This window comes from Cololabis saira, chromosome 2, assembly GCF_033807715.1.
Source record: "Cololabis saira isolate AMF1-May2022 chromosome 2, fColSai1.1, whole genome shotgun sequence".
Classification (NCBI taxonomy): Eukaryota; Metazoa; Chordata; class Actinopteri; order Beloniformes; family Belonidae; genus Cololabis; species Cololabis saira.
Genome location: NC_084588.1, coordinates 36,775,175 through 36,836,122, shown reverse-complemented (window position 1 = coordinate 36,836,122; position 60,948 = coordinate 36,775,175). Strand labels below are relative to the sequence as shown.

The window sequence follows — 60,948 nt, the reverse complement described above, 5'->3', positions numbered from 1 at the left end:
CCTGACTCAGCACTCTCCATTTATCCCAGCTGGGGACCAGCACCACTCATAGCTGGGGCAAGTGTGTTGCTCAAGGACAGTCTGGTATATGACAGAGCTGGTATCAATCCCCCGACCTTCCGGTTGAATGGCAACATACTCTACAAACGAGACCACGGACACTCCACGTCTAGGCAACCGCTGGCTTTTATTGTAAACCACAGATGTGAGTAGTTTACAATAAACTACCTTATGCTTACATTACATCAGGCTTGAAATGGATGCAAACACTGCATCAGATCAGAACAGGTTAAAGAACTAACATGAAAAAGCTAAATAGGAGATAAAAACATAGAGAAATCGAAAGAGAAAATCAAACCATGATGGGATGCTGAAAACAAACATATATTGATTTAATATGTCTTAATTTTAAAGTTGAACCATAGATTACAAGGGAGGTGACCTGAGAGTGATGAGAGAGATAAACCTAACCTAAACCTGTCTTGACCTGATGGAAAGTTATCCAGAAAAGTCATGAAAGTGTTATGAAAGGTCAAACATAGTCACATTATAAATCCTAAACATTTATATTCTGCAGTTGTTGTTGTTTTAATATATCTATTTTTTAAACCATGCACCTTAAAGAAGATCGCATCCAATTTCGTTGTACCTGTACAAATGACAATAAAGACATTCTATTCATCACCTGATAAAATGGTCATTTTAGGAATATAGTTTTGAAAAACATGTATTTTTGTTCTCTGCTACCGCTGAAATGTATATATGACTTCATCAACTAAAGGCTACAGGCAATACCGAAACCTAAAGCTGCATATTCAACATAGTTTCATGTTTTATCTGCTTAAATTGTTTGTAAAGATAGAAAAAAAACTCATGATGGTTGCTGAGTTACAAAATATTTTGCAACTATTTGTACTGTAAGATTAAATCTCGACTCTTCGTGCAGGCGGCCTAGAGCAGGAAGTATCAAGCATGTTTTGCTTGCCTGAATAAGAAAATAGATACGAAGATCCATTTAAAAAAAAAAAAACTATTTTTCTTAAGGGAAAGCAACTGAAGAATTCATTGAGAGAGCAGGAACGGAGGTTCATCTGTAGCTGAGAAAGCGTAGAGGAATGAGAGCGTGAGGAAATGTCAGGTGACGTAAGAGCAGCAGTATGTCCGCTGATCAGACAGCTGCTTGTTTTCCAGTTTCCCTTATCACTGACCCACAAGCATGTGGGTGTTTGCCCACTTTACACGCTAATGTCCAGCTGCTGTATCAGTTTCAGTGTGTTCATGTTTGTAGTCAGACTCTAATAGGAATACATTTGACTTCAAGTTCACATAAAACACTGAAATATCCTAAATTCATCTAAATTACTGTTAGATATTTTCTAATCTGTGTATTTGCATCATCTTCAAATTTCTTGATGATGTGAGAACTTGTAAACTACTATATGTATATCCCGTTTCAGCATTTTGTTCTGAGACACAGAATGTGTTTACTTAAATTGCAAGAAATTGCAAGAAAATATTTTGAAAAGGGGATTTTATGAAAAGTTGCTGATGACTTTTCAGTGAAGATACACAAAGCTTAAATAGTTTGGTTCCTGCCATCACCTCAAATAGAATGGGTGACCATGGGTACAGGAAGAGAGTTAATAAATCACGAGACGTTATCAGAAAAAGGAGATAATGGACAGATCAGTGGACAAAGAGGAAGGAAGAAGGGAGGAGGTCGAGTGAAGAGGAGACAGGATCTCATGGAGGGTGGATAAAACGTGAAAAAAGGGCAACAAGAAAAGGTGAATGGGACGAGAGGAAAGGAAAAAGGAGCATTTGGGGAGATTTTCTACATTCAGTTTTTGCAGCAGGCATATCCTGACAAGACACACATACGCTCACACACTCACAGGATGTGTCTGTCGCTGACATGCTGATCCTTCCTGTCAGCAGCAGAACAGCTGACTTTAACCTAACGGTGACATCTCTCCATTTCCACTGCGTACGGCCGTATGTGCATGTGTGTCAGCAATAAGATGCCTGCTGATATCAGAGGGGCTTTGGGTTGAGTGTGAATCTAAATTATATAACCCACAACCCTGTGTAAAATGTAAATGAACCAGGAATACAATAATACTTTAATCTTTTAAACCCACATTTGATTCCCTAATAAAACATAGAAAACACGTAATATGTTGAAAGTGACACATTTGACCATTTCATGGATTACAAGTACGTCAAAAAAGGAAAATCTGAAATTTACTGTATTTTCTGGACTATAAGCCGCTACTTTTTTCATAGGTTTTGAACCATGCGGCTTATACAAAGGTTCTGTGGATTTTTCTTCCACCGCTCGGGGCGCTCTAACCGGAATTAGAATCAAAACTAAGACAAAATAAATGCAAAGAAGAATACGCTACTTCTTCTTCAGCAGATAGAAGTACTGTAGGTAGAATCAGATTTCAAACAGATAAATAGATAAATAAATACCGGTTATTTTCTCTTGGTTCTGTCCCGTTTTAATCAGTAAAGTTGCTGCCGTGTTAAAAGACACTGTTAGGAAAGGATCTATTTAGGTAGAAACATGTACATCATTTACAGTTCAAAATCCTTCTGTACATGTAGTAAATATCTAATCTAACAACATAAATATCTGCGGCTTGCATATCTTTTTTTTTTTTTTAAATAGAGCGGATGTGGCTTATATGCAGGTGCGGCTTATAGTCCAGAAAATACGGTAATTAGATTAATTGACAACTGAGGACATGAGTGGATATAAAAGAGCATCTTAGAGAGGCAGAGTCCCTTACAAGTAAAGATAGGCAGACGTTTACCAATCTGCTAAAAAAAAGGCTGCTGAACAATCTCTGATCTCTGATGTAATATAACCTCAGGTCGGCAAGGTGAGGCCGTTAGATACATATAAGAGTACGCAATCACATGCATCACTTTATCAGTCATTTGGAATACATTTTGCGTCCTGCTCATCGATGTAAATATTCACTGTATTTTTGATCTCTTCCTATTTGATGTTTCTGGCTTTGCATCATTTAATTGATAAATGTTACTAAAAATGGAAATGCTTAATGGTCAACTTAACATCCACTGAGCGTCTGTGAGTGTGAAAAATGAAGATGACCATTCAGTAATGGTCGTCTTCAGTGAAGGCAACCATGAAGTTTCAACATTAGCTCTGACTGGCGTATGTAAATCCAAGACTGTGGTGGTTTATTGTGCAGTAGCACAAGAATTATTACGCTTTGTTATATATATATATATATATACACGTGGAGTGGACAGGCATGTAAAAGACGTGCTGTGTAGGCTACAGGAGAAATCCTTCTGGAGCAAAGTCAGTAGTCTGCCTGAGTATGAATTAGTGCACACGAGGCAGATAACGTGCACGTCTATAAAGGCATCACTAACTGGTCAACAAATTCAGAGCGTGCAGGTTTTGGAGCAGCGTATGCTGACATGCAGAGTTGTTTTAATGGAATGTCTTGCTTATTTCAGCAAGTCATTGCCAAACAACATTCTGTATCACAACAGCATTTTATAGTAAACAAGTCCAGACCGGTGAGTCACTCATTTCCTTTAAAAAAACTGTTGTGGGAGGTTTTCTTTTTTTAAATATGTATTTTGAACACAAATGTCTAGTAACACATTACACAGTGTCCCAGCTTTTATGGAGACAGTTTTGTATATTGTGGCAATCCTTCCACAAAGTACTTCAGGTTATAACGGTGACAGGAAGGCAGATTAGAGATGTGCGTGTCTCTAAAAAGAAGCTTGTATTTTTGGTCAAAGCCTGTGTTTTGACTGCATTTTCTGTGACCACCGGAATGTGTGTCTTTGTGTGTTTGTGTCATCGTTGGGACATCACTAGAGCCTGTGCAGGAGGGCAATGGGGTGGATGTGGTTTTAGCAGCAAGAACAGGAGGCTGAAAAAGACTAGAAGTCTTACTGAAAGCCTTTATTGTCTAAACTACAACCTGCTATTGCGGTGCAGCCTTCTATAAGGGACCTGTGGCTGGGCGACCAGCAGCACTCGCACACCAACAATCGGAGGTCTAGTTGGACTCCTGTGGTTCTCCTCAATTGTCATCAATCAGGTTTAAGAGTCTGGAGATGAAAACAAAAAAAACAACCTCCCACAACAGGCACAGATGGACACGGCCACTACTAAGCTTAAAAGTGGTATGTAACATTTAAACTCCCCGTTCCATTTTAAAAATCAGCTTCCATTGGCTCTGTATGGTTAATAGGGTTTGAGAATTAGGCCGACATGAAAGTATGAACTGAAAATCCTTGATTGTTGTAGCCATCTCACTCTCTGAATGTTAGAGGTTTTGTACACTGGATGACTTATAAGACTCTTCTTGGCTTGGTTCCGGTTTATGTTTATTTCTCCAGAGAACTAAAAGCAGTTATGCTTTAAGGTTGAATGACACTTTGCACCTGGCTGTTCGTGCTCGGACTAACTCGGGGAAAAAAAGCTTTTAGTTTCTCTGCACCCTCTGCGTGGAATACCCTCCAACATGAACTGAAAATGCCTGAACTTGTTTCTTTTGAAGCCTTTCGCTCACTTCTTAAAAACCGACGAGAATCCTTTCGGCAGTGCCTCTGTTTTTAAACTACATGTGCCCGTGTTCTTAAATTTTAAATTATTTCTGAAGTTGTTCTTTTTTTTTTTTTTTTTTACATATTATTGAAGTCACCACTACTGCACTTTATTAACAATTTGCACTCTCATTTTAATGTTTATTACGTGATTGCTGTTATTTGTGTGTGGACGTGTGCTGCTGCCTTCCTTGGCCAGGTCACCCTTGGAAAAGAGGTCTTGACCTCAATGGGTCTTTTTATCTGGTTAAATAAAGGTGAAATAAAAAATAAAAATAAAAAAATATAGAAAATGTAGAGCCTATTTTATGTAGAAGGCATTGCAACAGTAATTCAGGTCGTCCTTTAGTGTAAGGACACAAACGAATAGTTATATTTAGTACACAAAGGCTGCTCCCACAGTGCAGTGATAGAGACTCAAACTAAAGGGTGCTAGATTATATATTTTTGTCTGAATTTCCCTTCAAGTACACTGATAAAGTTTGCACGCTACCTGCATCTACCCACAGCAAATCTGCACTATGGGAACAAAATACATTCTGTTAAAACCTCTAAGAAAATGTGTCCTCCACTGTGTGTGAGAGCTGAGACATTTTTAGATTCCAAGGACAGTGTATGTTTCCTGCCTTGCTTTCAATTGTTCCTGCAGCAACAATGATAGTGGGGGGCAGACATTGCAAAACAGCTGCCGATGGCAAGGTGGGACAGAGATATGCTGAAGCTGAAGGGAAACAAAGTCAGCTCTCATTTTGCCCTAAAGGAAATTACATTATGACAAATACATTCAGGAAAGGGAGATTAAAGCAATGGGCTTTCAGTTGTTTTGTGATCTGTTCTGTCACTAGACTTACAGACCTTCTCCTCAGCATGACAAATCACTGAGCATTCACTTCAAATAAAACATGATCGCACGGATTCATTTGTCCGTCATGATTTAAAACGTGTTAGTCGATCAGTTGTGTTTTTTTCTGGGACTGGTGGGATGAAACTCGACTTGCCGCCCTACATGCCTCATGTTAACCCTTCAGCTTCAGGTGAACCTAAAATGAGGTTATGGCATTGTTGGCATTACCGCCACCTGGAGGGCAACCGGAGTACAGCAGGTACAACTATGTACGTTTTACAAATTACATTTTTCTTCAAACACATTAACAAACCAACACCACCAAAAAAAGTTAAACAAATAGTTGCAATAGTGGTTGCAAGCCAGTTGAAATATTTTGGTAAATTTTCACCAGCAGATGCCTTTGGAGAACATCAGGTTAAATTAAATAAGCACATGAGCACATTTCGGATTATTTAAAAAAATGTATTTGTATGTACTTACATACTGGTGTCAAAAGAGTATGCACCAAAATGTCACATTGACTTACAATTACAAAGAAAATGCTTTTTTTTTTCCTCCTTTCGATTACAAGTATTGCAAAAACTATGTACAGAAAAAAGGGCATGTTGACAAGAAAGCACACTAGAAACTTACAGTCACAATGAATTATACGAGGCTTCTGCAAATTAAAATAAAAAAGTCTAAACAGTCACACTGTCCTGGTGTGCTCGACGTCAAACAGTTTTTCCACTCAGAAAAATAATCTTGTGCATTCTTTACACAGTCCAGCATCAAGGCGTTTTACAAATGTGTTCACGAAAAAAAAAGGGAAAAAAAGCAATATTTCTTCAAAAACTGCAAGGACTGATTAATCAAAACCGAAAAAAAAAGAAGAAAAGAAAATCCTTTACTTAAAACGCATATCCTAAAGATCATGTTAAAAATGTGTTACAGAGGGAACAGACACAGTGACTGAGCTGGATGAAGGTCCTGAAGACAAACTCATCTCCGATTGGACATGCTGCCATCATCTTACAGATGGAAAACACATTTGCTTCATCCATCCATGACATCCTGATAGGGAAATTTACAGATTTTGATCAAGACAAACATCAGGAATGACAAAAGGCAGGATAATGTTGATGTACTTTTGAAACCAACAAGACTGAGAAAAAAACCCAAAAGTCATTACCAGTGAATGGCTGTAATGGGACAATGAGAAAAGTTAAATATATAACTTGCAAGGGCAACTGAACTGGTACCCCAAATCCATCAGTTCCTTCCTCAGCAATGTGTATAAAACAAAAAAGGGACTAAGCTAAAACGAACTAATTTTGACAAACATTGTAGTTGAGCTTGAAATATGGTACCAACATATTTAGAGCAACACTGGGCAATCCATTCTTACTGCATTGTGAAGCATCAATGAGAAGAGACCCATTCCAACCTTTAAGCAATGCCTTTGCTGGCATTACACTAAGAGCATGGTGCGATTTCATGGCTGCAACACGTTTTCAGACTGCAAAGCCACAACGGCAATGCACGCCTCCCACCATCATATGGAGACTAATCACACGTGACTGAACAGTCTGAAGCTGGTATATGGGAGATGATGTGCCAGCTGTGTGCAGCACATGGCTCAGTGGACAAGGGTCCTCTTAAAATGATTACAAAGAAATAGGAGGACCGGGTGCTTCTTCAGCCTTTTAGTGGCAAATAAATGGAAACTGCAGTGCTTTTAGTGTGGCAGTGAATTTGCCTCTTTTTAAAAGCAACTGAAAGTGTGTCAAGCATCTTTCCATCTGGACCAATCATACAAAACATCTACAGGGTGTGGTAGCATGACGATCAAGAAAAATCCAAAACCGTGATGATCTTAAGTTGAGTTGATTTTTGAACATACAAACTTTTCTAATATCTGCTTTAGTGTGAAATTATGTTTGTGAGGTACGGGTCTAACTCTGAACAGGATGCCTCTCTGGTGTATCTGGGGTAGCATGGAACCAGCTGCTCTTTCTGGGATAGGTTCTCTACTCGTTTAGTCACTTTTGGCCTTTTTGCCGTCATTTCCGTTCTCCTCTGGCTCAGTCCCGTCCGCCTCTTCCTGGTGCTTCCTCTTCTTTGTTTCGTCTGACTGAGTGGGATGTGGCCGGAGCGTGACGATGATGCAGGTCATGTTGTCACATCCTGTCCCATCTCCAGATGTATCGGGGGCGAGGCAGTGTTCCAACAGCTGAAAGACATGTGAGGTTTAAAATAAAAGACCGAAACTAGTTATGACGTTACTATAAAGCAACAAGGGAGATGGAGCAGTTTAAAATGACTCTTAGTCTTACCTCTTCCACTACAGAAGACAGGGGTCTAACTTTGCCATTCTGGTCTGGTTTGAGCCTCTCACTGATGAAGTCCACCACTTCCTGACTGCTTAACACATTCCTGTAAACACATGTATAGACAAAGGCACTTTAAAAAACAAAAAAAAAAAAAAAACACGCTGATTTATTTTAACTTTATTTCTGGTGCTTTGTCAGTTGTAAACTACAGTAACTTCAAATCATGACACCTGAAAAGAAAAAGTTTAGGATTGAGGCTCACCAGATCCCATCACAGGCAATGACCATGAAGTCGTGGTCACCGTTCAGTGTCAGAACTTTGACATCAGGCATAGCGGAAATCATCTGCTCCTCGGCTGGCAGGGCCTTGTTCCTCTTATAGAAGTGGTCACCTGAGAGTCAGCATTCACGTTAGGCAAGGCAAGTTTATTTATATAGCACATTTCAGAACAATGCAATTCAAGGTGCTTTACATAATAAACATATAAAGAGTGAAGAGAAAAAAAAAAGTAACAGTGCAGTGGCAGAGTAAAGAAAAGTTAGTATTAAACTAGTTACAATTGAGTACTAAAATTAACATTGTTTAGTAAAATTACATTTTGTTTAAATAATTCAGTCAAAGGCAGCTATAAACAAATGAGTTTTTTTTAACCTTAATCTGCAGTGGTTGCAGAAAAGAAGCATGTATCTACCAGTGGTGTCAAGTAACGAAGTACAAGTACTTTGTTACGTTACTTAAGTAGAAATTTTGGTTATCTATACTTCACTGGAGTAATTATTTTTCAGACGACTTTTTTATCTGTATTTTTTTACTTCTTACATTTTAAAAATAGCCTCGTTACTATATTTCATTTCGGCCTTTAAAAAAAACTTTCCAGTTAAATTGTTCCATCCGGATAGAGTGAATTTGGTTGTGGTTGTGGCACAGACGTTCTTGTCCAGTTTTGTTCTTACATCCGTTGCCTTTCAGATTCCTGCAACTAAACTTGGATGTACATTCCAATAAAAGGTATATTTTTATTTATAGGCAACTAGTCATCATATCTCCGGCTCTCTGAAACACATGTTAATGCTCAATAGTACACATATATGGTTCTTTAATATATAATATTAATATTATACTAAGATGCATTCATTTTCAATGGCTTTTGTCCTTAATGGCTTTTCCCCCCTTACATTACTTTTACACTTTAAGTAGTTTTGAAACCAGTACTTTTATACTTTTACTTGAGTAAAAAACTTGAGTTGATACTTCAACAGGAGTATTTTTAAACTCTAGTATCTATACTTCTACCTGAGTAATGAATGTGAATACTTTTGACATCTCTGGTATCTACATTGGTCAATTGCTGCATTTTAGTTAATATGAATCAACTAAACTGAGTGTTAGATGAGTCGAGTTGCTCTAAAGTTACCAACCGATGGCTCTGGAAAGGTTTAGTCCACCATTAACACGTCCGTCCATTGTCACTTTCCCTCCAGCATTTTTGATGCGAGCCAGTTCCACCTCGTCCTCTGGCTTGTGGTCGTAAGACATGTCAACAGCTTTACCTACAACAAAGAAACAAAGCTCACATTTGTGACAACCATCCAGGAGACGGTCCTCCTGCTGTGATGACAACAAGCATCACATTCAACAAAAGTAACGGCTGAGTTCCTCCCAGATGTTTTCACAGCCAGAAAACCCATATTCATCACATAAGCTCCACAATAGATTTTAAAATCTTTACAGTATATGTAAATATATTAACAATGCACATATATGCCATAGGTTCTTACCAGCATGGTATTAACCATTAATATGTGTGCAGACAAAAAAAAAAAATCTTTACTGTACCAAAAGAAAAAAAAACTGGTGAGAAACTTTGTTTTTCATGACATAAAAAAAAAAAAAAGAAAAAAAAAAAGTAAATCCCAATTAAAGCCACTGTGTAGCAGTACCACTTCTGACCAAATGGGGGACACAAATGGAGATCTTAATGATCTACACTTATTTTTTCACTTGTTGTACTATTCAAACCGACCAAGTACTCAAACTTACCCCGTTCAGACACAACACAGCGAGAGTCTCCAGAATTGGCCACAATCAGCTGCTTCCCACGGATCAGAGCCACGACGGCTGTGGTGCCGCTGTCTGAGCCCGGCTGAGAACACAAACACAGATGTGACACACTGCTCAAAGTGGTGGTTTACACTGACATACACAGAATATCCTTTATTCCCTCCTTCAAAATATGAAAGCATTTAAATAAAATCATTGACTTGCTGCAGGTTGATTAGTTCATTCAATTGTTAATGATTGGTAGACCTCAAAAGGTTTTATTTGTACCAGAATGATTTTCAAAGTATGATGGGAGTTGGAATACCCCAGAAACCTGTCCTGTTTAAAATTACAAAAGTAAAAACATACAAATTAATTAATTAAAAACCAAAAAATCCCATACATAGCTGGTTGTAGTTCATATGACTGATTTTATGCCTCTTCTTGAGCTGCTGCTTCAAAGCTTTTCAGGCACAAGGGGAACAATCTGTGATGCAACTGTACAGTTACTGAATGTAAAACACTGATACCACCCTTAAAAAAAAAACACACTTCTAAACCCTTTTAAATACTTGGCCACAGTGACAACGGTTCTTCGTGGGTACTGGGTAGTTTTTTTCCCCCTCAGGGCTGGATCGTTGATGTACATAGGAGAGGTACTGAGATCCCCTGACAGGAACTTGTGGGGGATCTCTGGGGATGGCATATTCTAAATTAACCTCAGCCCTCACATTTTAACTCTGAAGCACTTTGGTCAACACTGGTTGTTTTAAAAGTGCTATACAAATAAAGATTCATTGATTTATGTGAACATAAATCACATGAACACAACGCATCTGGACCAAACACCTTTCTCAGATTACATTTGATGAAGATGACTTGGAATCAAGACAAAAAAAAACAACAAAACCCATAGATGGACCTACAAGTAGGTACAAGCCTTGTCGGAGTATTACACCAATCAAGAGATCCAGTGGGGCTTTTCATTTAATGTCAGTGGTTACCAAGGTGCATGTTAAAAAAAGCAAGGGTTTGGTGAAACTTCCAACACTTCCAACCCCAGGGGTTGGAAGTGTAGCAGGACCAACCTCTTCCTCAGTCCTTTCAGCCATTAAATCTCCATTTGCATAGAGTATGGTGATGAAAAGGAAGAGAAGACTCAAACTTGAAGGGATGTGAAGAGGGCTGAAAAAAGGACATTTGCTAGCTAGAGTACACTCAATTACCAAAGAGTCAAAACCACATTTCACCCAGCATTTTTTAGCGGGTCATGGCAAAGTGCTTAACTAAAGACAGAATGGCAGACAGAAAACGCCACTACCCACGACAAAAGCAGCAAGAGTGTCTGTTAACACTCTTCGCTGCCTACAATTTTATCTCAAACAACGTGGATTGCACTAGAGTCCTGCACAGGACTTTTCTTCCTCCCGCTCCTGCCTGCTCAATTTCTGACCATTACCGCCCGCACCGTGTTACACTCCCGCCCAATCCTGCAGTGTTTATATCCACTCCAGCCTGCACCCGCAAAACTCAAAAATTCATGTCTGCACAATAATAGAGATGCATTGGTTTTGTGTCTTCTCCCGTCCCGCAAGACAAATATGACTTAATGTTAACATAATTGTGGAGCTTGGTGGATAATTGACAGTTCATAGGCCACCTGACCAAAAGTTAGATGCAAATTCATGATTTTCATCATCGCACAAGCTATTTCGCCTTTATGTGATTAGGGTTATATAAACAAGAGTAGGCTGTGAGAGGTTCAAATAACAATAAATAACACAAAATAAACAAAGTTAACGAATTAATTTAACAAATTAATCACTTGGACATTATATTGCTGTGGAGGAAGAGAATGCTGCTGACCGACTGCGGTCCCAATCCCTCGTCTCTCTTCCAAGATGCGCCACAGACACTAAACGAAGTTTCTCCAAATATCTGACTTGCTTTGTCTTTGTTTTGTAAAGACCTTGTTTGAGGTTCTTTTCCACGTCATTGATTTCCATCTTGTCGCTAGGCTACATCCTGATCCCGTAGTGTTTTTTTTTTAGCCGCCCGTAACAAAGTTCAAACCGCCCGCTCCCGCGAGATTGCGTAATCCCAATGCAGCCCTCTAGATTGTACAGACGAATTACCAAAAGCCAAGCATAACAAACACAAGCTGCTGGATTGTTGATGTTGGTCGTGTTTCTATGGTAGCTTCGCTTTTGTCATCGCACTACTATGACGTCACGCTAGGCATTTGGTCTGCACCCCGCATGCGCCATGGCAGTACGACCTGCAGTGGAAACACTCACCTGAATTGACCGGACCATTTTAAACCGTACCAAACCGCGTAGGGGAAACGGGGCTTAAGAGTCTGAGCAGCTGTAAAGGTCTTTTCAGACACCCACTTTGTACAAACCTCTTCTTTGCCATCCATTCCAGGCAGACACACTTCCTCCCCGTCTTCATCTTCAGAGTCCTCTCCCTCTTCTGTATCCTCTTCTTCCAACTCACTGCTGTCACCTTCTTCTTCTTCGCTACCATCCTGATAAAAAGGAAAAAAGATTTAAGTAACTGAATTTTCACAAGCCAGCACAATGGTTTCTGGTCTCCAGTTTCACCTCTTCATCGCTGCCCTCCTCCTCCTCTTCTCCCTCCTCCCCCTCCTCAGACTCTTCACTGTCATCAAAAAACCTTGACTGTGAATCTCCTGCAGGCTTTGATGTTGCAGATGAGCAGGAAGGACCTGCGTCTCCTTCTGCCTTACCAGCCTTTTCCTTCCCATTGGAGCTTCCTGACTCTCCACCATCTGTTATAGCAACACAAAAGAGTGAAAATTAAGCAATATTAAAAAGACGTTCTTGGCTTTTCCCAAATAGTTTAACAAAGTTAGGATAGATTCTTGAAGAGTATCTGTTAAATGGTACATAAAAAAGTATGAGGTCAATTTTTAACTTTTTCAGGGAGTCTTGAATCTACAATCTGTGATTTAAAAAAGTGTTTATACCTGTGGCACTGGCTTCCCCTCCTCCTGTTCTCCGACAAGCTCTCAGCTTAGAACCACCGGTCACTCCTTCGCCTTCCTTCACCTTCTTGCCGCTATCGCCTTCCTTCACCTTCTTGCTGCCATCCACTTCCTCCTTCACCTTCTTGCTGCTATCCACTTCCTCCTTCACCTTCTTGCTGCTATCCACTACCTCCTCCACCTCCCCATTCAGCCCTTCTTTCTTCTGTCCTTCCCCATCTTCTTTATCCCCCGTGGCTTCACCATGAGGGGTGGATACCTTCTTAGCTGCAGCACTAGGAAAGAAAACATCAAGTTAACATCTCTTCAACCAAGTTAAAATAATCTAAAATATTCCTCAAAACTTGGGCAACAGCCACACTAGTTCATATTAACTCCAAAATGCTGTTTGAAAACAAAACTATCTGCATTCACACTGCTGCTTCAGCTCTATGTTGGAAAATATATCCATCCACGTTACACAACTGTAAACGTGCATCACAGATACATCCGTCCTCGCAGGGTACATGTGCAACAGTGAAAACTCTGCAGGAAATAATCTTTAATGTATATTGTTCTTATAATAGCATGCAAATTACTTTCCTTTTATGCATGTAAGCAGATGCAGGTTTGTTAAACGTAAAAGTCTGGCCTCAAAACAGCCGCGACCAAAGTCAAAAGCGCTTCGTTTACACTGCCGTTAAGGAGCGTCTGCATGTTACCTCCCAGTGATAGTCTTATGATACAGGCTTGCTGAATCAGGGAAGGCTACGTGATGTCCCTCAAACAATTTCACACCGCAACAGCTGCATTTACAAACAGAAACGGGATCTGCAGCCGCACAAATTTCTCCTCCTCCCAAAGGTTAAAATTGTTTTAGTGTTGCTTCCAGGCATAAGATTTCACAATTGCAAATAAAAACCTACTAGTGTGGGTGTAGCCTACATTGCCAAGCAACTCTGGCCTTTAACAAAAAGTCAAAATAGTTGTTTATGTTACCTGATGGCTGCAGCATGTTTGACAGCATTGCGGTTCTGGCCGTAGCGTACTAGCAGCTCCTCTATGGTCATGGTGGCCTCCTCATGGAGGAGAGCTGCCTCCTCTGTGTCCACTGAAAGGGGTGCAGAAGATTGGAAAACGTCATGTGATGTCAAAAAAGTTTGATCATTTCACTCTACCAGAAGTGTTGCACATGCATTAGTACATCAATGTCTTTTGTTTCCTTATAATTTTAGTAATTTATTTTTAAAAGTTTTGAAAGGGCAAAGACATGGGAACTTTGTAGTACCAATAAAATCACACTTTAAAAATTACTTTTGCAATATTATCCCAGATTTCCTGTTATTTGATCAGTCTCTCACATCATTGCTTTCGAGTTTGAAGTCACATGTAACACTGTAAGCTAGTTTCTAGATGTTGATGTGAGATAGTGCCCCAAAGCATTACAGTTGTCAATACAACTGAGAAAGGAGTCCAAAAATCACTTTTGCCAACAGCAGAGACAGAAGACAGCAAGAGCTAAATTACAGGTCACCACAGAGCTCCAATTTATACACCTAAAAACCACCAAACAGGCCAGAAATCTGGGTGTACTGATGGATTCAGACAAATTTTGAAAAAGACATGAAGGCAATAACGAAAAACAGCCTACGAAATATGTCAAGGATAAAAGATCAGATGTCTCAGCAGGACCAGGGAAAACTAGTCCCTGCATTCATCTTTAGTAGGCTTGATTATGCAGCTCATTCAGAACTCTGCTGCTCCAGTCCTCACTAAGACTGAAAAAGTGGACCACATCAGTCCAGCTCGGAGGTGTCTACACTGGCTGCCTGTCCATCAGAGGATATTTTTTAGGGGGCACGGTGGCGCAGCTGGTAGTGCAGCGGTCTCACAGCAAGAAGGTCCTGGGTTCGATTCCCGCCGGGGGACGCTGTGGGTGCTGGAGTACGTGTTAGTTCCCCCATGACTTCAGTGCCCACACCATGGGTGGGGTTGGCGAAAGGATCTTTCTGTGTGGAGTTTGTATGTTCTCCCCGTGTTCCCCTGGGTAGCTAGTGTGAGCTACCCTCACAAAAACATGCACACAGTCCTGGGCTATCCACGCGCTACGTTCGGCCGGAGAAGCCCCACCCTGTCTGGTGAAAAGATGCGGCCTGCTCACTCCTCAGGTTAAGGAGGAGACCTGAGCTCAGTGCAGGGCTGGTAGAGGATGGCAATGCTCAGGACTGTCAGTAGGTAGGAGCACGGGGTGGTAAAAATGGGAAAAAAACCGGGATAAAAATATATTAAAAAAAAAAAAAAAAAAAAAAAAAAAAGATATATTTTAAAGTTCTGATGGTCTAAAAAGCTCTGAATGGTCTAGGACCAAAATACATGGGTGACCCAGTATGAACCTTCCAGACCCCTCAGGTCATATGGATCCGTTTTTTTTTGTTTTGTTTTAAAAATCAGTCCCCAGAGTCAGAACCAGACACGGAAAAGCTGTATTCAGCTTCTATGCTCCACATGTCTGGAACAAACTCCCAGAAATCCTCAGATCAGCTGAAACACTCAGTATTTAAGTCCAGGTAGAAGACACACCTGTTTTCAGCTGCATTTGAGTAAAGCTCTGAATCGGCACTGATACTTTTAAACTTGTTTAGAAACTTGATCATATTGTAACTGCTGATTTTTATTAAAATCCTGCCTTTTAGAAAAAGTTGACTACATTTCTGATTTTTAAGACCAATATACCGAAAAGTTAATATTTAAGATTAGTGAGTTTTTTTCCCATGATCCCGACAACTGGGATTCACACCAGACGTTACTCAATAAACATTATTTTCCTGGGTGTACTCACAGTCATCCTCCTCTGCCACTTTTTCAGCAGGCGGCTCCTCAGTGGGCCGTCCGGCGATCTGCACCAGCTCCTTGATGACCTCCTCTGTGGTTATTCTGCTATCAATGGCCAAGAAGGCATCTTCTAATGCCTGGATACAACATGTTAACATGTGAAGTAATGTATTACCATAAAAAATTACCACACTCTTATAACACCCTTATCGTGTTTAATATACAATCACTGCCAAGCACGACATATTTGGTGCTGAAGGCATCTCCTCAGTCCAACAGATTCAAAATGACGATGTGATGCCGTGTCATTTACTCACCTTTTGCAGTTTGCCATCTTTGTAGGTCTTCTGCTCTTTGATTATCTCAGGAAGGTACTTTGAACAGTACATGGCCACCTCTTCACCTAATTCAGGATAGTAGGATATTAACATTTTAAAGATAGAGGTGTGTGTACAGGCACACGTAATCTGCAGAGATGTGTGTAAAACAAACAAAACACCATGGAAACACTAAATAAAAAGGGGTGTTAAATGGTCCGTTCTTCCGTCACTTCTTTTTTAAAAATCTTTTCTACAATAAAGAAATAAAAAACACTTAGCAATGGTACTGCCACTTTGGTTTTAAAGGGAGGGGAAAAAAACCTAGTGACACAATGGACCACTAAACCGTGCACAATAATATAAATTACTGTATGTGTCTTTTACCTCCATGTCCATCATACACAGCAAACATGGCTGTCTCCTTATCGAACTCTGGGATACAGTTGTGAGCATCCTGTAAGACAAATAAACACAAGTGATTAAAACATTTCCAAGTACCAAAATAATAGAGTCTATTGATAAAATGCATTCAAATATATAATAATAATAAAAATAATAATGACAATTACCCCCTGCACATTATCCTCATTTATTGTCATACACTTATTTAAAATTGGCAACATTGTGATGGCAGTGCACTAATGACATTAATTAATTTTTGTTAACAATTGAAATTTCTCCATTGACAATCTTTACAAGTGTGAATACAGTGTAGCTATACAGAGATTCATTGCCTTAAAAAAAAAAAAAAAAAAAAAAAAAAAAAAAAACAGTAGGATCAGCCAGAGACATGTGAATGAAATGAAAATGTGTTCATGGTCACCACAAGACTTTCAAGACAAGAAATGCACGACGATTTATTGGTTTCCAAATTTTACTCAAGCTAACATCCTTCACAACTTTGGATTTTTTTTTGCATCAGATATCTTGAAAAACCTTTTATCTTATTTTGCATGATATCTGACTGATTATATATCAGACAAGCTTCTGAGCCATATGCAAATGGGCAAAAACATATTCTGGATATGGAACCAGGAAGTAAGATTAAACCAGAAGAGGGCACTTCTGACAGTCTGATATCAGGTGTGAGTTGATGTCTTTAGGTGTTTACATGTGGTTAAATCATTCAGGGTGCAATTTATGCCTGATATAAACAGGGTCTGGGCCCATCTGCCGTGCAGCTGTACTGAACTTCATAGATTTGCACAACTTGGAAAAACAAAATACTGTAATCAATTACTAAGAATAAAGGGTATTGGTTTCACACATCACTGCAACTAATAAGAAAATAGATGCAACTATTGAAATAGAGTTCAGAAATCTTCAATTCTTTACCGAATCCTGGAAGGTGAATTATCATCTTTGAGGTAAAAAAAATAAACAAAAAAATTGAATTAAAACAAAATGAATGATTAGTGCTCATTTAAACATCTGAAAAACTTAAATAAAAAAAACAGCTGTAGAACTAGTGTAAAGGTTTAGTAGTTACTTTTTTTTTTCCACAACCACAATGCAAAGAACTAACCATATTAGGACTCCATAGCAGTAGAGTACTAAGAAAATTTCTTTACAGTGAGGCTAAAATGGGGGGGGCGTAAACTTCCTAGGCAGCATGAAGACTGGAATCTGGAGCAATGGGGGAAAAAAATGTCTTGTGGTCTGATGAATGCAGATTTGCCCTGTTTCAGAGTGATGGATTCATCAGGGAAAGAAAAGAGATAGATGAGGTGATTCGCCCATGGTTTGTGTCTGCTGTGTAATCAGTTCAAGTTTGTCAACAGACTTTTTTTTTGCACCCTGAAAAACATTTATTTTTCTAATATCTGGGAACCAAAATTGAAGCTTTTTTAAGTGCACAGCGCCAGGTAAATTTGGAGTAAAGAGGGAGAACATTTTGCATGTTTTTAGACTTTGGGAGAAACCTGAAGTACCCTGAGAAAACCCAAACATGCATGAGAACTCTTCACACACAAACCTGCATCAAACACACAAACTGTGAACATGTCCATCCCTTTGCATCAGTTTTAAACTTCTCCATAAATCTTTTCTCCTAATGTTCAACCAACAATAGTCTGTACCTCCATGGAGACCCGCCAGCCCTGCATGGCAGAGAAGCCGTAGCTCATGCTGCTGTTGCCGCCATCAGAGGAGCTCTTGGTCGTGTTAGGTTGCGACAGATATGCCCCCATGGTTGTGGTTTCCCGTGGCTTTGCGAGGAGAAGGGGAGAAAAATAAGAGGTAATTTACCTTCACACGTGTATCAGTGAAGTTTTACAGACATTTTTTTTTTTAACGCGGAGGTTGTGTCGTTGTTGCCGGGAGCTAACGGGCTAACGTTAGCACCACCACAACAAAAAGTAGACGCAGCCGAACCGGCTCAGCTGCAGCCGTGACCTCTCCAACCGCCGCCGGCCGGGGGACGAGCCCTCAACGCCGACTGTTCACTCACCTGTTTCTGGCAGAGCAGGGTAGGATTATAAGCCCTTCAGAGGAGAGATGCACATAGGAGTAATTGCACGTGTAGCCGCAACAGCGTCGCTTCTCTCCTCCTGCTGCTGCCACTCTTCTTCTACTGCCGCTACTGCTGCTCTTGTTCGCTCCTCTCAATGAACGAGGCTCAACATGAACTCACGCCACCTACTGGTCGGGCGGACGACTGGGACTTTTTTTTTTTTTTTCAAATTTTGTATTCATCTATTTTTTTATTTAAAATTGGTCATGAAATAGCAAATATACCTTACCCCTGGATAGATCAAAAAGATCATTATGTGCTCAGTTGCGAACTGGGATTCTCCCTCTGGCCATAGAAACAGGTAGGTATAACTCTGTTCCTGAAGAGGAAAGATTATGTAGTGTTTGTGATCTAAATGTTATTGAGGATGAACTTCATTTTTTTGTTTTATTGTCCATTATATGATGAAGCCAGGAAGTTTTTATTTCAGAAAATGCATGATTGTAAACCTGAGTTGTTTTGGACTGAGGATGATGCTAAACTGGAATGGAGGAGGTTTTCTCTATAGCTACCTTTATAAAGAGAGCCTGGAAACAGAGAAAGGACAAATTATATGAAAATTGAGAAAGGATCTGATCTGTAATGTATAAGTGGAATTTATAATTTTGTGTTTGTGTTTTTGTTTGTACGCAGCTGATGTTTGTTTGCTGGCGTAGGGTATCTGTGTCTTGTAAGCCCTTATAGGCTGGGCACGTTAGAGGTGTATGACACATAAATAAACCATTCATTCATTCATTCATTCATTCATTCATTCATTCATTCATTCATTCATTCATTCATTCATTCATTCATTCATTCATTCATTCATTCATTCATTCATATACAACAGACAAGGATTCTGAGAATCTGGGAAGACAATTGAGTATTAACCACCTTAACTAATGAGAAACAACCATTAATAACCAATTATTAATCCCTTTAGAATCAGTAAATAGACAAATGACAGCTCTTATTAACATATGTACAATAAAAAAAAAAGTGAAAGGTGCAGCAGTATGAGGTAGACATGGTGATTGAAAGGTGCATTGTTACAGCATATTATTGTATGTTGATGAAAGATGATGATTGTATGTTGATGAAAGTTCTTGTTCAGTCTGTTTGAACTCCTCACCTCTGGATGGCGCAGACAGACACAGTTTCTTCTCCCAAGCTGTTAGATGAACTCTCATCACTCATAGAGTCTCAGAGAAACCAATCACCGTGCAATAACAATAATAACAGTAATTATAATAACACTATCACATGCTGTAACAATGCACCTTCCAACAATAATCGTCTACCTCATACTGCTGCACCTTTCAGTTTAAAAAAAAATGTACATATGTTATTTTATTTTATCTAGAGCCATCATTACCATGTCTACCTCATACTGCTGCACCTTTCAGTTTTTTAATTGTATATATGTTAATAAGTGCCACATTTGTTTATTTACTGCTTGCTATTTTTAAATCTGGGTACAGTGAGCGAAATAGCCGGAGACAAATTCCTTGTCGGACAATGTTCAAACTTGGCCAATAAAGCTGATTCTGATTCTAATAAAATCCCAATGGAAAATGGCATTGAGTTGTGGAGTTCACAAGTTATTTTTTCTGTTTTACTACAACTTCAGCCTACAGTCATGGCCTTTGAGACACAAATATGTTTACAAGTTTTCTACAGACTTTCTGTTTGCACTTTTGTTATTGCACTAAAAATGTGCACTATTACAGAATGGATGTTCTGCTTTCTCTCTATTGTTTTATATTAATGTATACAATTTTAAGTTAAGCTGGACAGGTTTCTGTTTAAGAAAGATACTTATTTTATTCAGTTCATTTTGTTATTTTGTATTAAAGTGAATTGCTGGATAATAATTTGTTTTCCATGTATTCATAGCATTCAAAAATATGCATCTAATTCAATTCAGGTTCGAGTCAATCGAAGGTATCATTGTTTTGAGTATTGATGACTCCACACAACATGTTTATTGACCTATAATCTTTACAGGATGATTCTGATTGTGTGTGGCAGCTCTCACTCCTCACCAGTTGGTGGCGCTAGTAATCCCCATCTTTACCTTCCGCCAGAGGAAGAAACATTACAAATTGGAACATGGCGCGGGAAGCCCGGGAAGAGACGGAGATGGAGGTTCGGGGGGAAGAAGACGCAGAGACCGACCGGTTCTCTGCCTCCTCTTTAAAACTCTACGAAACCCAGTTTTTCGGCTTCACCCCGCAGACGTGCCTGCTGCGGATCTACAGCGCCTTCCAGGACTGCCTGTACGACATCCTGCCGGTGGTGGAGGAGGTGTGTGTCCGCCAGCTGAGCAAGGGCGAGCCGGGCGCCGAGGAGAAGCTGCGGAGCCGTGCCCGGGAGAGCAGCCGGCGGCTGCAGCAGTTCCTGGACCAGCGCTTCAAGCAGCTGTCGGGCCGGATGGAGGCGCTGCTGCTGCCGCGGTGCTTCACCGTCCCCACACGGGTGCTGCTGCCCGAGGACCAGAAGCACCACAGCCGCCCGCAGGACCCGCAGGTGAGCCCGGGGTCGGCGTGCAGGTGTGCGTCATGGTTCCCCATAACCAAATGAATGAGTGGATGTGCCAGAATATTCTCCAGCTAAATGCAGAAAAGACAGAGGTGATATATATATCCTTTATTTAACCAGGTAAAAAACTCATTGAGATTAAAACCTCTTTTTCAAGAGTGACCTGGCCAAAATGTCAGCATAAAAAGAATAAAACAATACATACAAACACAGACAGTCAGTCACACATTCCGGGGAAACAATAGTAAAACAATGGTAAAATGTAGCTACACAACGGGGCAGTCGCAAGAACTGAGAGAGGTAATTTCTCTGTCTTTTAAAATGGATTTAAATTTACCCAAGGATACAAGCTCAACCAATTTCAAGTCATTTTGCGCATCATTCCAAGTTGAGGGGGCAGAAAACCTGAACGCCTTTTTACCCAGTTCAGTTCTGGCTCTCGGGACCTGCATCTGGATAAAGTTCTGTGAGCGCAGGCCATAATGGCTGACGTTTCTACACATGTGCACGCACAAATATGTAGGGAGACGTCCCAAAATGGATTTGTAAATATTTAAATATTTGTAAATATTTATTTAATAAAATTTGTGATCATTTTTGGCCCTAAAAATGAAAGGGAAAAGATCAGCGCTCACCTTGGCTCCATGTCATTGACAGCTACAAATCAAGCCAGAAATATTGGTGTAATTATTGACTCAGACCTGAACTTCAACAGACATCTAAAGTTTATCACTAAATCTGCCTATTATCACCTAAAAAACATTGCTAGAATTAAGGGGATTCTGTCTAAACAAGACATGGAAAAACTTATTAATGCATTCATTTTCAGTAGGTTGGATTATTGCAATGGCATCTTTACAGGCCTTAACAAGAAATCTATCAGGCAGCTGCAGCTGATCCAGAACGCTGCCAGAGTCTTTACAAACACCAGGAAACAGGACCACATTACACCGGTCATGAAATCACTACACTGGCTTCCAGTGAGTCAAAGGATACAGTTTAAAATCTTACTGCTGGTCTACAAAGCACTGAATGATCTTGGACCAAAATACATGCTTGATCTGTTAGTTCCTATGAAGCTCCCAGACCCCTGAGGTTCATCTGGATCTGGTTTGTTGTGGTTCCCAAGAACCAGAACCAAGCAAGGTGAGGCAGCGTTCAGTTATTCTGCTCCTCACCGGTGGAACAAACTTCCTGTAGACCTGAGGTCTGCTCCAACTGTCAGCTCCTTTAAATCAGGCCTAAAAACATTACTGTTTACTGAAGCGTACTCTTACATTAAATACTTACCTGCTGTACTCTACTGCCCTTACTTTTTAACAACTTGTGCTTTTTATTATTTTACTTCTTTTCTTATCATCTTATTCTTAATTTTTTCAATCTTATTTGTTATTTACTGTCTAATTATGTCTTGCCGCTTTTAATGTCAATGTAAAGCACTTTGAATTACCTTGTGTTGAATTTGTGGTATTATTATAGAATAAGGTTCTGTTCCTTTAAGAAGGGGGCGTGGCTTCAGCGTCAGCTGTGTTGTGATGCGGGGCATTGTGGGAGACGTTAGAGCCAGCCCGGGTTGTTTGTACCAACAGCTGTTAATAAAGCCAGACTCCAAGTACGTCGTTGTACGAACCTTATTACTTCATGGAATAACTACACATGGTGTCAGAAGTGAGCGACTTGTAAGGGAGTCAAGTTGAGAAGAAGAAAAGAAAAAAAAAAGAAGAAAAAGAGTACAGTTTATCGGTTTCGCGGAGGAATGGGAGACGAGCCGGTAACCATGGCAACACCACCAACAGCTACGTTCACGATACAGCCTCCAGAGTCGTTTGACTTTACAAAACCTCAAGAATGGGAGCGTTGGATCAGGAGATTCGACCGCTTTCGGGTTGCAAGCAACCTACACACAACGTCTGAAGATAATCAGATAAACACGTTAGTGTATTGCATGGGTGATGAAGCCGAAGACGTGCTAATGGGGCTAACGCTAACGGCCGAGGCGAAGAAGACGTACGAGGGTGTCAAAGCAGGTTTTGATGCATTTTTTGTGCCAAAAAAAAATGTGATTTATGAGAGAGCCAAATTCAATCAGCGTGTGCAGATGCCGGGAGAGACGGTCGATTCCTTCATCACCGCTTTATATGGATTGGCTGAACATTGCAACTATGGACAGTTAAAGAAAGAGCTGATACGCGACAGGTTGGTGGTCGGGCTGAGCAATGTCTCGTTGTCAGAGAAGCTACAGCTAGACAGAGACTTGACCCTCGAAACTGCTATTACAAAAACAAGGCAGTTTGAAGAAGTTAGAAGACAGCAGTCTGACTTAAGAGGAGAATATGGCGGTGCTAACAAGTGCTCCAACGTTGATGCTGTGCACTCCAGTGTTGATGCTGTGCATGCTAAAAGCTACAGAAAATATCCCTCCAAGCCTCAGCTACAGGCACAGACGCCAGGCAAATATAAACTTAATGCATGGCCACAGCAAAGCTCAAAGGGCTGTTATAGATGTGGAAAGGTGCCCTCACATGGACAATTTGAATATCCTGCTGCAGATGCTGTATGTCACAACTGTGGAAAAAAAGGACATTATGGCAAAGTGTGCAGACAGAGTGCGAGATCTCTCAATGCTGTTACTGCAGAGGACAATGAGACTTTCTTCCTGGGAGCTCTGGATGCTGGAAAAGACCCATGGACAGTGCAGCTGCAAATAAGACAGAAAAATGTTTGCTTTAAAATAGACACTGGTGCTGATGTCACTGCACTGCCAGCCAAGGTGTACCATGACATCACAGGGGGGCATGACGTGACGTGCCTGGCAGAGTCGACACGCCCATTGTTTGGGCCAGGTGGCAACATGCTTTCTGTCCTCGGTGTGGCCAGAGAAACACTACGCAGTGGCAGAAAGACCGCTGTAGAAGACATTTATGTTGTGAAAGACCTGCACACTGCACTGTTGGGAAGGCCTGCCATAGATCAGCTTCAGCTTGTGAGCAGGGTCAACAGCATCACCATGGAAACAGTGAAACACCAGTATCCGAAGCTGTGCAGTGGCTTGGGTCTTGTTCGGAGGCCATACTCCATTAAATTGAAGCCAGAGGCGGTGCCCTTTTCTCTCAATACACCACGCAGAGTTCCCCTGCCACTCATGGGAAAAGTGAAGGAGGAGATTGACCGTATGGAGAAGATGGGCGTGGTCACCAAGATTGAGGAGCCGACGGATTGGTGCGCCGGGATGGTGGTGGTCCCAAAGAAAGCAGGTACTGTTCGCATCTGTGTGGATTTTACAAAGATGAATGAATCAGTATGCAGGGAAAAATTCATCCTGCCTTCTGTTGAGCACACACTGGGCATGCTAGCTGGCGCAACAGTCTTCAGCAAGTTAGACGCCAATATGGGTTTTTGGCAAATACCATTGACAAAAGAGTCTGCCAAATACACCACCTTCATCACGCCTTTTGGGCGCTACTATTTTAACCGCCTCCCCTTTGGCATAGCCTCCGCCCCAGAGCACTTTCAAAGAATGATGATGACAGAAGTGACCGGCGGCCTAGAGGGAGTACTGTGTCACATGGATGACATCCTTGTCTGGGGACGGACCCAGGGCGAGCATGATGTGCGGCTTCATGCGGTACTGGAGAAGGCACAGAAAGCTGGCATTACGCTCAACATGGAAAAATGTGAGCTCACACGCCACACAGTCAGATTCCTGGGTCATGTGATTTCGGCAGAGGGAGTGAAGCCAGATCCAGATAAAACAAGAGCTGTCCAAGAGATGGATCCACCCAAGAACGTCAGCGAAGTCAGGAGCTTTCTGGGCATGGTCAATCAGCTCGGCCGCTTTTTGCCAAACCTGGCTGAAAAGGATAAAGTGCTAAGAGACCTGTTGTCCAAGAAGAACCACTGGTACTGGGGGACGGAGCAGCAGGCCGCTTTTGATCAGTTAAAAAAAGAGCTGTCATCCACACCAGTGCTCGCACTATACAACCCAAACAGTGCATTAAAGATCTCTGCTGATGCATCTTCCTTTGGCCTGGGGGCAGTCCTGCTGCAGAAGAGCGACACCAGGTGGTCACCTGTGGCATATGCGTCCAGGTCAATGACGCTTACAGAGCAGCGCTATGCACAGGTAGAGAAGGAGGCATTGGCTGCAACGTGGGCGTGTGAAAGATTCAGCTGTTTCATCCTGGGAAGACCATTCGAGCTGGAAACTGACCACAAGCCGTTGGTGAGTCTGCTGGGGGAGAAGGCTTTGGACGACCTCCCGCCAAGGATCCAAAGATTTAGGATGCGACTTATGAGGTACAACTATACAGTTAATCACGTCCCTGGCAAAAGCCTGTGGACAGCCGACACCTTGTCCCGCGCCCCTCTGAGAGCTCCAGGAGCACACACTGACACAAACTTACTGGAAGACACCAACATCTATGTGGACACTGTCATCAGCAACATTCCTGTCAGTGGTGATTATCTAAGCAGTCTACGTGAGCACCTGAAAACAGACAGCACATGCTCTGCACTGATGAAGTACTGCACAGGTGGCTGGCCGGACAAAAGTCGACTGCAGGGCCTGCTGAGACATTACTGGACTGAGAGAGCAGTGCTAACTGTACATGACGGGCTGCTGCTACGGGGCACAAGACTTGTCATCCCATCTGCGTTACAAGGTGATGTGCTGCGGAGACTACATGAGGGCCACTTGGGAGTGACAAAGTGCAGGGACCGGGCCAAACAGACAGTATGGTGGCCGGGGCTCAGCAGCCAGCTGAATGACATGGTGCTGAAATGTAAAACCTGCATTCAAGAGAGAAAGAATGTCAAAGAGCCACTGATGCCAACGGAGATGCCAGACAGGCCTTGGCAAACCTTGGGAGCTGACCTGTTCACATTGACAGGCAAGACCTATCTACTAGTAGTAGATTATTTCTCAAGGTATGTGGAAATTGCATTGCTGTCACCCACAAGGTCCACGGATGTGGTGTTGCACCTGAAATCCATGTTTTCTCGTCATGGAATCTGTAAAGTGTTGAGAAGTGACAATGGACCTCAGTTCTCAGGCTGCAACTTTAAAGCCTTTGCAGCAGAGTATGGCTTTGTGCACATCACCAGCAGCCCCAAGTTTCCCCAGAGCAATGGGGAAGCGGAGCGTGCTGTTCAAACTGTGAAAAATCTGCTAACGAAGGCATCAGACCCATATCTTGCTTTGCTGGCCTACAGAGCAACTCCTCTACAAAATGGCTATAGTCCAGCTGAGCTGTTGATGGGCCGCCGCCTCCGCACTACAGTTCCTGCCCTCCCAACCCTGCTGGATCCAGTTTTGCCAGACTACAACGCCCTGGGGGCCAAAGAGAGAGAGAAGAGGAGGAAGGACGCTGAATCGTTTGACAAGAGACACGGCACGAGAAACCTGGAGCCACTCATACCTGGAGAGGATGTGTGGATCACTGATGCACGAGTCCAGGGCACAGTGCTATCTACACACGACACCCCTCGCTCTTACATCATCCAGGGGCCTCAGGGCACACTGAGGAGGAACCGACATCACTTGGTGCCTCTGCAGACCAACACTGGGGTGGTCGATGCTGAGGAGCCACCAGTCGGAGAAGATTTGCCTACACCTGAGCCAGCTCCACCAACGACATCACCCGGTGGAGAGGCCCCCACCACAGAGACTGTGCGAACCAGGTGTGGGAGAGAAGTTAGAAGGCCGCAGAGACTGGACATATAACGCATTGATTTCATGAAAAAGAAAAAAAAAAAAAGAGAGGGTGACATGTGGTTGTGAAATTGTTCTTTATTGTTAAATTTATCTGGAACCTCAGGGTTTAAGTTCTGCAGTTCACAACCTGCTAAAGTAATAGTTCACAGTGTAAGGTTTTGATTGTTTTTTTTTGCATGCTTGGGACAGGGACAGATCAGGGACAGGTCTTCCAGCAAAAGGGCAGAATAAACCCCTTAAGACCTGCAGAGACAAAGGTAGTCTACCCTTTGTTCTCACAGAAAGGGAGATGTGGTATTATTATAGAATAAGGTTCTGTTCCTTTAAGAAGGGGGCGTGGCTTCAGCGTCAGCTGTGTTGTGATGCGGGGCATTGTGGGAGACGTTAGAGCCAGCCCGGGTTGTTTGTACCAACAGCTGTTAATAAAGCCAGACTCCAAGTACGTCGTTGTACGAACCTTATTACTTCATGGAATAACTACACAGAATTGTGCTTTATAAATAAATTTGCCTTGCCTTGCCTTCTGCGTTAAATCGACGCAGAGCCTACGGTGCAAGTTGCCGCGTACCCTACGGCGTAGGCTCTGCGTTGGTGTGACGCATAACCATAAATCAGCCTTAAGGCTCTGGTTTGGAGTTTTGGATTTAAAAAATAAGGGACATTTTCTGCTGTTGTCCCACCAGCCCAACCGAGGTCCAGTGTCTTGCATTTTAAGACAGATTTACTTACATTCCTATGCATGTAATTCCTATAATTGAAAGATCCTCGTGTTTGTTTGTCTGGTGTACCATAAGAAAACCAGGGAAAAGAATCAAAGTTAATACAAGCTTTTATTATATCATGCACAATGTTTTCCAGCTGGAGGTACACTTTTCTCAAACCACATAGGTGGGAGAGAAATGCACACTGTTGTCATCAATCCAGTCATATTTATACTGAAAAAGGGAGGTGTTTTGTACGTTATAGGAGCAGAACCTTATCTGTTGAACCTTATCTGGGAGGCCAACTGCAGTGAGAGAAACTTAAACATGTCACACTTTCAGCCATATATTTTCTGTTGTCTATCTGTAATCCGACATGCCAACCCACCAAAGATCTACGACAACCAAAGAGAAAAACAGGAGGAGAACCATTAATCTTAAACATCTGTTCCTCTTCACCGTCTTCACCTAAAGAAGAACTCAGCTAATCAGTCTGGTCATTAAAAACAGGAGGTGGTTCTGCACTGAGAGCAACCATCAGTGTACAATCTTTTTTTTTTTTTTTTTTTTTTACCTTGTCTGCACACATATTAATGATTGATACCATGACGTAGGGCTGGGCGATATATCGAGATTTTAATATATATCAATATATTTTCAAACGCGATATGGTACGAGACAATATCGTTTATATCGATTATTTACATTTTTTTTTTTTTTTTTTTTACGATTTTGATATAGCTTATTTTGTGACAAATTGACTTGAATGTTTTATTTGAGATTTGCACAAATGTTTTGTTATTTGCACAACTGTCAACCTCAGTGGAAAAGTCTGCCTGTTACTGTCTACATTGTATTAATTGCACAGTGTATTTGAATTTAATTGTTATGTAGGAAAGGGATATTTGTTTTATTTTATTCAAGAAGCATTTTTATTCTATATATGCAGGCAGTTTATTTTTATTTCATTTGTTTTATACATTTTGATATTGTGCAGACCTCTGTTAATAAAGGTACCTGTGTGACATTTGGCACGAGGCTTTGACTTAAAACTGACTGTTTTTTTAAGGGTTTGCCTCAGAAAAAAATGAAGCTAACAGAGATGCTATGCTATAATGCTTTGGGGGAAACCCCAATTAAGGCACAGAAAAAATATCGAGATATATATCGAGTATCGCCATTCAGCTAGAAAATATCGAGATATGACTTTTGGTCCATATCGCCCAGCCCTACCATGACGGTAGAAACCAAAGGTGTATATATATGTGCATTATTACTATATTTAATATATATACATATATATACGCATACATATGCATACACATACATAAATAAATATACACATACAAACCCAGTGTTTTTTGTTTTTTTTGGGGGGGGTGACGACAAATGGAAATCACAACTTTATTCAGAGGTATCCTGAAACTTACACCTTCACCTCCCATCATGTAGTTCTTGTCTGAAGGGATGTCTTAAAAAGCTGTGGGACAATGAGTGTATCTGACCTTTTGGTCCTGCTCCATCTAGGAGGTGCTGAAGCTGGAGTCGTCCTTGGCAGAGCTCCACGCTACCTATGAAGCAGAGGTCTATGCCAGACAAGCACTGCAAGCTGAGTTGGAGGAGCAGAGGGAGGTGCAGCAGCAGCTGGACGGGATCCTGGCATGGATCAGTGAGCTCCAGGCAGCCTGGGTGAAGGAAGGCAATGGAAACTTCCAGGAAAGTTTCCGACTGGCGATGGAGTCTGTAAATAAACTTCAGGAGGCCGTCAAGGAGGTTCTGGTCTGCAGCAAAACACCCGACTAAACTGACCGGTGACGTGTAATGTAAATAAAAAGCAGATGGTGATTTGTCTTAATACCGAGGAAGTTTCTACCTCCTCCGTACTTGTTTTTGAACTTCAAATGAAACATCGGGATGGCGGTATTTGGTTGTCGATCACATATAAATAAATGATTGGTATGGGGTTAAAACAACTCTAGTTTATTATTCGAAGGAAAACTTTTGATAAGGGACCAAAATGAATTGAAGCAGTTTTGAGTGAGAACATGAAGAATATGTTTAAGCCTCCTACAAGATTTAAAAGTGTCATTCCACTAAGTGATGGTGTTGTTTCATAGACAGACTGAGGTAATCTATTTTTGTCCGTGTCCAGAAAAGGTATAAAAAGGACTGCTTGACCTGACCTCTCTATCTGGTCATCTTGTAATAGGTCTGTTTCAGTCAATCATCAATGTCTTGCAAACTTGTTAAAAGGTGCAAAACAAAGAGTTCATAATAGTTTCTGCTTCCGTAGAGTTGGATTGGTACTAATACATTTATGACGAGATAGGCAAGTGTTGACACTAGTAATGTTAAAACTCAAAACTGCTTTAATTCACGTCAATTTGCTCCCTATCAAAACTTAACTAAGAGACTAGGAGTCGTTTTAATTCAGCTAATTTAATTTCTGGAAGAAGTTAAGGATGTGATGCGAGTCCCCAGCAGAGGGCGCTCTCCGCCTGAACACCAGATCTACAGTTGCTGTGCAGAACTGAGGGACAAAATATAACTGGACTTCCAGTTTCAGGATGCCAGACAAGTAAACCAAGTATCTTTCGTGTAATTTACTGATATTTTATAATTTAAAATGGTAAACAATTTTGTTGAAAAAGTAAAGGGGGAATCCATAAATTGTTGTCCTACTGGATTCACCATTTGTTACAATGTTACAATTTTGTACAATGTTTTATCTGGCTCTTTTGAAGAATCAGTCTTTGCTTGCACTGTAAAAGAAACTTCACGCCCACTTTTGTCTTCACTTGTTAACTCATTTGTTATACACTTTTTTTTTTTAATTCCCAGAAATACTGGTTGAAAGAAAAATGAATGTAAATCATATTGTCATGGCTTGTCATAATTTAAATTCCAATGATCATATTTCTTAATGTAGAAGGATTTATATAATGTTTGTGATGTCTTTCTCACACCCTGCCACTAATATCAGCATTAACCTTGTTTAAGTATGTGCCTGTAAAACAGTTTTTAGACATCTTTTTAGCTCTCTCTCTATTTGGATCCATCATAACTTGTGCAGTCCTTGCCATCCTCAAAACTGAATACAGGATGCTTTTTTCCCTTTATTCCACCAAAGGAAAAAGTTGTAGTTTTCCAACTTCTGTATCTCTTCAAAGAAAGTAGTAATTAATGGACTACAAATATTTTACTTGTGATATTTAATGAAAGTTTTTGTAAAGTAAATGCCCTACACAAACTGACCGTTCCTGTTTGAGACCAGTAGGGGGCAGCACCTGCATGTCGCAATCAACGTAGTTGAAAGATGTTTCACACATGCAGTTCCCTAAGATGTCTAATATTGTTATATAAATAAAATGTATTTGAATTGTCTTTTGGATGTGATCTAGGAGTCAAATGCCATGCAAGAAAACCTTTTGTGTTTTTAATAAATTCTTTGAGTTTCTTAACTCTAATATTTTAAAGAGAATTTGTTGACTGAAATAATTTTCAATGTTACTAAACTGAAGAGCTGTCTTCTGATTTCTGACCTGTGGGGTCGGTGACACGACATTATTTCATATCATCTCTGGTCAGAGGTGCAGGCTTGCTGGTCAAAGCGATTCAAATGAATCACCATGTGTTTAAAAGTGATCTATTTTTCAGGGCACACCTAATAATTGTTGTAGTTATAGTGTTGCTGCAGATAAACTCTCACTTGTATTGCTGACGTCAGGTTTACGACCCCAACAACAACAATTAGAACACAGAGAAAGTGGATAAACAACAGGTTGAGCGTATAATGTCAACATGTACCACTTGTGACTGACTTAACAAATCATCCGTCCAAATGGGAGACTAACGGCAACAAGGATCTTACAGACTGTAACTAAGTTTTGCTTTGAGCAGCTTATGTGTAAATAAATACTGATTAAATATGTCTAAAAAAAAAAACGTTTAAAAATAGTGCAGTCAATGAGCATGTTAGTTTTAAGGATAACTTATTTTTCTGTTTGGAATAAGCCAATACAAATTGAAAACAAAACTAAAATAGTTTCATAGCAGTAGTTGAGAGAATGGTGTTTGCTGGATAAAATCATTTAAAACCAGAATCCCCGGCGAGTTAATATTATCTGTGATGGATGTTTTCATTCAGCTCATGGAAACAGTTGTTCTGGTACACATTTGGACCGGATTTTCCTTGAAATAAAATCTTTTCGTTGTGTTGTTGATTTAACACAACGTTCCAAAAGATTTTTAAAAAATCACTAAAATTAATCTTTTGTGTAAAATCTTTTTCAGGCAAAAAGTTTGTGAAGTTCCACTAACATCAGATATGTTTTCAACCTTTTCCTGCTGCTCCTGCCAGGCGTCCACAGCATCCTCTCTTATTAGTCTGGTCTGCTCTCCAGCTGCTCTCCTGGACTCTCCAGTTTGATGATTTCCCGATTTCTTAGCCTGAAAGTTTTTTTTGTGGATGTTTTAGCCTTACTTGATTGTTTTTCTCCTGAATGATGGACTGTTGTCCTGAGGGGTGTGAAGTCTGTCTGAATATCAGCTCAAACTGCTCCAGCATACGTCTCTCTTGTTGTCTTGAGCGACAAGGTTCTCTGTGATTGCTTGTTTATCGATGAATGCATGATCATGCACAAACCATAGACGCTTGTTTGAAAGGTGACAACGTTACCATGTGGTTATTACACTCTCCCCATTTCATAATTTTAGTGGAGATTTGCTTTGTTTCATCACTCTGCAGAGGTTTGTCCCACAGTCTGGTTGGTTTTATTCATGCAGTACTGAGGCCCATCAAGGGTTCCCACCTGATAAGGAATCCTTTGATTTTTGCCCATGATGTCATTTGCAAGGAAGCATGCTCCTTTTCATTCTTGGCTTGGTGCACAGTGAGAAAAGGTTTTTTCTTTACTTGTCTCCATCCATCAGGTAGGACATTTCCTTTCCTTTTTCATCTGCATCAAATGCACTTCACACAGAGACCAATGTCCAGCAACTCAGAGCCAAACATGAGCTGCTGTGTGTAGGAGAGAACAATGAGGGACAAACAGATGTTTGGAAAACTTGAAGCTTTTCTAATTCTTTTAAACATTTGCAATGTGTGCTCCGTGTTTGTGCGGATGTGAATGTGAGGCTGATGCTCCTCTGAACTGTAGAAAGCTCCATGTTGCTGTGGGCCATTCGTTATGGAAATAAATGTTAGTGCTTTTATAAAAGCTGGTTTTAAGTAGTTGTTGAAAGCCTGTCCTCCTCGTGCGTGTGTGTGGGTGTGTGTATAATTCCTTCTAAAGCATGTAAAAGAGGCTGTCAAACAGTGAAGGCACAGCTGTATGCAGCTGTGTGCTTGCACTGTTAAGTTTATGTCTGAAGCCTGTTTTAATAAAGTAATATAAAGAGAAAAAAAAACATTTATTCAGCAACAAAATGAGCCAAACAAGTGTTGGCAAATGTATTAAAACAATAAAACATAGAAAAAACAGAATCTAATTCTGAAATTTACTGAAATCTTGTGCATAATAATGGGTTTTATCAAATATTTCAGTGTTTTCTGGTGATGTTTTTGCCCGTTTTCATTGATGTCCTTAAACATCCACTTTTTCATGTTTTGTGATTTTTTTCCCCTTTCTTTTCTCTTTCTTTTTGTGTGTGTTTTGTCCGGAGCTGTTTTGTCTTGCAACCCATGACCAAATTACTTTTGTTTCCCTGCCGCTTTTATTTACTGACCAACGGGGTTGTCTCCGAAAAAGGTCATAATTGTATGGCTGTTGGACGTGCTGCCTGGTGCTGGCGCGGCACTCTCCATCGCGTCACGTCTCTCATAGTACGGTACGCTTTTTCCTCATTTCAAAACTGACTGATTCCCTTTTAATGAAATCATCCCAATGTAGCCTCTTCTTCCAAATGTATGTCTAAAGAGTTAAGCATCCAATGGAAATCTCAGCCACCAGATGCTTGATAATTAAATAACAGCAGTGGATGCAAATAGATCAATCAATTTGATTGTTATTTTTTTACTGATTCAAAATTGACTACAGTTGGAGTGCAACCCAGCGCACTATGGGATGAATATCCTCATAAATATCGCTGTGTGTTTACATAACAGCGTGCATATGAGTGGGTTTGTACTCGTCAGAGCATGTGTACCTGTTGGAATTTGTGCTGGAGTGGTGTATGAGCGTGTGAATCTACACGCGTGTGTGAGTGAAGACGGCATATGGACAGTGCCCTCCTTCCTGTTGGGAGGGGAGCGGCGTGGCTCTCTGTGAACCACAGCTTGACCCCTGATCTCCTAGGATCACACAAAGAAAGCAAGACACACACACACACACACAAACTGGGATACCTACACACACGTACACAGATGTACGTCTACTCTCAGCCAGCCAGCTGTCCTCAACGAGCGAGTGTCCCACACCGAGACGTAGCGAGGACAGAGGAGGTGAGAGTGACAGTCGGGCGGGCTTGTTTTCTCAGGCTGTGAAAGAGCGACTCTGGAATCAGCTCTGACTTTTAAACCCACGTGTCACCCAGCAGGGGAACCAGCACATCGCACCAGAGCCTCTGTTCCTACTTTCAACCAGTGTCTAGTCACTGAGACGTCGCCAAGTGAGAGGAAAGAGCTCTAATGGGAATGATCACATGATGTCTTTGAGAGCAAAGATAAATTGATTCATGTCCATTCATGAAACATTCACTTCAGGATTCAGATTCATTTTTAAAATAGATTTTAATTCGTTTTTTTTTTTAACTAATCTACAAAAATGAATGATTACATACTTGGCTAAAGCAGTGGTGAGTAAACAAATGGATTGCAGGTGTCCTCTGAGCTAGATTAAGCTAGACTGATGTATCATCTGCATTACTCACCACTTTTTTGATGCTTTTTCTTTTGTCCCCCCTGTTGTTGTTGGGCTTTTTCTTTACCTTTCATTTCTTACTGCCAGATGGATAGCTTCTCTTCACTTTGATAGGCCCGCTCTCATCTGGTTTGTTGACATAAGACACAGAGGGAAAGGTACAGGCGTCCCTCCTTTAGGGGGTCCGCCGGCCGACCACTGTCTTTGCAAATTCTCCTTTGAATCACAAATTGTTGGGATTGAAAGTCGGTCGACCCTCGGGGCACATTCTGCCTTTGGGCCCCAAGCGTTTGCCTGGTATGGCAGTTGGCAAGCGGTGCAACTGATTATGCTAGCAGTGTCCAAGCAGTGTTCATTTTTCACCCCCCAAATGACTCTGCGCCCCCCCACTTCATGAACCACTGTTTACTTTTATGTATTGCAACTAAAGGGCTGAAATTATTATAGCTATAAACACACCGTTAGACCAGTGTTGAAGGCTGTTTTTCCTTGAATGAGGCGCAGCCATTTTGCTCAGCAAACCGACAGGAACATGCCCACCGCATGTCAATCAAAGTTAGCTTCAGCCACACTGTGCCGAAATATCTGCAGAGCTGCCGGCAGACATTTGCAGTGGATTTTACCGTTTAATATGTTGACTCAATGGCACAATTAAAAATGACTGCCCCGTTTAGCTGATGCTGGGTTCGTAAAAGTGGCGGGTTCCTCCGATGAGCACAATAGCATGTCGTTTATGGATGAGGAAGTGATCATGGCTACCCATTGGCTCAGCCTACTGTCAATCAATCATATTAGAAATACATTTAATGTTTTATAGAAACTCTCTTGGCATGGCACAAAAAAATCACTCCCCTCAGAGTTTTCATGGATATGTACGGAGCATTTGAAAAAAATAAAATAATGCCTGGCCACGCATTAATAACTCGTGGCCACGAGTTAATATCTTGTGGCCACGAGATAATCAATGCGTGGCCACGCATTATTTTACTCGTGGATGGCATTATAACCTACTGTCTGGACTTTGTGGATGTAACTTCCTTGGTGGGATGGTTATTCATCATTAATAACGGTAATTATAGTCTATTTATATTAAAGAGCAAGAGTATTGTCATGGCGAGTGTAGTAATAACATGTGACATTTGAAAAAAATAAAATAATGCGTGGCCACGCATTAATAACTCGTGGCCACTCATTAATTATCTTGTGGCAACACATTGATTATCTCGTGGCGACGAGATATTAACTCGTGGCCACGAGTTATTAATGCGTGGCCACGCATTATGTTATTTTTTTCAAATGTCACCAGAGGGGCTCCGTAGATATGAAAACAAACGATTGAGACCAAAATTGAAACAGGTTGTAAATATGTTCATTTCTGCTCTAAAGTTGGACATTTTAAAATGGGAGTCAATGGAGAATGACTTGCTTTTTGTCAGTCGAGGAACTGCAACAAATCTTAGTTCTGCATGAACCTCAGTATGGAAGTAAGATGGTTGGTGTTCAGCTATGACTGATGAAGAGATCCGGACCTCACGTGACCTGTTTTGTTTACAGCCCCATTGTGGCAGGGAAGAGAACCGCTCATGCAAGTCAAAACTCTGTGTAATCATGAACTTCCAAGCAACCGAGTTTACACTGCATTACAATCCAAAGGATATTGACAACTATGTTGCTAAAATTGAGAGACTCAATATTACTGACCCTTAAAAGCATCGAAACTGCAACAGAGTTGCCAGACCTCCAATATCCCAACATCTATGTCAACTTTCCTTCGTCCTGCCCCTGGGATTCTCTAAAGCTTTACAAAACCCTGAAGGGTTATAAATGGACATTATGCCCAGGATTTGTAAACAACATTCAGCTTTGGACTCTTTTGGCAGATGGTTATTTTATCATTACTGGAAGGGTAAGTGACACTTCATTCATTTAATTAACAAAGGCACTAAATCAAGGCACAGCACCAACACAGTCAGTGTAAGCTAATGTAATCAGTATGTGTGCTTTCTGAGTGAATGGAAATTTTAATGCTCCACCTCATGCATTAATTTCCTATGTTTATGACAAATAGTTCTATCATGCAAGTTCCTTTTTAAAAATTCAGGTGAGTCATTCACAATTGAAGGCTTGGATAGTGGTCAAAAAGGATGCTGTCTTGTTCATGTTTTATGACACAAATCAATTTATCAAAAAGGAAGAAAAATCCAAGGCACTCTTCTTCGCGTTTCGGCCTCAGCCTTCCTTAGGGGGCTGAGGCCGAAACGCGTGGGCTGTAACCCACTTTTTAATCTTTCCACATAAAATAGCCAATTTAAATAAAGGCTTTTTATATTTGAAGAAGAGTGCCTTGGATTTGTCTTCCTTGATATCCTTTTTCCCACCAAAGAGCACCTTCGTCACACGACTTAGATGAACCTTCTGAGCACTCTGGACTTTCCTTTTTGTTTGGATAAATCAATTTATCTCGCCTTTCTGGATGTTTTAGGAATCCGATAACAAGCTTTATCTGTTTCCCTTTTCCTAATATTCTGCCATCCCAGTCCACAATACCTATCGGGCATTGTTCCTGTCGTTTACCAATGCAGAAACTCAGCCTTCCTGTCAATATGGTGTTGTTTACATTCTAAAGTGTTGCATGCTGGGAGTTCTGACATCACGGTATGGAACTCTATACAACGTAAGAGAAACAACTGATGAATGAATTCTTATTAATGCTATGTTGAGCTACATTGCTATTTGACTTGCACATCTTTTTTCTCTTTTTTCTCGAGGTCACTTGAACACCACTGATGCTCCGCATCACTCTGGCTTGTGCTGACTGCATGAGGGGCATGGTGTTAATGTAGAGTTTGCAGAAACTGATATCTGTGGCTTAATATGCCTTTAAAGGAGCATGAGGCTCCTTTAAGAAATGAGACTCATTAGCGCCACCTTCGCCACGACGGCCGTCGGGGGTACTGCAGCCAACAGTGAAGCCGGCATGGGAGAACGGGGAGAACGCACATGCAGTGTCATGTGACGTCACATCCGCAGGACAGCCCGGGAAATTCGGGCCCGGAATTGTAGCACATTTTGCAGCACACAGCCTGTTCAAGGCAACGGAGAGATACACTAGAGCAGTGGTTCCCAACCTTTTTCCCTTGGAGCCCGCCCCCCTACTTGTGTCTAAGACCAGCCGGGCCCCCAGACCCGTACGTACTGGCACCAAAAGAGTAAAGTAATTCGTTACAAATCTTTAATTGAAAAAATTAACATTAATTATGTTTTTGTGATACATTTCTCTTTGGTTTACCCTGTATACATATGACTTTGTCTTTCTCGCCTTCATTTTGTGTCACCAATGTATAAATAATGATAATGATAATGAATAATGATATAATAATAATAAATTATTAAGTTTTTAATCCTGCTAAATAACTTAGAAATATATTTTGGTCATTTTAAAATACTATGTGTGTTTATACAGACTTGGATTACAGTATTCCATTAGGTGTGTTATTATTTTTTATTTATTTAACATGCGCAAAATATAATTTTTACAACTGCGTATCCTCAAAGCAAACAAAGTTTTGCGCCCCCCCAGGGGGGGCCCGGACCCCAGGTTGGGAGACACTGCGCTAGACGGCTCATTCTTTTTGGTTTGGAACGCTTCATCTGACATTATTACTAGAAAACTTAAAATGTATACGAATTATTTTCATAAATCCTGCCTCAATCCTGCCTCATGCTCCTTTAAGTCAGTGAAGAAGATAATAGCATCATAATAGCCTCAGTTTACTGTGGAGACATGGCCAGTATTTTTTAATCTTACCCTCAATGTGATTAATAAGAGAATGCAATGACAGTCGATATAAATGACTACTAATACAATCTCTTTCCAGCACTATTTATTCTTCTTTCTTTTCGCATTGGGCTAAGAGTCGACTAGGTGCCACATCAGATCATTAAACTGTTGAGAAACAATGCGATCTAAAACCAAGTATACGTGTATCTGGGGCAGCTGTGACTGGAGGTAGCGCTGTCCTCCGGAAACCTGAGAGTTGATGGTTCAAGTCCATATGTTGAAGTGTCCCTGAGTAAGTTGCCTCTGATACATGTGATTGTGTCTATGAAAGGTGAAAAAAGAATACACCACGCTTAGGCTGGTTGTCCTCACGTGTGGAATGAACTTTAGTTTGGTTATGGTAAAATAATAACAGGGTCTGAATGCCATAATGTGAAAAATAAAGACCTTTTAAGAACTCTTGACCTTTGGGATTTTGTGAAATTGCTTGCACAAATTGCTCAACCTCATTTTTAGATAACATACAGTAAAAAAACAAATCTGCAAGAAAAGGAATGCTTCATTCTGTAATGGGTCAAATCAAAGCCAAATACTTAGTCATGATTAATATTCCAGTAAATTGTGTCTGACTCATTCTTTGATTTGTCTTGTGATGGCTGAACGCACCGAACTCCTATCACCTCCAGATGTCCTATATACTTTCTCGTGCTTTGTTTGCGACGCCTCCAGAGATTGAAGAGATAAAGAGTCAACGATCACTTTTTACCTATCAATACGGCACACCTCCTTCCACGCACTGCAATTGTGTTGTATTGTCCTTTAAATGGCTCGGCAGTGAATAGCCGCTACAATCTGAGGACAAAAAGAAGATAAAGAGAGTACCACGGAGAAGAACAGAGAAGGAGCAAAGCAAAGAAGTGAGGTGAGAAGAGAGGGGGGAACAAAAAAAAAGAGGTGAGGAGGAACAGAGCAGCAGCTGGCAGGTGTCAGGCGTCACAAAGGACCATCTGTCCATCGAGTGCCATCTCCACACACACTCACATGCTACATTAAACTTTCCTCCTCAAAACAACAGGTCTTAAGGTTGCTTTTGCTCATTTTCTCTCCACCTCTTTTAAAAATGAGTTTCATTGTAGTCTGAAAATTAAAGTTTATTCACCTCTGCCGAATTATTATTTGTTGCCTTCTTTCTATGAGACACGTGATGTGAGATTAGCCTTATTTCTATTTTTTAGGTGTCCACCTCGATGATGACCAAACACAAAGTGTGGCAAGCCTTGACGGTGTCCCTGTGTGGCACATTAGTCCTTTTCTGAACTCAAGTGCCTCTGATGCTTGCCAATAAATCCTTGCATGCACGCACACACACTGTGCTGACCCCTGACCTTTCACCTCGAACGATCTCTCTCTGGGGAGTTTTTAAGAGTTAAGGAGCACTGGGACAACACATGTTAAAAACTTCATGCATGCTGCAGCAAACTTACTCTCTCTCTCAGTTGATTTTAAGAGTGAGGAGACTTCCTGGACATCCCATCATCTGCTTCACACTTTACAATATGGCATATTTGAGATTAAAAAAAAGAAAAAAGAAGACAATAACAACTACATTATATTGTCAGACGCCTTTAGACACTTGAACAGATGGCTCTGTGACAGCCTTCACTCTTCTGGGAAATGTATCCACATGAAATGGGAGCATGCGTGGCAGTGATTTTTATTTGGACCAAAGAACATGAAAGAGGTCAGGTGATAAAGCTTGATTTCAACTGATCTTCTGCTGATCTCAGAGGTTAAAGGTTGTCAAAGATGAGTGAAATTCCATCACAAACGAAGCCCGTTTCACGGTGAACCTGCTTCTTGGGTGAAGTGTGGTTGCAGGTTTAAGCCAAATGGAGTTTACCAAATGTGCTCCTGTGTGTCCCCAGTGGGAGGTAGAAAATGTGCCCCAGGACTCTCCTAAAATCACAGTACGAAAAGCATGCAGGCCAGACCACCTCTGAAGGTGGCACTTAATGAGAGGTCTAAGCTCTAATGGTCTGACTGGATGTTGTGCAAAGCTCTCTGGTGTCTTCAATATTCTGCATTTGGGTATTATAATAAACACCTAGGACTGCATAAATGCTATTGTATCATTCAGACGCAGACATCATGGATGATGCATTGTCAGTCAGCCTGGTACTTTCACTTCACTACTTTCACTGTAACTACTATAGCAGAACATGTGATTAACTGGTTTAAATAGCTGAATAATGCAAATATCTGACAAAGAGAAAGTAGCAGACCTAAGGTTGAAATGTGTTTTTCAGGGCAGTTCATACGTCATGTGGATCCCATTCACACCCTCTGTTCCTCTCCCTTTCTCCTTCCTAAAACAACTCTCTATTTCATTTTCCCTCTGCTCCTCACTGCCCCCCATCTCTCCTTCCTTCCCCATCTAGCAGACAGAGGGCGGATGCTGGCAAACACTTCCTCTCTCCGTGAAGTTACTTCCTGGCGCTGGGAATCAATTTCCTGTTCAGAGATACTACAACAACACTAAGAGCATTCCGCAGGAATCGATGTTTCTCCCTCTCTCTCATACATATACACAGAACATGTTTATACATTTATAAATCACCCCATCACTGAAAGAGGAATCTATCAGTGTCTTCAGACTCCATGATGATGACGTCTGCATTAAGGTGGGGTCCTGCTAGCGCCTGGTGGATCTATTCTTGTGGATCAAGGTGGTTCTCAGGGCTGACGTCATGAGCATGAATATCTTATGGTATTGCATGGTCCATAATAATCTAAACACCTGAAACTTTGTCATGGAACTGCACATGATATTAGCTACAGACTGGTTTGACTTCCAGCCTTAACTGTGTGCTTGCGCTCATGATTTGTTTTTCTTTGACTCTCGGTCACTGGTTATGTGTTGGCTTAGAGTCTTTGGTGTCAGCAGTTATCCTCTAAAATTCAGATTTTTGTTTCAGAGCCCACTGATTCTTGATGAGCTCAGAGACGGTTCAATATCAGTTGATGAAATATCTCTCAATGTTTTACCGTTTAATGAGGAGCATGAGTGAGGATGAGGAACATAGGAATGAAAAATAAAGAGTTCTTGACAGGAAACAGGCAAGGTTTCCTGTGATGTTGACGCCACGAGCCTTCATGACACAGAGGAGATCCCCACATACACACTTAGTTTTGTTTCTAATCAGTGCCCCCATTATCTAAACTGATGGGGGGGGGGGGGGGGGGTATATTTGTGTAAAAGGCTGGACCACCACTCAAGACAGGGAGTGACACACAAAAGCAAAAGTGATCAGCACAAACGTGTCCACTCCACTAACCAACATTAACACACACACACACACACTACACTACACAACATAACATTAATGTACGTGATCCTGAAAATGAAACGTTCTCAAAACATGCAGTAAAATGTATTTTTGCATGCAAAATATAAACAGTGTCACGAGTCATTCAGCTGTTTGGTTTAATGGGCTTTCTGCTACAAAAAATAGACAAATATTTGGTTTTGAATCCTAAACTCAGCTGAATCACATGGCCAGACAGGAAGCTGTCTCCTGCAGGGAAACATTACTCTCCCTCACTGTTGTGTTTAGGGGTGAGGTGCAAATTCAGCAAGCTTATCTTAGTTTTGGCCAACCATGTCTTAGTTTGCTAAAGCTGGTGCAAAGGAAATAAAATACATTTAGATGTTTACAGATACATTCAGATTTATCATGAATGTATCTCTGGTTGGCTGCAATAAAAATATGTTGGTTTTCAAAGTATTACACCATAGTGCAACAGAATACTTGCACAACAGATGTATTTTTCTCTACTTATCTTGCACTTTATACAAGGACCAGCACCTGCGAGGAAGCACCTGTAATTTCATTGTTATGAAATATGAACAATGACAATAAAGAATCTTGAATACACTAAAATAATCTTTTAACTTTTTGGTCTCATTTTTTGTTGTTTTTAATGACAGACAAGTGGTGGTTTAAATTATAAATCATCAACTGAATGAGATGAATCAAGTATCAACAGACAATGTACAGTATTACGCAGTCGTGGGTCTTCTGTTGTGTCAGTGGATCCGCTTCACCTCTTCATTCATCAGTTCATGCACATGCAAGCATAACTGAGTGGCAATCATTGAAATGTTAGCTCTCTCTCTGGCAGCTCCACATGCACAAGTGTCTGTCACAGCCACTGAACTGTTTATACTGTAGGTGGCAGGTGATCACATCGTATGGAAACAAGTTTGGCTTTGTGTTTACCTTTGCCTCTTCACATTGTGTTTGAGTTCAGACAGTAACACTTGGTGTGTCTTAGGTTTTTGTTTTGTGTTGCACACAATGATGGCACTACAGTGGATTTAAAGTATGACATGGTATAATGTTTCTGGCAATATTTTACTTCATTACACTGCATTCGGCATTTTTTCATTTTCGAATGAGCCACTATCGGAGGCTCGGCCATGAACATATAAGGTTTGGTTCCGTTCAGACAGGTACACGCTTTTATTAAAGCATCCAGGTGGGTGGCTGGATTCTTGTACTGTAAACTACCATTTTCAGAAGAGGGGTGCTTCACATGCAGACGACAAATCCCAGGATAAGCCTGCCTTGCGCCATCAAAAATTGCCAGGTAGCCATAGGCCAGCCCACCTGTTTTACAGGGAAGAAAGATAGACCAGTATAGGCTCTTTATATGAATGATTGTTGTTGTCAGTCTGAGAGCCTCCATGTGAGGTGTTATGGTCAGTAAGTACACATTAATTCTTGCATCAGCACAGTGAAAATAAATATGCCCATCGTTGAGCGATGATTGAAGTCAGAGCTGACTGATGTGACTGCTGTAATACTGATTTAATATCTTCCTCTTGCAAAAACTATATGTCAACAGTGTGTTGGCAGATGTTATTGACCAAAATGAAAGAGGGTATTCTACTCTCATAATTACATGAATCATCTAGTATTTTTTGTTGGAGAAAGCAAACATTTCAAATAGCTAACATTAAAGGGGACCTATTATGAAAAACACGTTTTTTCTTGCTTTAACATATATAAAGTGGTTTCCCCTCAGCCTGCCAACTCAGAGAAGGAGGAAAGCAACCCAATTCTGCAGTGTCTGTACAGCCGTCCGGATGAGCCGTCCAGTGTGATGTGGCTTCTACGAGCCGTTCAGATTCTGCTCCCGTCATTACGTAACGACAGGAGTGATGCGTGAAACCACGCCCACAACTAACTCTGGCCGGAACAACAACAACAACTCCGCCGGCCGGAGCTTCCGCCATTTTCTATGCGTCATTCAGGCAGCCAATCAGCACAGTGCCTCATTATCATAGCCCCGCCCACTCAGAAACCTACATAGATAATGAGGTTAGACACTGGGAAGATAAAGACATGGCTCAGAGGCTGAATTTCTAATTTATTTAGCAAAAACAATCCAAAGCTTGTTTTTAAGACATTCAAGGCCTGTTTAAAATAGGTATTAGATGCCATAATAGGTCCCCTTTAAAGAAAAATATTATTGTGCCCGATGGTTTTTGCAATATTTTTGTTATTTTATTCCTTAAGATGCCTTATTGTTTCTTATTCTTTAAAAGGTAACAAATATGTTTGTTATAAGTATAAAGGGGCATGCTCAGATAGTCATCACAGCATTTAGCCTGTTATCCAGACTTCAGTGCTATGATTGATCAATGTTCTCTCACCCCATGAACTGCAGTCTTGACTAGGATAAGGAAAAGACAAATAACCCATGAATCATGACAACTGAAATGCCTTAGTTGTTAAAGCAGCACAAGATATTGTGAATACATCTATTATCTGATCAGTTAATGTGTTTGAATTCTCAATAATACATTTTCTCTTAGTGTAACCTTCATGTTGTGATTTCCACCCTTCGCCTTTGCAGCTACACCCTGTTGTTTCATATTATAACAAATGTATTTTTAATTGCAAACAACGGGGCTGATTTCATTGGAATGCTTTCTAACCATAAATTCAAACATTTTGATGGAGAAACCTTGTGGGGACCTGGGATGAAAACAAATGATTATTTGTCAAGTTTCATATTAAAAAAGTATGCATTTAAATGGTGAAAGGAATTTGTTTTTATCAAGTCTACTGGCCACAAGCTAGCATGTCCTGCTTGTGGGTAACATATCTAATAATGATAGAATCAAATTCTCAGTATAGTTAAGTGCATTCATAGTTTACATTCTGCTTAAAAGAAGAAGAAAAGACATCATATGAAAGTAGCAAGGCTGACAGAATGCACAACAGCTACCTTGGTCCACAGATCGAAATGTTCCAGTGTCACAATAAAAGTTCACAAATGCTACTGTATGGCTCGGCGGACTTTCATCTTGCGATTCAGGCACATTCTTGAGGAATGTAGACGAAGTATACTGATGGAAGATCCTGGATCTCATGTCCAGCTAAAATTAACAAAGTATGTCATGTTGTATCCATGGTTTACAGCAACATCGGGTGATTTATGTTATCTTCAAAGAGGATAAAGTACAAAGCTCAGTGAATGATGGGACTCACGGATGTCTGTTTTCTTGTAAATATCAAATATATAAACATAAAGACATGTCTCTTCAGCCTTTTCAGCATATTTATTGTGGTAAAAAAAGGCGGTCTTGATGAGCCATCAGGTTGAGAAAGGGCCAAGAGGTCATGGCCGGTGTGTGAGCGGCCCCCGAGTAACGGACAGACTGGTTGGCGGAACCGCGGCTCGACCCGTACCGGCAGCCGCGCTGTCGCGCCCCGGACTCGAGGATGCTGTTTCGGTGACGCATCCCGAGGTATTCGGTGAGTACCGACCCCATGTCAACAAAAATGGTTGAGCGCTCGCCGCTGGGGGGGCGTAGTCTGATGGCTGGACGACATCCCGCGGCCGAACTACGCGTTGGTTTGTTGAATTAACGGATAATTAACTGGACGGTTCCGTGCGGAAGACGCCTCTACGTTACCGGAGGATCGGGCGTCGCTGTGCGGGACGTGGAGTTAATCACGTCCCGGCATCGCTGTCGGTGCCTTCTGCGCTGTCCTAACGAAGCTAAGCAGAGCCAGTTAGCACCATCACACGCTTACGGCGTCCAGGTTGTTAGCAGTGGTTGTTGTCAACAGCAGGGTTATTTAAACAGTTGTGACCAAATGTTTTATCAGACGAGAGCCAACCGCGTCAAACCCGTGTTCAGCGTGTACCTAGTGAATCAGTACCCCTGTAATATGACATGTATTGAATCAAAATTGCTGCCAATACACAGCACATACAGTATGACACTATTGAGTTCCCACCCTCAGTGCAAGGGGAACATCCCTGAGTTTTCTCTGACTTTCTTGACCAAATCCCATATCCAGCAAATAAAGTAATAATTAATGTTTTGCTTAAAGGTATAGTTGGTCACACACTCCTCAGCAGAAATTTTTCTACAAAACGGCAAGATATAAATTACACTTTTTGCACAGAATGGAGAAAACACAATAGGTTTCGAAATATCTAGCTCCCATTGGTCGTTTATATCGTTGAAAGAAAATAGAGGTTATAGTAGGCTATGTGAAAAGGAGTTCTTTGTATCTGCACTCGATTGCTCTTCCTCCAGAAGACCTGGATGTCTGGCACAGTAAAATTGAAATTGAATTGCAAGAACTGAATTTGAATTGCGAGAACTTAATGTAGATTCAGTTTTCAATGCAATGATTCAAATTAAACAATACAAATTCAAATTATGTGATTCAGATTCAGTTTTTTAATGCAATTATTCAAGTTGAGCAATTCAAATTCAAATATAAATTATTCAAATTCAGTTTCTAGTGGCACATATTTCTGCCCATACAAGTGTCACTGTTCCTGTTTTATATGCAAAAAAATGACAGCTCTATCGTATTTGTTTTAAATTCTTAATGAGTTAAAGATAGAAGTTCCAACTGATGAAAGTTTGAGTTTGTGCAGAACACATTAAACACACAATTAGCCATATCATGTGGCTAATTTAAACAGCTAATGAATGTATTCTGAGCGTTTTTGTTTCAGCAGCTTTCCCCATTAACACTTGTTCTGACATACTGAGATGTTTCATGTGAAGGTTTCTTGCTGTCAACAACCAGTTGTAAGAGTACCACGTTGCTGTTACCACATCAAGTCAACTGAAAATTCACCAACATGTTCACACACTGGAGATAAACCGTTCAGATGTGATCAGTGTGAAGCAGCTTTTACCCAAAGTGGTACGGTACTTTAAAGAGTCACCAACGTATTCACACTGGAAATAAACCGTTCAGATCAGTGTGGGGCAGCTTTTTCCAATATAAGCAATTTAAATTGCCACCAACGTATTCATACTGGAAATAAACCATTCAGATGTGATCAGTGTGGGGCAGCTTTTACCCACAAAAGTAGTTTAAATAATCACCAACATATTCATACTGGAGATAACCCGTTCAGATGTGATCTATGTGAAGCAGCTTTTACCCAAAGAGATAATTTAATAACTCACCAATATATTCATACTCGATAAGAATTACATCTGTGATCAGTCTGTGGCAGCTTTTATTAGGAGTGTTTAGGTAAAAGGTACCAATTTCAGAATTGTGTAAAGAAACAAGTATGGTGCTAAGATTTTGGGGAAGGTTTTTATTAGAAAATCATTAAAAATGTATACTGGATGGAAGCTGGAAAATACAGCTCTATCGTATTTGTTTTAAATTCTAAATGGGTTAAAGATAGAAGTTCCAACTGATGAAAATTTGAGTTTGTGCAGAACACATTAAACACACAATTAGCCATATCATGTGGCTAATGTAAACAGCTAATGAATGTATTCTGAGCATTTTTGTTTCAGCAGCTTTCCCCATTAACACTTGTTCTGACATACTGAGATGTTTCATGTGAAGGTTTCTGGCTGTCAACAACCAGATGAAAAGGTATGGTTAATATGACCCTAACACACACAACTCTTCATTTTTTCACTGCAAACATGGCAGACAGCACTAAACTGAAAAAGGTTTTGATAGTCAGCCAACAAGACGATCTTGTCTCAAGACGAACATAAAGGCAAAGACAAACCTACAAGTTGCAACTGTGATCAATGTAAGAAGGTCCTCACCACTTCATCAGATCTGAGGATACATAAAAAGATTCACGCTGGAGATAAACCATTCAGATGTGATCAGTGCGTGGCAGCTTTTTTACCACATCAAGTTATCTGAGGAGGCACCAATGTACACACACTGCATAAGAACTACATCTGTGACTTCCTAAGGAAGGTTTTGAATTAAAAAACGGACAGATTTGCGCAGGATGGAAGCTGTTAAACTATTATTGGATTTGGAAAATTGATTACAACAACATCCAAGATGTGCAGAAAAGTACTTTTCTTTGTGAAGAGCAGTGTTGGGCATAACAGCGTTAAAAATAGCGGCATTAAAAATAGCGGTGTTACTAACGCCATTATTGTTTCCCAGTTACTGGTAATCTAACTAATTACTATTTCAAATGTTACAACAACCGTTACCACATTGAAATGTGGCGCTTACTATAAACTAATTATTAGTGTATAATATCATATTAGTGACTAATATCTAATTGCTGTTATCCGACCAGACTCACTCAGCCCAGCAGACACCGGAGCTGCAAATGAAAGATGTTTTTCTGATTTATGTCTTTGGTGAGGGGTGGGGGGAGGTGACAGACACACAAGTGTGAGGATTAGTTAAAGGTAGAGTACATTTTCATGTTAAGCCAATCAGTGCCAGTGTTTTATTTTTATTTCTATTTTTTTTTTTAGCATAAGAAAAATAGAGAATTTGTACTGCTTCCATTCTTTATGCCATTTATGACAGTACTATGATCATCCTGTTACCATGAGATTCTTAATAAAAAATTGATCACAAAAGGTACGTCTGTTTTGTTTAGAAACGCACCACAAACAGCCTCACGAGAGATGCAGGAATGGCGAGTCCGGAGCCGTCTGTCGAGGGAAAACTGCCGTTTTCAGGATGGAAATATAAACACTACTTTAACCTCATTGGTGTAAAAGGCAAGAACGTACATGTGAAGTGTACATTTGCCACTTTTCCACTAGTCTCGCCTCAGCCCGGCTCGGCTTGGCGCGGCTCGACGCGGCTCCACCCGTGTGTTTTTCCACAGCCAGGGGAGAAGTGGGGGGGGGTTTGGGTGAAGCTGCTGTGACGTACTCGATTGCGCAACCGCTTTGTTCATGTCGGCGCTGATCAGAAATCAGCTGGAGCCGCAAGCGGCTGAGAGTAAAACAGCCCGTCTAGATCCCTTTTTAATTCTCTTGTCAGCCACCAGGTTTATGAACATCTGCACCTCAGAGTTGGATCACCAAACAGACGTTTTGCGCTTTATAATAAAATTGCCGTGGGTCGCTCTCGCGCTGACTCCCGCTTCCTGATTCAAACGTCTGACGGCCCCGCCCCCCGACCAATCACTGGCGCGGAGGGTGGTGACGTCGGAAATAGTCCCTGCTCAGCCCTGATAGAACCTCGCTAGAATGGTTACAGAAAAATGTATCGGCTTGGAGCGGCTCTACCCGCCTCAGCCCGAATGCAAAAGCGCAAAACGGGGCGGTAGAACCGAGGAGAAGCGAGACTAGTGCAAAAGGGCCAACTATGTCCCATAATGTACACAAGTGTTTGTCCACGTCCGTTGTGAGTAACTCTAATTTGATGAAACATCTCTCAAAGGCACACGTTGCTACAAAAGCTAGCGCTTCTAGTAGCAGCCCAGATGTACAGTAGTTAATGTGAGCTCCGATAACAAGGAAGGACACGGAGAGGGAGCCACTACGTCCAAGCAGCAAAAGCTGGGTTTTTCTGCCCCGCAAAAACTTGTGACAGACTGAACTGAATGCTCTGATAGGCAGGTATGTTGTTGAGAACATGCTGCCATGATCAACTGTTGACTCGGACTCCTTCAGAGTTTTGAAAAATGAATGTCTCTACTACTGCTGACATATGTACTGCACATAACAAAAGCTATCTTGGCGTTACTGCACATTGGATAGATCCACCCAGCAAAGAACGAAGGAAAACAGCCCTGACATGCAGATGTTTCAAGGGCTCTCATACTTATGATAGTATTGCAACTTGACAACATCCATTCATCCTATGGCATATCCCACAAAATAACATCAACAGTCACAGACAATGGTTCAAATTTCATCAAGGTCTTCAAAAAGTAGCAGCCAGTGGAGAAGGATGACTCTGAGTATGAGGATGAGGTGACTTTTATGGACATTAATGATATTTTGCATAACTGGTGAGGATGATGATGACGATGGGATGGACATGTCCCCACCAATATCCAACGGTTAATGAATTATCCCCACCAATAATTTTATTTCTTCAAGAAAAGAAAAACAAAACAGATTGAAAGAAAAAAACAGAAAGAAAATTAAAGCTGCAAGCGGCGTTGATCGGGCCCTGGCATTCATGGCCACCGCCCTCCCTCCACGTCCCCCCACATTCCTGGGTCAATATCACTATAAAAAGTGATTTGAAAAAACCGAGTGACAGATTTCTCCAGACACCATGGTGTCTGGAGAAATCAGTGTATGTTTTTTTTGTACTGTCGAAAGGCATCTGATCCTGCAATTTCACTGTCCTAGAACAAACCAGTGATTTTTAATGATTATTTTACCAGAAATCCAGACTTCCCATTCAATGGCGTAGGATGTCGGCTACGTTCAAGTTATGACCATGATACACGACACAGTCAATAAGGACCCTTATGACAATAATATGTGCAGATTTCATTGTGATTGGATGAACGAAACAGGAAATAGAGCACATAATGTGATGAAAAATGTATACCTGACCAAAATATGGCGCTATGGAGTTCATCCAAGATTGTCATATCCACTTGTTCAGAATAGAAGCCTGATTAAATGCACAGATTTTGGGTCAGATTGGACAAAGCATGTGCAATTTAGAACAACTTTTATGTTCATGGCGAGACACCGAACTTTGCTTCCCTCTCACGGCGACGCCCTTTGATAAAAAGTTACAGTTTTCACTGTCAGTCATCGTCAATGTCTTACCTACTGTATGGCCAGGTTTGAGTTTCCAAAATTGTGAGGTTTCACAATTTTGGTGTCAGAAGTGGGATTGCTCGACTGAGGGTGTCTGAGTTTGGGGACAAAATCTGCAGCCTCAAACCTCCCCACAAAACGGGTGAGACGGAGGGCCTTACTCGCGGCCGGACACACTCAGCGCAGCAATCACAATATCTTGACAGGTGAGAATCTAAAAATTGATTCAAATAAAAAAAAAGGGAAAAGACATTGGCCTATTAAAAATATCAAAAATAGTATGAAATAAGAAAGAGATCTTGATCTACTGATCGGGAAAGGAATCCCGACAGGTCTTTTTAACCAAGGTTTAAGTAGAAACCTGGGGGGTGCACTGACGAGTCCAGTCCAAAGAGTTTACTATAATCACAATAGTGTGTGAAAAAATTATTACTGGGTAATAATTATATTGTGTGAAGTAAGACTCAAAACGCACGTATAATGTAGATAACATCTCTGTTCTACTCATCCGGTTTTTGATCATATAAAAAATAATAATAAAAATAAAAGTGAAATAAAATAAACTGAATAAAAAATCACAAAGTAACTCCATCCTGAACCATTCATTAAGTTGAATCTGGTAGTTTGGATTACTATGGGATTTAATTTGATTCAGAAAGTTTAAAGCCAATCACACGGTGTATTTGTTCTAGTCCAATTCATTAAAATTGAATCGGCAGATTGAAACATAGTGTGATTTCAAGGCAGTAAAAAGAGTGTAAAATATCTGATAAGGATATTAGGAGTAAAAGTTGTATCATTCTAAATGGTTGTATAGCCATTATACATATGTTTGGTGTATTATGTGAATTTTATGACATTTTGAAAAGACTAAATGATAAATGATTTCTTTTAAAGTGTTTAAAAGTGCTCCAAAGTATCTAAGTTCCAAAGTGAAGTAACTCTGAGTGACAGGTCACAGAAATAACTCCTGGTATTTTAGACCCCCCCTCGAAGAAAAAGAGAGAATTTGACAGTAATAAGACACTATAATGAAATCGGTTATATTATTTGGGTATACTAACATTGATTAGTTTTCTGATATTTCTGACCGGGTGTATTGTGAAGATTAGTTGAAGTCATAACATAAATCTCTTATTAATTGTATTTCTTTCTTTAATTTAAAACTGCCAAAAGGGGTAGTGTTAATAATAAAAAATAAAACAAAGTATGATAATGTGGACCTGTCTGTTCCAAATATAAATTACATGAGAGTGAACTATGGTGATTCATCTGTGAAACAAATAAAAATCTGGATCACTGAATGTGGTTTTCCGAGCACAGGAAGTTTCAGTATCGGACAGCTAAATCAACTGAGTCAAAACGCCAGGAAAAAGAGAATGAGAATAAAAAAGGCAGGAGGAAGTATAGCAGATAGGAAGACTTTTAGTATGTTTATGTTTATGTTTATTTGTTTGCACTTACAAACATACAAGCATCAAAAAAAGAACAGAAAAAAAACAAAGATAAAATGTGCAGGAAAGATCATGAAGCCCGACGGGCTTATAAGCGATCCTCCCCTCTTAAACACACAAATAATTATAATAAACACTTTACACCCCCCCTCCCCACCCAATACCCCCTTCCTCATACGCACATACACACATGTGCATATTTACAACTCATACGAAGAAATAAATTATCAGAAACAAACAAAAAGGTCAGCAAACAATTTTATCACTTGAATATAATGAAACCAGAAATTGTTTTAAATTTGTTTTAAATATTGACAAAGATGGAGAGATGTTTACCACGTGTTGATGACTATTCCACAGCTCTGCACCCCGATACTTCAACAGAAACTGACCCCTTGTGGTGAGATTCTTAGGCAGATGGATATAATTGGCTTGCCTGGTACTATATTGATGAACATCAGAATTCAGAGTGAAAAAATTATCAAAACACTCAGGCAAAAGATCTCTCCTAAATCTGGTTTTATAAACAAAAGTACAAATTTGAATTGTGTTTATGTCATAAATTTTTAAGAGCTTAAGCTTATGAAATATTGGCAAAGACTGAACAAATCCATTTGAAAATGTGACACTTCTGACAAATCTTTTTTGTAACAGGTAGATCTTCTTAAGACTAGTGTAATAGTTAGAACCCCATACAATGTTACAGTAACTAATGTATGGAAAAATAAGACTATAATACAAGGTCAGCAAACAAGACTTGTTTAAGAAATAACGAATTTTCTTAATTATACCAAGGGATTTCATAGCCTTTGTATAAATGTAATTAATATGCGTTTTCCAACAGAGTTGATCATCAACTAGAACTCCCAAGAACTTCACAACTTGTACCTGCTTAACCTGATTTCCATCAATATTTAAGAATGCACTTTCTGTGTTATATTTTCTCCTACCGCTGAAGATCATAAAATTTGATTTTTTTACATTCAAAGACAATTTGTTTATTTTAAACCAGTTTGAAAATTCATTGAGACCCCTGTTTGCCTCACTTATCAGACAATCAAAGTTTTTGTTTGACATCACTAAATTAGTATCATCTGCAAAAAGAATAGAAAAAATGTCTTTAGATACATTAGCCAAGTCATTAACATAAATAAGAAATAATAATGGTCCAAGAATTGAGCCTTGAGGGACTCCACATTGGATAGTAGCTTTACAAGAGACACAATTTTTAAAATATACATATTGCTGTCTATTTTTGAGATAATCACCTAACCAGCTAAGAACATGGCCTTTAAAACCATATCTATCTAACTTTGATAGTAGAATATGATGATTTACAGTGTCAAATGCTTTCGACAGGTCCAGAAAAATACCTAATGCATATTCATTGAGATCTTGTGCCGATATGATTTTATTTACCAGCTGGAGCAGTGCCATGTAGGAAGAATGATTTTTTCTGAAACCGTACTGATGCGTGTATAATATTTTATTCAGTTCCAGATGCTGCAAAATTCTTTTATAGACCAGTTTTGTGGATGACTGAATCTCAAAGAAGAGACAGAAAAACGCAAGATAAAATCTCATCTGTGTATCAATGTGTCAAAATGCAGAATTCTGACCTCGACCGGGCTCCGCCAAGAAGACGCAACAACCCACCACAGCAACAACAAGATGAACCAGCAGGCCAAATCCAAGCCCAGCAGATGCCTGATCCACAGCCCAGTGCACCACCACTGTCTGGTCTGGAATTCAGAAGAACTCAAAAATCATTCATCACTCCCTCATCTCCAATTAAACCTGACATACAGTACAGTTGCTGTGTTTTTCTCAGTCATTTCTCACTTGTAAGTATGGCAACACAGCTTATATGTTGCTACATAACAAGTCAGGGTCACACATATTTCTTCTTGATGTCATGTAGGTTCAACAATGCTGACATTCATGTTCAACATTAATTTATTTACGACTATTTACTTAATACTTGTCCATAGATGAAAATAATGCATCTGCGTACTTTGTGTAAAACACCTGTCCCTTTTTGGGGGGCATTTTAACATGGGAGTCAATGGAGATTGATTCGCTTTTGTAGGCTGGCTCTATCGGCCAGTGGAGAAACTTTCAAATTCTAGGTCTACATGAGCCCCAATGCAGAAGTTAGATGGTTGGCGCTTGGTGACGACAGATAAGGAAGTGATCCCTACTCAAAATTGGCTAAGCCAGATCCTCAACCTTAATTTAATATAAATCTATTGCTTTATATCATTTTACCTGATAAAAGAAAGAGAGGTGTGATATTTGAGGAAGAAAAGTGTCCCTGGTGAGGGAATACATACTTTAATATTGATGGATCTCTCTGTACTGTAATCTCACATGGACACTCCCCTAAACTAAAAAAACACCTTACACATCCAGGGACATCTCATGATTTCACTTACCATGGGTTGAGAGACTAATGTGTTTTTGTCTTAAGGACCCAAGTACCTATTGGATGTCTTGTGAGAATAGACTGGAGTATTTGTCTGGGAGGAAGCACACCATACAGGAGCCTCTGTTTGGTCATTTTAAGTTGTAAGGCTGCTGGTGCGTTTGTTCATTGTTGGTCCAGCCTCCTCTCTCCCATCTGCTGCAGCTCATTAGCATGGAAACAGGACCGGGAGCGTTTTCACACATACACACACTGGCCATTAATCAACAAGTCAGAACAGGGTCCATTCCCACACATACAAACCACACACATGAAAACAAAGAGCATATACACAGACTCAGCGCTTAATCACAGAAATATCCCAGAGCACACTTTGCTCAATCTTAACCACTCCTCTCGTCTGAGTGGAGCAGACCTGGCAGACCAAATTTTTTTGTCCATCAAATCTGCCAACCTAGTGACCTCTCAATTGGCTTTCTTCGTTAAGTGAGGACTGCTCCCTCGTGGCACCGTGAGTGAGCACTGGAAGATTTGTTCCCATCAGCTGTTCTCCCTTTTGTCTTCGTGGGATGAATTGGCAAGTATCATTGTGGGAATTTGCTGTCTAATTTGTCTAGTGGTCATGAATGGCCACATTGAAGGAGATAATGTATTCCCATGAACTGACAACATAAGTGTGAGGATACAGCAAGACAAACAGTTAACTGTCCTGCTGATGTAAATCACCTCCAAGATCCCATGATGGATTTAGAGATGTGTCTGAATCCTTAATTCAGTAGACTGATGGAATTTGTTTTATGATTTATGATGTTACAGGAAGACTCTAAATCAATGAGCACATTAAACTGTCAATTATGTTGAAAAATCAGCAACCAAAAGCTAAGGTGCATATAAATGTAAAGAAAATGCTGACATTGGAAACAAAATAATTGTTTAAAACTGTCATTTCAAAAACATATATTCATGTTAGCTTGAGGTTCAAAAGATAGAGTTATTGGAGAAATCATGTTGTTAAAATGATTTAAATAACTGTTTTGGAAAATCTTGAGTTTTCTTTTTAATTTGGGGTTTTTTTATAAAATACAGTATCTTCTGTTTAGTTGTGTTTTGTGAGATGTCATGTTTTCCATGTGTGTAAGTGTTTTGTTTCTCGTTGTTCAGTGTTTTCTTCTTCTTTAATGTGTTTAAGTTGATGTACTGTCTGTTTTTTCATTGGGCTTGATCAATTTCTATTTTCTTTTTAGATGGTTTCTGTTTGTTGTTGTGGTTTGTTGGTCACTGCAGCATAAATGAGTTGTGTCTTTTTTTAAATCTTTTTCAGCTGCTGTGTTCCAGCTGAAACGGGAGTCGCAGCAGCTGGACTGCGAAGAAAAGCAGCGATAACTCCAGAACGACTTGATTTTGTAATTGTGAGTTAGTTATGTGTCTCTTCCCTCATGAGTTCTATGTCATTTTTTGTTTTCCATTCAGTCTTTTTAGCCTCTTTCAGCTGTTTAATATCAGCAAAAGATAAACAACAGCATGCAGCTATTTGCCCTGAGGTGTCACTACTTGGTGATTGAGGCCAGAGCATCCCATTTATAAATATTTTGTACCCTCACATGACATGAAGTACACTGAGACTTTGTGCTGTGCATGCAAGTAAGTGCTCATTTTGACTCTATACTTGTATTCCAGCCTTTTCTTGTAAAGTCATTTATCACATATTTGTATGTGAGAATCATAATTTAAAGACTTGTGACAGGACTTTAGAGGGCATCTTAAGAGTTTTAAGGGTCAGAAAGAGAATCAGCCATAATAGCCGAGGGCAAATGAGTGAATGGCCCGCTGTGCTCTGGATCACTGAACAAAGGAGCATCACTCTATCAAAAGCAGGTAAAGCCACTGCATTTTCTCACCTGCTTCTAAAAAGTTCAATACACTTCAGACTCATCAGAGGGAGATAGCGAGACGGCAGATGTCTCTCTATCTCCCTGTCCCCTCCCGTGTGTCCTCTGTGGCAACATCTGCTTCCTCTGCAGCTCTTTCCCATCATGCAGTGGGCGTGTCCTTTGTGTTGCCCCCCAGCTTCATTGTTGTAGCCAATCATTGTCCCCACCAAGCTGTTCCCACGATGCACCAGTAATGACCAGAAGGTGCTGATGGGAGCTGGTGTCTCTGAAGGAATGACTGTCTTTATAACTGCTTTAACCCCTAGGGAGAGATGACAATAAACAAAATACAAACATAAACAATACTCTCGAAGACAGCTGAGTAACGCGGCTGGTTTTGATTGCCTCCCGCTTCCGACTGCATCCCAAAGCTATGATTCAAAAAGAAAATTTATTGGTGTAGGAAAAGGGGAAGATAAAAATGGTTCTGTGCATGCAAGAGTCAGAGAGAGATAACCAGGAAAAGAGGAAGAAAGGGTGTGAGAGAGATGGAGCTCTGGGAAAAGATCAGAGCCCGGTCCCTGGGGAGCAGCGACAGATGAAGTAGCTGAATAAGCTGTCTGTCATTGTGTGACTCGGGCTGCTGTGGTCACTTCGTTTGTTCAAACTCAACAATGCAGGGTGGCTGAGAGAGAAATCTCTGTTTTCCCACAAGATTTAACCCAAAAATCTCTAGTCACTGATGCTCTATGTGTGTGGGGATTTGTCCTGATGACAAATTGAAATGCTAATAATAGACAGAGGGGAGAGGTTTAAAGTCAGTAGGTCACTGTTATGATGCAGCAAGAAAAAGAAGACTTGGAGAAAAGGAAAAGCTTTTCACTTCCAAATAAACCGTTATAAGTCTATATATCTGAACATTTATAGACATGGGTGTTAAATAATCAACTGCCATTTCAATTACATTATGCTAGTGCAATGGATTTGTAGGGTTCTTTAAATCAACTTTCCAAAACTCTTATAAAACAGTGTGGTGTGGTCCTTGTTGGTTCAAAACAGAAATTCCTCAACCATGTTTCTGTTACTCCTGATAATGAGGTGAACCTACGACAACAGAAAACTCAGAGGCAATGTTTTAAACTTGTGTTCGTGCTGCACAAGCTGATATGATACACACCCCACCCGGTACGACCATAACTAAGATGGAAGTAGCAATTGCTTTGCTGCTACCTGTTGCTCCAGATTGTGTTAAATTGTTATTTTGTAAACTCCATTTATGCAGGAAAGTTATTCAAGATTAAGTACCGTCCTACTACTACTGTCATTTAGCTGATGCTTTTATCCAAACTGACTTATATCTAAGAGAACAGCACAAGCAAGAAAATCACATAGGAAGGTCCAGCATGGATAAGTGCTGGTCAACTGCTGTGAGTCCAGTCAGGCCATGCCAGTGCTAGTAGTCCATGGGCCAGACCAGATATCACCACTCAAGGTGACCAAACTTGATTATAATCTTCGAAAAGATCCATGTCTGTAGATGATATTTTGGTATGATAACCCTTCCTGAGTGGCAGCTGGATCATAGTCATCAGCTCATGAAGTTCAGAAAATTACATTTTAGATGCTGGTGCATATCCTCGTTTAGACTCATGTACAGGATATCTGTCAATGTTTCACAATATTGTCTTTGGTATCATTTTAAGCGTTCATTGAAGCTAAGATGTGAATCTTTCTGACCAACATAGAGGTCACTGCTGCTCTTTAAACTATAACCAACACACATTTTTACACAATTTTTGCCTAAATGATATAGTATATTTTATCCCTGTGTCATCTAGGAACATCAGAGACACAAAATACAAAAATTGGAATACTCATAGGAGCATAAGGATTCAGGAAATGTATCACATCTTAGCTTGAATGAATGCTTTAAAGGTCCCCTTTAAAGTGATACCAAAGACAATATTGTGAAACATTGACAGATATCCTGTACATGAGTCTAAACCAGGATATGCAGCAGCATCTAAAATGTAATTTTCTGAAGGGGGTGGGTGACTTCATGAGCTGATAACTATGATACAGCTGCCACTCAGGAAGGGTTATCATACCAAAATATCATCTACAGACGTGGATATTTTCAAAAATTCTAAGCAAGTTTGGTCACCTTGAGTGGTACTGACAAGTGAAATTTTGGGCTCTGGCCCGTGGACTATATAGGGGTTTTTTTTTTTTCTTGAGAAATTGACAATTACATAAATACAGGTCTGTCTCCTGGCTGTGTTTTAAGTTATGGTGAATTCCTGCTAGAAGTGCTTTAGGTAGTCAGTAATTCTTAGAAGCTTTAGATCAGGGGTCTTCAACCCTGGTCCCGGAGATCCACTGTCCTGCATGTTTTAGTTGTCTCCCTGCATCAACATACTGTACCTGATTCTAATTAACGGTCATCATCAGCATGTCATCAGGGTCTACACAAGTCTTTTAATGACACAGCCGTGTCTATCAGGGGTGTGTTGAAGCAGGGAAACATGCAGGACAGTAACTTTTGAGGACCAGGGTTGAAGAGCCCTGCGTTAGATGCTTCAGATGATGTGGAGGTGCTTGATGGACCTCATATGATGTGTATATTTCATAAACTTGGAGTGACGTGAAAGAAAAAATAAGACTGAACATGCTTGGAATTTGATTAAAAGAAAAAAAACCTATTCTCCTCCTCATTGCCAGGTAAACTGTTTCAAGTATTTCATAGGCACTGTTTCCTCAGGTAATCCTGGGCTGATTTGACCATGTAGCGAGCAGCGTGTTGGGTCAAAGCCATCTGTTATCTCGTTCTGCCACAGAACTTTTGTCACCACCTTTACACGTCTGACTGAGTGTGTGAGCTCACTGGTTAAGAATGAACTTGGGATGAATCAGATACCCCTCAAATTATGATTAAGTGATGGACATTATTATAAACGTTTACAATACTTTAAACCTTGTACAGTGTATGGGAATGGGAATTTGAAGTGTTCATTGAAAGATAACATTAAGAGAGAAAGAAAACGTGAATCAAACTGGGACACTGGAATACACTTCAGCCATTAGAGGAGGCCAATTCAGTTTCAACCACTTTCTCTAAAGTACTTCTGTGTGTGTTTGTGTGTGTTTGTGTGTGTGTGTGTGTGCGTGTGTGTGTGCGTGTGTGTATATGACAGGTGACCAGTGCACAGACAAAAGGAGGGTCAATGGCCAAGTGTGAGCTTTTTTTCTTCCTCCCTTGTTGCCCTTTTTCCAAACAATCTCCCTCTGTCTCCCTCAGACACCAGCAGGCATTGACATGCAAGTGTACACACACACACACACACACACACACACACACACACACACACACACACACACACACACACACACACACACACACACACACACACACACACACACACACACACACACACACTCACGTACAAACCTAAACGTTCGAAAAGATCAGCAACAGGAGAGGAGAGATGAGAGGAGAGTATGAATGGACAGATTAATCAGATTATAGCAGAGACACACTTAAACAGGCTGTTCTTTGGATTAGCTACGGTCCTGCCTACCCCCTGTCAGAATGAAAAGTGTATGAGAGGAGCGCAAAAGAAAGAGCCAAACAGACTACACATCATCCATTTTTTTTGCTGATTGTTCCCAGATATAACTGCATTCACGTTTTATGATGTTCTTGTTGATATTGAACCTAATTCATGTCCCTGTTGCCCAGCTAAAGCAGTTTGAAGGCCTTGACAGTGCAGCACAGAGATCTTGAGAGATAAAAAAAAATAAGAGGGGAGCGAAATGTTTTAAGCCTTTGCTAAATGATAATCGAGAAGCAGAAGAGCGAAGCAAGACCTCTTTAATGTGGGAATGATTGAAGGAACACTTCTTCATGTATTTGACCATGAAGAAGTTTCGATTTCCCCCTCAGAAGTTCAAAGAGTGCTGTCCTTTATGTGTAGCAGGGCAGCATATGGCAGCCAGTGGCCAGGGCTTTGTCTGACTATTGACACCAGATAGATGCCGAGAGGGAGGACGCAAGTGTGTGTGACTGTTCGGGGGCCGGAGGACAGCCTGATAACAACAAAGGACCAGCTTTAAGCCTGTCTCCTGTGATTTTCCAACTCAGCGAAAAGCTATTGTCTCATTGAAAAAAAGTTAAGTTAAAAAGCTTAGCATGGTATGTGCTAACAACTGCCTGCTGCTTGTGTAATACAAGCAAATACTTTCTGAGCAGTCACAGTTGCAGTGTTTGGAAGGGCAACCGTTACTGTGTCTACAGTGAGCAGGCCAGTCGCTGGTACAATACGCTGCTGGGGCCTAAAGTCTGTCAAAACAAGACCGATTTTTCAGTTACATGCTGCAGCAAGCTAAAGTCTGGGCACCTGAACTCAGATTTTGAGTTTTTCTGAACTGCAACGGATCTCCAAAAGGCTTAAAGATAAAGCAAAAACATCCTTTTCAAAATGTTAAGCAATGTCAGTGAATTGATTATTTTATTTAGGGTGAAAAAAGGAAACAGGCATCATGAAAAGGTTTCATCTCGAGATACCTAAAATGTCAGATACCCATTTCTAAGGTTTATGACCGTATTTTGCTGTTTGGGATCATAGCTTGTTAGGAATGATTGTTGGGAAGTGGTTTTATGACTAGTCCTGACTCCTCAAAGTGTGTTTCAGCAAGCATACAACTGCCTTCACCCTGAAATAAACATTTAGGTGAACATGAATCAGGAAAGGTCACAAAAATACAGAACTGGAAAAGGATGTAACTTGAAGTTCCATAAAACATAGAAATAGATCTTGTTTTGTGGCATTGCTAGGAAAGCCAATCAAAACTACAGTTACTACCTGAAAAATGATTGGATGAGCCTTTAGCAGACTCTGGAGTGGTGGTCTCATGGTCACCTGATGAGGTCCAAACTGAGTTTTATCAAAAAGGAAAGGTATAAGCCAGCTTTTAAATGTAAGGAGAGAGTGTCTGAGTCCTGAGCAGAAACTGAGAACCTGATAACTGAAGGCTCTGCCTCCAATTCTACTTTTGGAAACTCAAGGAACCATGAATAAGCCTGGAGTCTGAG

The 60,948-nt window shown here is 40.6% G+C and overlaps 2 protein-coding genes across 2 annotated transcripts; one reads left to right on the top strand and one right to left on the bottom strand.

The window, feature by feature from the left end:
• Positions 1 to 5,893: 5,893 nt before the first annotated feature.
• ppm1g (protein phosphatase, Mg2+/Mn2+ dependent, 1G) lies at positions 5,894 to 18,526 on the bottom strand. Its single transcript, XM_061744777.1, has 15 exons — positions 18,396 to 18,526; positions 18,025 to 18,153; positions 16,331 to 16,400; positions 15,944 to 16,029; positions 15,634 to 15,763; positions 13,794 to 13,905; positions 12,937 to 13,090; positions 12,798 to 12,879; positions 12,412 to 12,599; positions 12,210 to 12,335; positions 9,806 to 9,908; positions 9,184 to 9,315; positions 8,027 to 8,156; positions 7,768 to 7,867; positions 5,894 to 7,664 (listed from the first exon to the last, which is right to left on the bottom strand). Exons 2-15 carry the CDS (start codon positions 18,133 to 18,135, stop codon positions 7,470 to 7,472), a joined length of 1,719 nt encoding a protein of 572 aa, XP_061600761.1. The 5' UTR covers positions 18,136 to 18,153; positions 18,396 to 18,526; the 3' UTR covers positions 5,894 to 7,469.
• Positions 18,527 to 20,541: 2,015 nt separating this feature from the next.
• On the top strand, positions 20,542 to 30,813 carry mis12 (MIS12 kinetochore complex component). Its single transcript, XM_061744763.1, has 2 exons — positions 20,542 to 20,966; positions 28,920 to 30,813. The coding sequence occupies exons 1-2, from the start codon at positions 20,550 to 20,552 to the stop codon at positions 29,193 to 29,195; spliced, it is 693 nt and encodes a 230-aa protein (XP_061600747.1). The 5' UTR covers positions 20,542 to 20,549; the 3' UTR covers positions 29,196 to 30,813.
• The last annotated feature ends 30,135 nt before the right edge of the window (positions 30,814 to 60,948 follow it).

What these genes read in the sequence shown, in the direction of transcription:
- ppm1g (XM_061744777.1), bottom strand. Translation starts at nt 18,135, where the DNA reads ATGGGGGCATATCTGTCGCAACCTAACACGACCAAGAGCTCCTCTGAT. An exon ending in AAGTGGATAGCAGCAAGAAG is followed by an intron (nt 12,880 to 12,936) that starts GTGAAGGAGGAA and finishes AGCGGCAAGAAG; the next exon opens with GTGAAGGAAGGCGAAGGAGT. An exon ending in TGTCTTCTGTAGTGGAAGAG is followed by an intron (nt 7,665 to 7,767) that starts GTAAGACTAAGA and finishes CATGTCTTTCAG; the next exon opens with CTGTTGGAACACTGCCTCGC.
- mis12 (XM_061744763.1), top strand. Translation starts at nt 20,550, where the DNA reads ATGGCGCGGGAAGCCCGGGAAGAGACGGAGATGGAGGTTCGGGGGGAA. An exon ending in GCCGCCCGCAGGACCCGCAG is followed by an intron (nt 20,967 to 28,919) that starts GTGAGCCCGGGG and finishes TGCTCCATCTAG; the next exon opens with GAGGTGCTGAAGCTGGAGTC.